Here is a 71,317-nt window from a genome sequence, read left to right as displayed (position 1 = left end):
GTCACTGTTGCTTTAGGGTGTCCCTGGTTTCACTCTTTGTAAAGCCACGTGTGTGAATTAAAGTGCCGTTGCATGTTCGCAGTCCAACCACATTCACAGCGTGGATTGGAGCCATTTTTTTTTTTTTCGATTTGTGGACAGGCAGCCTAAGATTGGAGGTTGGGGGCTTTTGTATGGCGTGGTAAGCCGCTGAGAGTCGCATTAGGAAGAACGTTGAGAGCGCGTCGTTGGGTACAATTCAACGTGTAAGATTGGGCTCCATATGTAAGAAAACCGACTGCGACGGCGCGGGTAAATGTCTGCACTGCTTTTTGCATTGCCCCTCCGTGACTATTAGATAGTCTTTGAATGACATGTTGAGTCGAGCTCCACTTCTGTTTTAGTTGCTTCAGCCATACAGTCAGGCTACTTTTGAAGACGACGGGGATGCCTATAGCAGGCGAATGTCGTCGAGTTTGGCGGTCATCGGTGTGGTGCCAACCATGATGCAAGTGGGATTAAAATCAGAAGCTGGATTGCGGCCGAAAACTGCCAGAAACTCTGTCTAATAACCATAGCCGCTTGTGGACGACATTTTTCGACATCGCCCTCTTGAAACGTCGCATTTTATCAATAAGATTGCGAACTTGAACGTAAGATTCGAAAAGTCAGGGCATATTGTGGACGTTACTAATTCCTATTTATTTGTCGCTCCTCGCTCAGTAAAAAAAAAAAAAAAAGCGGGAGGGGGGCGGTCGGTGACGGTGATGTAAGAAAAAACTGTCAGATGCGATTCTCGGAATGGCGCAGCGTTGCCGCTTTTCTGTCTATAGGCCATCTCCCGTCATTCCCTTCACACGCTTTGGACTGGTTACTGCTGCTCGAGTTGAGGTGAAGAATTTCACGGCTTGTCGGGACGCATCAGCCGATACCCTCCGTCTACGGAATCATCCAACCAAGGAGACCGACCTTGGATCCGACGGTGGCTGTCGTGCCCCCCGCTGCGTGCCGATGCGCCCCAGCTCCACCACAGCAATTCGACGCAGCGCAACCAAGGCTGCACCCACTTCAGGCCGCACTGATGAAAAGACCGAACGGGTTCGGAAGTCGCTTTACGAGGCTGCTGTGAACGACGTCCTCCAATCTTCAGACGCCTGACCTTTTCACCCACCCGAGAAACAGATGCTCGAATTCAAACGGTTGGCGGGAAAGGTTACTGTTTCAAGGCTGTCGGAATAGAAGGCTCAATTATCAAGAAGTCTTTCGCTGTGAGGCTGGTGGCCTCCGCAGTGCTGCACGCATGTAAGGGCACCGTTGCACCCCGTGGCGCGGGTGCTCTGGCATTTCCCTTTTAAACGCCGAGGGCCCCCGAATCGCTCGGCGCGCTCTGCTTGACAGGAGAACGCCTTCTTCAAACACGCTTGATTCGCCGCCAAAACAAGCCGACGAGAAAGAATAGGGACGAGCCTTCTTGCTCCCCGTGCAACAAAAGAACCTTCTTTTGTGCATCCCGGTTTGCCTGCCTATCGGCCCGTCCGTGCGCGACCACTCGATGCAGCGGTGTGAGCAACCGTGACGTCGTAACAATGGCGAGACTGACAGCTTTCTGCTAAGCGCGCTCCCTTTCGGCGGATCTGCGGAATGCAGTGATCATTTTTAGAAGAACGTTTGGTGTTCCCTCGTTCATCTTCGCCCTCTATCGCCAGCTGCAGCCATGCTTACGTCACTAGCTCTTACCTCGCAGGTTTTAAATGCATAGAAGCATTTGCCATGTTGCCGTATGATATCTACGAGACAAAATACTCGGCTAGTTTTTTTAAACTTCCCCATGCAAGCATATATATCACTTAGGTATAGGGCAATGAAAAAGACACAACATGTTAGGACAAGACGTGCGCGCACGTGCTGATCAGCGCACGTCCCAAAAAGTGCCCAAACCGCGCCGCGAAACGTAGTAGTAGTAATAACTTTATTATGCAAGCACTTCTGATTTTGCACGACGGCTGCATGCGACGTGAGCGTGGCGGACACAGGAAAAAGCGATATAAAACTGCATTTGGCAATGACCAAGCACCGCGCTGCAGACAATGACCAAGCGCGGTGCTTGGCAATGACCAAGCACCACGCTGCCGCGCTGGGCAATGTTTTTGTCAACAGCATTGAAGGTGCGTGCCAAGATCCTCTTCACCAGACTCCAGTCTGGGAGGACGTGCTATGAGCGACGATACTCTGACAAGTTTTTGAAGGAAGCAAATTTCGCCACAGTGGAGTCGCTGCTAAACCATCAACCATCAGTAGGTGATCTACCGGGGCAGTTGGCACTGTACCGTAGCTGCTCCTCCCAAGAGTAATTAAATGTCATTTTGAATTTCTTTGTTTGTAGCACCATTATTACCTTGAAATCAAGGCTGCTCTAGTAGGGTTGAAGACCATGCACGTATGCTCCCCCCCCAAAAAATTATAATAAACTGTCCCCCCCCCCCCCCCCCCACGCGGCTATTAACCCGAGTTTTGAGGTCCCCAGGTTGGCAGATAACCGCCTGTGTAATTTTTATCTTTAACTAAAAAAACAAAGCGATATAACCAAAAATAACCTATCGGTGCGTCCCGCAGTCGAGAACTACCATTCGCATTCACCTTAGCGAAATGACCTGCAATTTTTCTTTATTCCTGCAAACGAGAAAATGCAGTCATCCGGAAGTGTCCACGCGGTGAAAGACTGGGCGGGTCGTGGCTGGGCGTGCGTAGTTCGTGCTCGGCATAAGCCTTCACAAGTAAAGACAAATCCTGTCCTGTTCCTTACCACCAAGCCGCCTTCGAGCATTTGAATGTTTCTGGCGATATTGAGAGCTGATATAAACACTTGCAAACGGGGCGAGTGATTGGAAGGGAGGAGGACGGCTGTAAATCTGGATGCTTTCATGACGCTAGATCACAAATACCACCTTCGAAGTGATAACTTACGGGAACGCTAGCAGCGTGGCGAGAATACATTCATGGAGAAAGAAAACTACCAGAATACAGTTGGAATAAAGTCATCAAAGCATATATTATAATATTCCGGTGGCGTGTAGATAAGCCCCTAATCCGCATAGGCTATAAAGAAGAAAATGTTAAATCCGCTTATGTATTAGGCAGCGAGCCTGCCTGCCCGTAGGAGCCTTGTCCAAACAAGCTATGCGGCGTATGCACCACTCATAGGCTGGCCACCACGCCCACTGGATATGGAGTACCGGACGAACAGGAAACCTTCACGCGAGTTTATCTCATCCAGGAGGGAAAAAAAGACGTGTCCGCAGCCGCTGTCGCCAGGACGTGTCTCACCTCGTGAAGATAAGCACGGCTTCCATACCGACGCGCATATGCTGTTGTCTTCCATATACCGGCTAGCTGACCTTTCGGGGCACGGGGAGGGTCGACCGCCGTGTTGTTTTGCGCTTACAGAAGAAAGCTAACGATAAGGCCATTTTAAGGCGGTAAATCATCTTCGTGGTTTCGGGGTGGTGTCTGCGACGAAGTATGGAATCCATAAGACGACTGCCTCTCCCCGCCGCCTCTTGTGTATACTGCAGGCGCAGGTTTGCGTAAGTCTTCGAGTGCGTATGGGGTCGATACGGGAGCTGTCGAAGGCGCACCGGCCCCGTTGTCATAATAGGGCGCTCGCAGCACTCAGAGTGGAAGCAGCAAGACGTATGGCGACAGAGTAGCCACGCTTCGCCGTATATCTGCGCCCTACTAAAGCGGTGCCATTTGCATCGGCATTTGTACTCCCGTGCCAACCCGCAGGAGCGGCCCAGCCGGAACCTGTCCGTGCTCTGGCTGGGATAAAAGCGTTGCGTTGAGCAGAGCCGCGATAACTGAAGGTGCGTGTTCCTATGGAAAGGCGATTTGCAATGTATTTTCCCTGCAGGGCGCTCTGAGTGTAGCCAAATATGTATTCAATGGTATCTTTCGGCCCGAACCTTTTCACTCTCATGTTGGGCCGTCTTCCTGAAAGTAGCGTTCTTCGTGCTATCCGGTCGTCTCTTCCTCCCTCTCTCCCTTTCTCAAAGGCAGAGTGAGAAACGAGCTTCCGCTGCGGGAGCATACGTCCAACGAAAGTGCAGTAAGTGAAGGGATGCGCTACCGGATGAATGAAGGAGACTCTTTGTCATGAACTGGTGGCGAGAAATTTTTCCATCTGAGGCGTTGTACTGCTGAGCACGAGGACGCGGGTTCGATTCCTGGCCGCGGCGCGGCCGCTTTTCTGACGGAGGGGAAAAGCAAAAACGCCCGTGTGTACGAGATTTCGGCGCACGGTATAGATCCCCAGGTGGTCAAAATTAATCCGGAGCTTTCCACTACGGCGCGCCTCACCGCCTGCGTTGCGTCGGCGCGTTAAACCCTACAATCAATCAATCAATCAATCAATCAATCAATCAATCAATCAATCAATCAATCAATCAATCAATCAATCAATCAATCAATCAATCAATCAATCAATCAATCAATCAATCAATCAATAAATAAATAAATAAATAAATAAATAAATAAATAAACCAACATTTTCTATGGGCCCTTCAGTGCAACCGTATACAGGCCGCGGCTTTTGCGTCAAGGATCGTGAGGATTGGCTGTGCTTCGTCACTGGAATGGATGCTCTTGTCCCGATAATTTCGGTAGGTACGGGGCCGTTTCTCAAGAAAGCGAAAACACGCAGCCCTTTCGCCCTCTCAAGCCCGCTACTCTTACTTCATACATGGACATCCTCGCCCATTAAAACGACGACGGTTCCCGCCGCCACATCCCCATTTACCCAGAGCCGAGGCGACTGCCTTTCGCCGACTTCAAATTCCTATCCTCACGCCACTCTTCTTCACGCCATGTACCCCACCCTCTACTACACTACCTGTATTTTATGTTCCAAACATGGCACCCTGTACCACATGGTATGGGAGTGTCAGAAAAACCCCATCCCTTACCCCAAATCCTCACCCAACGTACGAGCAGTGGGCGGGTCAGCTGGCCAGCTCCGACCTCTCGGTCCAGCGTAGCCTGGTGGAGAGGGCCAGGGCAGCCAGCGCGGACCAGGGCTTCCCGGACTAGAAAAGCCCCCTCCTGGACTGGATCAGGCCACGTGGTCGGCACAAAGACACGTTGGCCGCGTTGTGGCACTTCGTGTGCGAGGAAGGCCTGTCATTACTAACCCACTCCGGTCACCCTGCGCCCTGGAGCCTTAAATGTCTGTCTGTCTGTCTGTCTGTCTGTCTGTCTGTCTGTCTGTCTGTCTGTCTGTCTGTCTGTCTGTCTGTCTGTCTGTCTGTCTGTCTGTCTGTCTGTCTGTCTGTCTGCCTGTCTGTCTGTCTGTCTGTCTGTCTGTCTGTCTGTCTGTCTATTTTTCCTCCACTCTGGAACATTGACACTGAGATTGGTACTTGGACCATAGCCCTCTCCTTCCGCTTAGCGCAAAGCCCTGACCGCGCTATTAGAATTTCTCCAGGACACTGGTGTGTCAACGAAATCGTAGCCGTCCCTTCATTTAAAAAACATATTTAACTCCATGCCCTGAAGAAGAACCAATTTTATTCTTTTTTCTCTACTGCTTTTATTACCTACACCTACTACCTTTCCCCCTCTCTTCCTGTCGGCGAACTGATGAAGGCAAACCTCTCTGCGTTTTCCTCTTTAATAAAGAGTTTCTCTCTCCGTTTACATTACGGAAGCACATCTGTCGAAGAGAAGAGGTTTAGGTGACGTTGAGTTTGCAGAGGCCACCTGAATGCATTTCCTTCGAGCAGCAGTTAGGTGGGCCGAGCTTCTAACGATTACAACTTCCGTGGCCACGTTTGGTGCCAGAATCACATATGCGTCCTTGGGCCACGCGGTGGGAACAAAAAGGGCCGCAGTTGGGGGGCGTGTGCTGCAGAGAACAAGCGAAACAGGCGTGCTTTTATAGCTGCTGAGTTATTTTCTCGTTCGCCTTGGTCGGCCGCGGTGTTCGAACGACGATGACGCGGGCGTTTCGGTCGGCCTTGTAGGCGCTAAGCCCCGACAGTAGTATTTGTATCCGCGCTGGACGCCAGAGGGCCGCGCGGCAGGGTTGCGGTTCGATCCCTGCGGGCCTCGATGGCCACGAGGCACGCCAGCCGCGGGGAAGAAAACCAATCCTCTTATTTATGGAAGAAGGCGGATTTTCCGCAGCCACAACACGGCAGCGCGCGCGGCTTCGGTTTATTGTCGTTGACTATCGCGGCTGTGGCCGGTGCCAGAGGTGGTTAACCGCGAGGCCTTTGGCCGTCCTTTGTGTGGCTTTTCTCTTTCCTTTTTATACCGGAACCGACAATAGCACAAGAAATGCGCTTGTATCCCCAACACTGAGCCAGCGCGTAATTCACGCTTGTCATGCATCACTGATGTAAAGCTTTCTTTTCAGCCACGGCTCCTTCAGAAATAGAAAGAACAAGAACTAAAAAAGAACAAGAGGAAAAGCGCAGATGAGGACCTCCTCCGAGAGTCACATGGGGTCTGCAGGAAACCGCCGTCAACCTAGGTTGCGCCACTGCGTCGTTTCCCATTGTTGACGGCACGCTTCTGACTAATTAAAAATGTGTTGTACCCGATGCCACTTCCGTGCAGGACGACTCGCAGGATCTGTGTGAGGAACGTAAGAAAACAGCCTGCTAATGAGCACAAACCAGACGCCAGCACTCATTTGATCAGAGAAAGTGAGTGAGTGAGTGAGTGAGTGAGTGAGTGAGTGAGTGAGTGAGTGAGTGAGTGAGTGAGTGAGTGAGTGAGTGAGTGAGTGAGTGAGTGAGTGAGTGAGTGAGTGAGTGAGTGAGTGAGTGAGTGAGTGAATGAATGAATAGGTGAGTGAGTGAGTGAGTGAGTGAGTGAGTGAGTGAGTGAGTGAGTGAGTGAGTGAGTGAGTGAGGGAGGGAGGGAGGGAGTGAGTGAGTGAGTGAGTGAGTGAGTGAGTGAGTGAGTGAGGGAGGGAGGGAGGGAGCGAGCGAGCTGAGCTGAGCTGAGCTGAGCTGAGCTTCACGCAGCAGATTCCCCACAGTCAGAGCTCTTCTCCGAGTGCGCCCGTTCTACGCACGTGCCGCCGCGAGCCCCTGTCACGGCCCAGGTATCAGGCCTGTTCTTGCTCCATTCTGGCGTAGTGCCGGGTTAGCTCTCCGGTTAGAGCACTTGGCTGCCGCTTTGGCGACCCGGGCTTAAATCCGACACAAACCCAAATTATTCTCTCATTACAGCGGCGGTCACTCTGGTACCATTCTTGTTGTCGCTGACTACGGTCATTTTTCGGGTTTGGCAAGGCTTTCGCCTTAAAAATAAGGAGACATTTTACTCCGAAGGGGGGTGACCAGAGAAGCTTTACGAAAAATACATCTCGCGCATGGCAGAGAATGTACATGCGCCCATTTTTCTCATCATTCGGCATTGGTAGAGACTATGGCTTTGTGATTGCTTACTGAAAATTGGAAGGAATAGAGTTTTATTCCAACAGACAAACGGGGGGGGGGGGGGGGGCGTTTTCTCAGAAACGCTTACGACTTCGCCGTGAACTAACTAATCACGACAGGTGTATGAACCTCGAAGCGATGATAGAAGCTTCTTAACTGCCAATTTTCGTGTAATTGTTTTTGGGACAGCTTTGGAAAAATCCGCCACTTTCTGTTAAGCATTGGCTATAGAGCTGGCTTTGCAGCAACGTGCTCTTATCGTCCCAGATTTGTTGACGGACAGACGCAACTTTAGCAGTCAACATCTCCTCTGTAAAACATACACGGATTGAGTTGAAACACGGTACTCATATATGTGCAGCTTTCCCGCTCATGGCTGTCCTTTCAACAGTTATTACTCTGTAGTTATTTAGCCAAACGTAATATATTTTCGCGCAACTAATATTGAGGGTGAATACTTGCTTGGTGCACAGTTTCAAGTCTTGCACGTCGCGCGACTAAGTTCCAGAGCCATGGAAATTATCCCGTACAAATGCACAAAGAGTACGATTTCGCAGCGAATTGCACAAAAAATATTCAGTAACCTCAATAGTTATTCTAGAGTTTGGTCTCCACATTTACTTCTTGCTTTATGCCAAATACCACTTTCCTGAAGTGGTTTTGCTAGGTTCCTCAGAGGACGGAATTTTGAGCGTGAAAACTGGGTATGATACCGTGCCAGAGCCAGAGGAATTAGGTTAAAATCCGCTCACTGCTATAGCACCCAATGAAATTCAAATTTCCCGCCTTCGCAGTGCTCGCCCGCCCCTTGCCTGAAACTGCGCCCGCGGGAGTTCTGTTCTTTTCAATGCGAATGCATTTCTTAGTCGGGGGTTGTCGTGCGTTGGCCGGCGTGCGCCTAGCAACAGCTGTGGCGCGCCTAGCAACCGGAGCATGTGGTAGCTCGGGCGGGAGTAGCGGAGGGCAAGGGGAGAGGAGGAGCGCGCTCGGCGTGTGAGGGCGCTCGCATCGCGGAGCTCGGGCGGAGTAGCGGAGAGTGAGTGGAGAGGAGGAGCGCGCTCGGGCGTGTGAGGGCGCTCGCATCGCGGAGCTCGGCGGAGAGAGCTCGCGCGCGGGGCGGGCGTGTTGCGCGGGTCCCTCTCTCCTCTCCGCGTACCCTCTCTCCGCTCGCTGCGCTCGGAAATATATATATATAAATGCAGTGGAGCGCGCGCCTCTCTCCGTGACTGCTTGCCGCAGCGCACTCATCGGTGCACCCAATGCATTCGCATTTCCGCACGATCCCCTTCGGGGAGGTGGGGGGAGTTTTTTTGTGCTTGCTTTTCCTCCCGCACGTGCCAGCGTTGCACTGCCACTTTTTTTTTTGCTTACTATCGTAAAAAAACAACCCACCGACCGTTCCTAACTAAATGAATGCGGGCGCTGCCGGTTAATTACGTATATTTCGCCTCAAATGTACCTACGGTTTCCTTCGCGCTAAACAACGGGGAGATGTATGACAAGCGCCAGCGGTTCACGAGTTTCGAACGCTTATGACTATATAAACCACTTGGCTTTCGAAGCCTCTGGGGTACACCGGCGACGACAGCCGCTACGACGGAACGCCGGCTCTACTTGTGTCCAGCGAGCGAGCTACGACGACAAGGCGCGGCCCTAAAGTGCTCTGTACTAAAAACTGCACAACTAACCGGGCCCTGCGTGCGACCTGAAAACTTTGCGCTCTTCGCAGGCTCAGATAAGAGATGTAATCGTGCTCTGCGTCGGCCTGTATTGATGACGACGGCATAGAGAAGCTGACTTGCGCAAGTGGGGAAGAGAGCATAATTGGTGAAGACAGGGGCCATTTTACGCAGGTAAGGGTCATGCTGCGGATGAATTACCCTGTCAGCGGGGAGCTTATCCTGAAGGACGTAAACTCGTTTTTCGCGCGAGCGCGTGCTTCCGTCGCTCAGCGTATCGCCGGATCAGATCCATGATCTGCGAGTGAAATAAATGTGGGGCGAAAGAAAAAAACGCTTTATATGGCCAAAGAGCGTTGGGGATAACAGGAATCGTCTATGATGCCGATGCAGATATGGCTGGGTGGCAAAGGTTCTCGATGCCAGCGGTCACGCCATGCCTGGAGCAAGTTCAGTAGCGTGGTTTGCACAAATAAATCGGGAAACGTTTCGCTGGAGGCACACGCAAAACACAAACATGCGCGTCTGCGGCAGAAGCTCTTCTCTTGGTACGCTCTCCGGCAGGCTGTGAACCCGTGGGGCGAGCTACAGAGCAGTCCGAGACCCCGCCGATGACCGTGCCCTGAGGCCTCAATATGTCGCCCTAATGAGGCTGCAAAACCAGATCCGCTCCTGACAGCAATAATGACACCGCTAATGGTGAGACGCGAGGAAACTCCAAAATGCAGCCATGGTATACGTCCCACATGCTCGGATCGTATACCTGTGGGTCCCAAGCTCTCAAGAAATGAAGGGTGCAGGCCGAAGATGACCTCGATGATAAGCGATCATCTGTCAACCGTTTCTGCTGGTGGGTAAAAGTTATGACTCCTGTAATCAAGACAAGCGCGGGATTCTACTCCCCTCTACCTTTAGCGACAAGTTCAGGCCATTAAACGAGAAAGGTGCGCGAGTGTATACGCTGCGGTCACTAAGTGTTGCACGCCACCTCTAGTGTTACGCATCACCTTAGTGGTTTATTTGTCAAAAACAATTATTCTTTGATGTTTGACGGCAGGCTAGGAAAACTTGCTTCAGAACGTGTTTCGACTGTGCATATAGGTTAGGAGAACTGCAATAAATACAAGACATCAGAACAAATAATGTTCTTTTTTACATAGAACAAAGCCTCTCTCGCACCATCCAATAGCGATAGCGAAATTTTCAGGGGGGAGCATTTTTTTCTCATTTTGTTGGCACTTAATATTTTATTCATTGTGTACCATATCGACCAGACAGGCTACCCCCAAAACACGGGAGTCGGAAATCTTGTGTATCCGTCAGTATAAAAATGCACGTCTGCCTACCGCTATCAATTGCCAACTTTATACACAAAGAATGGAAGGTGACCAAAAAAATTTGTCAGCTACTTTTCTGCGAATTTGAAAGTAGAAAGCGAAATGAGGTACAGGTTGAATTGCGGTGATAACTTCGTCAAAAGGACACCTTTGTTTAGCAAGTAGCGAATATTGCTACAAAAGATAAAACACTGACCTCCCCCTGTGCTCTTCGCGCACATATTTCTATAGCCAGCATTCGTTGAGCTAATTCCCTATTGTAATCACTGTTTAAACCAATGCATCGTCAATATGCAGCATCCTGAAATTATTCGTAATCGTTGTATAGCGGTATTCGCAGGTTCCCTTGAACAAGTCCAAGTCCAAGTCGTAGACAGCGACGCAACGACGAGCTTTCGTGGTCGACGTTGTACTTGCTTGCCTGGCTATCTCGGTCGCACTTTCGTAGGCAAACTGCCGATCGATGGTGGTTCCAATCGGTATTGTCTGCGATCGGGTGGAGATCTCTTCAGTGGTGACGTTCACCTTGGGCAGTCTGTACAGAACGCAACCCGGAAGGCTGGAGCTGTCCGGCGTCACGGCGCTGATGGCCAGAGCCCGGCACATGTCGTAGGCTGCGGCCATTCCGAAACGCTGGCTGCTTTTGTAGTACAAGTGCACAGGGTCGGGGATCGGCACGCTTTTTCCCGCCAAATCGTACACCAGAGTCGACCGGATTCCCGCGCTGAGGGAAACGCACTGCACGGGCAGCTGCGCGGGGCGGGTCGAAGCGGCCGCGGTCTTCATGTCGTCCATGAACGACTTGACCATGTCCGAAGCACTGGTGCAGCTTTGGAATACGTCGTAGCCGGCCATTTCGTGCGTCTCGTAGACAATCAGGGAAGCGGCGGTAGCGATCTCCCTGGTCGCCTCCATGGCAGTCTCTTTCACAGCTGGCAGAATGGCGCCACCCACAAACGTGTACGCGTTGATGCTGAAGAGTCGACTCAACAGTTCCAGCAGCTTCCTCATGGTGCGAGCGTCTTCGTGGGAACCACAGCTGCCACCGATGCCCTTCCAGTGGACCAGCACGCCGTTGAATCCGTGCTTGACAACAAACTTTGCGACGCTGCCGGCGAAACGCGACATGAGCGCCCGGTTGTGTCCGAGTCTTGAGAAATGCGCGCTGTCTTCGTGGTAGCCGCCCAGGGCAACCAGGAGTCCAGAGACGCCATCACCTGGAGTGAGCGATGATTTAAAACTCTTCAGTTTCCATACGCCGAAATTGACGTCGAACTCGGGAACACGGCTTCGCACCGTACCTCCGCTCACATCCACCGACCAGTAGAGCAGCGCCTGGCAGAAGCCGAGTTGCATGTGCGCGGGCAAGTAGTCCAGCCGCTGCAACTTGCGGAACCGCGTGTTGTTGTACAAGCAGATGACGTCCGCCACGTGCCGTGCGGGCCGGGGCATCGGCGCTGCACCGTGCGTGTCCAGGTCCTTGATGACGTCAGTGAGGCGCACCTCCCGGAGGCACTCGCGCGGCACGTCTTTCCACGGGTCAGGCGTGAAAACTTGCTGGACGGTCTCCGGCTGGCCGGCGTCCAGCTTGAGGCCTATGAGTGGCGCAATGATTATACCGGCGGGAACGGCGACCGCGGCCAGCGTGAGCACGCAGATGAACCACAGCTGCGAGAGGCTATCGCGGATGCGCTGCAACTTGCGGCGCTTGGGACGGCGTGCTCTGACCGCTGGGGTAGGTGGAATGGCACCTAGAAATCGCCTGGGATCGTCGGTGGGAGCGTTCTGGATCGGATAGTCCTCTGGGTGGATGGCCGGCGGCACTGATTGGTCGGCGAGTTGAGCTGGACTAGGCTGCACGGGAGCGTTGTCGCTGGAAGTCGGTGGTGTTGGTTTGGGCTTCGCGGGGAAGTTGCATTTGACAGTCAGTGGAGTCGGTTTAGAGGGTCTGCTGGCGGTTTTCGAGCTGTCGATGCTAATGTCGTTTTTGGTAGAGCTGTTCGTATCCGGCAGCTCCATTCCTCCGGCAAGTAAACGGGTTTTTTGAGAGCCCCTCATTCGTTCAGACCCCTACAGCTTTTTACTGGAGCAAAGAGGAGTAACAGTACGAAATATTTGCGTAAAATTAACCACCTCAACCACAGAAGCACAAATGAGTATGGTGTATTGACCGTTTTGTGCACCGCCTCCCTCTTGTTCTCCTTCTCCTTCTTGTTCTTCTTCTTCTTTTTCTTCTTCTTCTTCTTCTTCTTCTTCTTCTTCTTCATAATCTTTGTCATCACCTTTATATTATTTAGCTATAACATTTTGTACGCACGAATGTGGTTCGTTTTACTTTTGATAATTTCAACAGCTCTACTGATTTAATTTTATCCGCCGTACACACTCGAAGCTTTTACATTATTCGCGATTTGTTTCGCGATTAGTTCCTCCGTTTTATGTTATTTTTCCAGTTTTTTTCTACATGCTTCTTTTCCCACATGTGCCGCTGATTCTGTGATTGCCCTTGTTAGGTCGTCATTAAGCCTGTCTACACTATCCTGATTCTCCTTATTTAGAAGAGCAAATTTGTTTCGAAAGGTTATTTCGAATGACTGCGCCCTGACTTTGACTGACTCGATCTATAGGTTTCTTACTACTCCCGAGTTTCCTTCTTTCTCTCTTGAGATTCAGCCTTACCTTGCATCTAACCATCCTATTATTGCTGCTCTGAATCTTGCCTAGCACCTCCACGTCCGACACCATACCTGGGTTGTCACTTAAAATGAACTAAATTTCATTTTTTTTACGTGGTTGGGACTTCTTCGTGTCCATTTCCTATTCTTTCGTTGGCAGAAAAATGTGTTCATTGCCCTCAGGTTATTTCTCTTTGCAAATCGAACCAGTGTATCTCCTCGACTGTTACGACGGCATATTCCAAAGTTTCCCACTGACTTTTCTCCAATTTGCTTCTCATCTACTTTTGCGTTAAAATCTCCCATCACAATCGTGAACTGAGTTGTTGATTTCGACGTCCTTGGAGAAGCTGTCCATGGCTTCATCATCGTAGCTAGCTGTTGACGCATAGGCTTGTACTATATTTTACCTGTAAACAGGTAAATGCCGAAGAAATGCTGAGGAATTTCTTTAATGCTGAAGAATTCCTCCACGTTCCCTGCCATTTCTCTGTAGATTAAAAATCCCACCCCGTGTTCTTTCTTTTCGGGAGATCCTCAATAGCACAGAATATGCCCGCTAGTGAGCTCCATGAAGCCTTCTCCTGTGCTAACGTCGCTTAACCCTGTAATATCCCACTTAATTTCCGAGAGCATCTCTAATAGTAGAGCTAAGCTTTCCTTTCAAGATATGGTTCGCGCGTTGAACGTTGTCAGGTGATCACCGCCATGGTTTATACAGCTGCTAGGGAACGGAGGGCAGAGAGTTGATTTGGTCAGTCAACATCTGGCATATAACGGAGCGGGGATTGACGACAAACAGTTGAAAGATCAGAGCGCAGGAGCATATATGACGCGGTTAGGAACATGCCGATTTCACATCACAGGCAAGCTGCTGGTTTCAATTTTATCTCTGAATGACTGCATTGGCATATCACCATTAGCAATAAAAAAAGCACCCAAACGCACGTTACAATGCCTACTATATTCTTAACGGTCGTAAGCATTTGCGTGAAACTTTACTGGTGCTTTTCGTACTATTTTTCACGACGAATGCGCTTGAAAACATGTTATTTCCGTGCAGCGCGAACGTCAGGTGCAGACAGCAGGTCGTGTCGTCTGGGAGGGACGGTCTGTGATTTATTCCCATTTTTTTTCTCACCCGAGGTGCACCAATACGGTTCTTCAATTTCCGCATTAAGGTCGATGCCCCTCGGGAGTTTTGACGTAATTATACGTCCGCAATTATACGTCCGATGTACCGAGAAGCTGGCGTTGAGAAGCGTTCGGCGGGCGCGGAAATTGAAAAGCTCCGAGCCAGGTGTGGCCGCAGCGACAGGAAAGGCTGTCGACCCGCCATTGTCATTGTTTTGGCGCCGGGCAGGCCACTTTGATCTCTACCGCGCGTCCTTTGAACGCAGCCGGCGGAGTCTCATACGAGACGCTGACGCGAACTCCGGCGTGGCCTGTGGTATTATACTTCGAATGCACACGTTGCGTCATCCGGAGGCCACCAAATTAATCTTGTCGCGACCCTGATGAAGAGGCGGCGTCCGCGAGGAATGCACGCGACACGCCTCGACCTTAGCGCTGTTGTGCAAGATGGGAAACCTAATCAGGAACTTCAGTACCGTGGAAAATGAAGTATCTATTCTTGGAAGTACACCCCCTCAGGACACCTGCCGTGATTGCTAGAGGTATGACAAGAAGAATACGTCTCTTTATATATGCACATTGCCTGTGTGTGTGGAAACTGGAAACTAATTTGGGGTTTGTCTATATTCGAAAGGCAAGATGTGCGGAGTTCAGCGGAAGTCACCAAGACGCGGTATTCACCCTCATTATGGGATGCTGGGAAGCGTGCTGTGCTGAGCTGTACGATGTCGCCAACTTTGCCGTTGAAAGTGCGCCTGGCTCGCCAACATCGTGACGCATCGGCCCCTAAACATATAGAATGCTCCCAAAGGAAGCGATTGAGGGTTACAGGAAAGCCCGTCGAAAGAAAAGTTACGCCATTGCTTCGGTTCTTAGCACTCCGGCTCAGCACGACTCTCCAATGTGGCGCTTAGAGAGAGGAGGAAAGCTGCTTGCGTGTACACGTCCACCGAAGAAAAGGCGTCTTCCGTGGGTTTCTTAATCTTCGCGGCGACGCTCCTTTGGTACCGCTTGCACGCGATCGCATTGGGGGAACAAAACACGAAATCCGAGACGCCACGCTGACCCGAGGTATATCCCGGTAAGTAGCTGTAAATACGCGAATTAGCCCCGTGGGGAGGCGGAGGTCGACTTCTAAGCCAGTGTCCCCTTGAGCGCAGGCCCCCTAAGCCCTGGAGTATGCGGTCGGGCTGTGTATACTTCATGCTGGGATTAGAGAGAATATATCGATAGGAGATGGCGTTTCTCACAGATGCCGAGTTAATGACCTCATAAGAGAAGGCTTTTCTTACCTCCTCGAACTCTCTTTAGGCCCCCTCCTCTCTTTACGGGGTCCACCCCCTTCCACCAGACTGTGGCCAGGTCCTCCCCGGGAAACTTCGGCGGCAGTTGCGGGCTATAATGATGATGATGTGGGAGGGATTCTGCTTTGAGACGGGGTGGTGGCAATTGCCATCTAGCTTGCGCACACCAGATCCTGTTATTTATCCTTTTAAATTAACAATTATATTTTTCTTCTGGTTCTGCATTCAAATTGACTATCGTCGATACGTGCCAGTTGCCGTGTTTTCCCTGATTTTGTTTTTTCCCGCCAAGATTTTAGCCACTTCCTACTAATCGCCACTGAATTTACGTTAACGCGTCCATCAACGGCAAAACTCAGTGCTTCAGGAAGGTTAACATTTCCTGCATTTTGGGGTGGATAGATGCTTTAGCACTCCGTTACAGTGTGCTCCATTTTCTCAGAACATTTGCCACAGCATACACAAGTCCGTGCTGTCGCTAGTATTTGCTCGTGTAAATCCTCTTTCTATGAAGACAGCTCGGAAGTCAAAAAGCAATGCATCGCTATTTTAGTTGCCGCAAAAATTTGAACTTTTCGTTCACATTCTTACTCCCCATCGAATCGGCTCTCCCTTTTTCACTTTTCTTTCGATGAACACGAATAGACCATTTTCGTCGGTGGTATTGTACCTCGTTGCTCGCTTTCCTTTCCTCTTTCGCACTTGGGTATCCACGCTTTTAAGGTCACGGTGCCTGTCTACTCTGCCTGCTCATTTCCTGTCACTCAAATTTCTCCGCCTCTCCCCAAAACATTTTTTCTCTGCGCTTCCTTGACATTAAACGACGTCCATTCCACATAACCCTGCGCCACCTCTTTCCTGGCGGCTGTATGTCTTGTGGTTAACTTGCAGGCCCGATAGTCTTTTCTTTTTAACTATCAGCTAAAAGTTTGCAACTGTTTTTTTTTTAGCGTTCGTTTTCGGCTATCCTAGCCAACAGCTCTCTTTCCAATAGCGTCGTCTTATAGGTGTACGTTCACGGAACACCTCCAATGTAACTAAATGATAGCATTGCGTACCAACGCGACTGACTGAGAACAAGGAAATAAGTAACACCGAATCGGCGTTGCCGCCAAGGGAACCATTACACATCTCCACCGATTGCACCCCTTTCGAACTCCCCTCTTCGGGGGAAATAAGTTAATTGGTAGGAGTCGATGCAGTGACGTTTACTGCTCGTGTCATCGGTTAGTCCGAAGCGACATCCAATCGCCATTCGCCGGCTCGCAAGAAAGGGTGCCGCGATATGCCCGCCGGCGGCTGTTCGTTACTTCGTACCTCAAGACTTGGCTTGCCCCCAAGCCGGTTCTATTGGCTTCCTTTTTAAATCGTGCCATCTTGAAATCGGACTGGACTGAGACACCACAAGAAGCCAATCGAAACGTGGAATGAGAGTCTGCCGATGCCCCTGAGCGGCGGACGCCCAGCTTGTTTTTCATGCCTCTCGTTGGAGGCAGCCGATGATATAGTGCATGACTTGTCGCCCATTCCTGTCCTTTCGTGGTCTTCCATGCTACTGCAGCTGCTCTATGCTCTCGTCGGTGGCGGGACATCGCGGGCTAAAGTAATCCCCTGCCCCCCCCCCCCCCCCCTCTCCGCCCAGAAGCAGGCTGGGGCTGTTCGGTGCCGGTGCCGTGAGCGCATTAGGCACTCGGACCATTAGGCCGGATAATCCATCACAAGCCTTATGACAGCGCAGCCGAGCAGCGCGAAATTGACTTGTTGTCTTTTCTCCCTCGCCCATTTTTCACCTCTCACCCCGCCTCGTCCTCGGTCTTGTACACACCTAATGTTTGCTCTTGACGAAACTCCGCTTCGCTTTTCCCGTCGTTCGGTACATAGTGCTCGCAACGGGCAGACGATGGTGCGGGCGAAGGCAACGAGCTCGCGCCGTGCGCTCCGCCACGCACCGCGACGCTGACCAGGGTCACGGACCTACTCGCTTGGCTGCTTCTGTTTGAGTTTGGAGATGCTTGGGTTTTCGAGTAATGCGTGCGAAGACTTTTATAGCGATACCGAGAAATGTTCTAAGCATTTTACAGCGACAGAACGTTCAGTAGTTTATTACCGGGGACACTTTTACAGGCGACACTTTTTTCTTGGTGCCTGCAGTGTACCGCCGTGTGAGCATTTTATGATGGTTGAAGTCTAGAGCGAGTATACTTCTACGCTGATGCCATCAGGTGTCGTATCCCAGCTACTCAATCATGAACCCGCGTGTCCACTTTTCCTTTCTCTCAAACCACAAACAACAACACAAGGACAGTGGAGTGTCAGGAGAACGTACAAATGGAAGACAGCTGTAAATAGTAACACCCATACGTAACGCTTTCTCTCTCTCTCTCTCTCTCTCTCTCTCTCTCTCTCTCTCTCTCTCTCTCTCTCTCTCTCTCTCTCTCTCTCTCTCTCTCTCTCTCTCTCTCTCTCTCTCTCTCCACACGCTGTTCTAGTGCAAGTGGGCGGTTTCGTTTGTCGCCTTTACGGGCGGGGGTAACCACTTCGGAAGAATCTAACCCACGAAAAAACGTTCATGAACGGGGTTTCGTTATTAAACCATTGCAACAGATTGTCGTTCGTCTTTCACATGAGCATGCAAAACAGCGGTCTTGACAGCAAACGCTTCTGATCATCCGTGGAGAAGTTGCGCTGACTCAAAACAGCTTACAGATTTTGTGTCCGCATTTTTGCTGAAAGACAATTTTTTGCGCGACTTCTGCAACTGCAAGTGGACATCGCCTCCTGGCCGTCTCTTCCCTTCTCTCTCCTCCCAACTCCGGCCCCCGGGCACCCTTGTGTCAATAAAATAAGTTCACTCACTCACTTTTACAAATCTAGTGTTTTTGTTTGAAATGCTGACATCCGCGCAGCCTGTATTGGCACTTCGCCGAGAGGAACGTCGCGGCATGCTGCACACGTCACTTGCGCTTTGTTGCGCGTGGTCGTTTCGCATCAACGCCTTCCCAAAACGCGCTGTCTGCCAAACCAGCGACCAGGTCTGCGCCCACGCGCGTTATCCACGGCTGCGACTCGAGATAGCCCAGCGACTGCCTTCCGGTGGCGTCAGCGCGCATTAAAGTGCACTCGTAGAGCGCGAAGTGATCTTATCGAATTCGCGTCCGGGAGGAGGTGCAGAACGTGCCACGGTCGCCTTCTTTCGGCTTGTCCTTCTCTTCTTGCTGAAGTTCCTGCGTGGATGGTTCGGGCCGCTTTGGGTGGCAATGGCTTGCCCCTTTCCCCATCCTCTTCGGCTGAACGGTCGAAGCTGCCCGTGGGCTGAGACGAAAGCTTAGGAAGGAGCAGGGAGGGAGATTTGAGATTTGGGTGTCCGCGCTCTGCAGTGACTGTCGTGCCCCGAAACGGGTGCCCGCTACAGACGCACTCTCGTTATTTCGTCGACGGGCTTTTCTTCTTTTCGGTGCTGCGTATCGTCAGTTACACAATCTCCGCTGTAATTCACCCACTCGAGGACGGAAGCGGAGAAGAGGTTCGGGTTTTATGCGCGAAAAGAAGCCGGTAGAAAAAGTCAGAGTAGCCTGCGAGAAACTGCGCTTTTCCGTGTTCCTTTACTTGTGCCGAAACTAGCAGGAAACGAGCTAGTGTTTTACGTTTCAACTTTCAACTCGCATAGCGAGAAATCGGAGCGAGCTTGGGTGAAATTCGCTAGAAAGAAAAAATGAAACTGTGCTCGAGAGTGAAAATGCAGGAATGATTGAAAAACGTTGTAGTTTATGGCATTGAAATTAATATGAAAAAATAGCTAGTTTTTTTTTTTTTGCATGCTGAAGTAGTTCTAAACACGACAGAATTAAGGGGTGGCGCAGTGTCTACTAAGAAAGGTGTATAGCTATGAAAGTGTATAAAATGTTGGGAGCGGGATTCGGTGTATCCAGCCCCTCATAATGGCACAAACGCACCAACCAGTCTATGAGCAATAATTGGATCACCAAGAAATGCAACTATTATTATTATTATTATTATTATTATTATTATTATTATTATTATTATTATTATTATTATTTGCTTTCAATTTGTAGCCCCACAATTCATGCCTTAGTATATTTCTTCACATCGCATAATATTTTAATGATGTTTACTCTATAGTCCTACGCTCTTTTTTAAAGGTTATTCGTGCGTTTGTTCCCGTGCTTGTCAGGCGGGAAACCTAGCGTTTGTGTCACCCTAAGCTGCCTCGGAAAGTACGGCAGTGCCATGGCCGCTGGTTGTTCTTCGGCAATCTCGTATATTATTGATCGAGGGATCGATTGATTGATCTTTGTTTACAATAGAGAAGTGCGCGGCTGCTTGGGCGGGAAGCAGTAGAATACGGGTAAACAGAAAACAAAACAAACGAGAAAGGTTTGTATTTGTGCAATGTGAAATTACTCCAAAACGGAAAATAATGTCAATTTACTCCTGAAGGGAAAACGCCGTACCACCTCTGAAGACGAGGAAGCAGGCTCGTATTTTCACCTATCATGGTTCGTCTCGCTTGTCCCGCCGATAAAGTAAGTCCATCTAGCAAAGTGAACGTGTATACAAACGCAACAATATCCGGAACTTTCGCTCCTACGCGACGTCCACGCATCGACTACGCGAAAACCCAAAAACGGGCAGGGCTCTTTTCTTCAATCTCCTCAGTGTAGGTCGTCGTAGAATGTCCGCGCAGGTACACACCAAGCACGAGATCCAGCGCACCGCCAGCCGCGTTCGTATACGTGCTACGCCCTCCCTTGGCTGCTCTTATCGCCTGCTTACTCGCGGTGCGCACAACGCGGCGGAAAATCGTAGTTTATTGGTCCCCCTCCCCCACGCTCGGAGTGCACCGAAGGGCACGCCTCGGCAGAAGGTCCACTTTATAGTGCCCCTCGTCTCGCTTAACATGCCGTTCGCGAGCGGTTCTCACGCGAGCACGTATTTATGGGGCGCCTTTAATATGGGCAGCGTTTCCTCCTCTTTCCTGGAGACTCTCGCCTTGCCCGTCCTTCACGTGTCGTCTCACGTACGGTCAGTTTACTTTATGATCAATGCGTATCCCTGTCCTTTCTTTCTTGCTCTTTATCATCTCTCTCTCTCTCTCTCTCTCTCTCTCTCTCTCTCTCTCTCTCTTCTCTCTCTCTCTCTCTCTCTCTCTCTCTCTCTCTCTCTCTCTCTCTCTCTCTCTCTCTCTCTCTCTCTCGAGTGCGAAATTTCATGTGGCGGGGCAACAGTGGGCAGCGGTAAAGCGGCGGGTACAAAATGCGTGGGCAGACGTCAGCGGTTTCCAATATCACGAATGCGCGAAAAAGCTGGATAAACTCGGCACTGGGATCCGGTGGACGCGTCGAAACGAACGCGGGGATAGCGTAGGCGTTTATTTACAACGTCAGGATAAGTATGTAAACTGGGAGTATGTTTTCGGGTTTAACTCTACATCGTTGTCTTTCGAACAGAGCCACGAAGACGATGTACGGGCAATTTGTTTTCTAGCGTCGCCGCAGGCACGTTGTTGCAATCTGCGAAATAGCAAGGACGTGTGTGTCAATATAACAACGAAACAGCGTATCTAATGCATGCGGTTCTAAACAGGTGTATGAAGGTGAAGAACTGTTGCAAAAGTCAGTAAGGTATTGAGAATGTGTATATGCATATACGGATGTAACGCAGTTTTCACTTGTATCTCTAGAATATAGCTTAACTTCCCTTAATGCAATTCGGTTAACTGAACCGCATAATTTTGACAAGAAAATCAGATATTACGCCCACTTAAGGATATGGCGCAGGCAAACTTTATAACTCTGAGACAGTTTTTACTGTGGTTTTGTGTAGTTAATTTGCGTGGTCTGTGTCCAGCGTTCCAGAAAACTCACTCAGCTTCCAAATTTATCCTCTGCCGTATATGGCAGCGTTTATACGTCTTCTGGCCGGAAGTTTCCATTTGTTTGTTTACAGCGTGTACTAAAGGATGGTATTTCACGCCACGTATCACTGAGCGGGGTTGACAGAATGTCGAATAGGGGAATGGTCTTGTGATTTTCGGAGAGAAAGCGGACGGGAGTTGCACAACGTGAACCAGCAGGTGAGTGCACGGCAAAAGATAATCATGCGTGAGAGTAAACGCAACTGAACGCAGTAAACTTCCGTTTGCGCAACGCCGTCCCTCATGTTCCACACTCTTTATCGCGGCCAAATTATGTGTTAGCCGACCGTGAATGCCGCGCTCGTTACGTTTAGATCCTCTATTTTTCTGTTGTCATTTGCTTTCAAACGAACTCAGTGCGACTAGGAGCACGCACGCGCAATGTTTCGGTTTCAAGTGGATCGTCACGCACGCACGCAGCGCTAATCACCTCAGCCATTTACGATGCCAGTATAAACCGAAGTCGAGCCGGCGAGAAGGGTAACAACAACGACAGCAGAAAGAAATCGCCCACTGACGAGGGATTTCGACCGAGAATAGGCGGACAATACACATTATGCCAGTGTCGTCACAATGTGCTTGTTTGATTGCTGGCTGTGCGATTACTGCTTTCTCGATAGTCGAAGAAAAGACACAAAACCTGTCTCGCAACGAATCGGCCGTACGTCGCTATCCAACCAGACAACAGAACAAGGCGAGCGTATACCCTGTATTCTTATTTAGACGTCAAACACATCGCGACCATTTCGTGAGTTCGTGAACAATGGCAGCGCGTTGCGAGTGCGTCGGCCCGTGGATATAGGCTATGCACACACGAGAAACGTGCGAGCAGACATAATACACGGCGGGGGGTGCAGGGCGCGTGTTCAATGCGGTGCGCGTGGTGTGTTATTACGCCGCCACGAACCGAGCTACAGCGCGGCGTGATCGGAGTTGCCGCAGCTGTCCGTTCTTCAGGTGCAGCAGCAGCTCAAGTTGGTCGGTCACGCTGGCGAGGACGCTCGTCAAGGAGCAAGCAAACATGTACGAAGCTATAGTTTATGGCGTGAACGGTAATTTGACCGTCTTTGCTGGATCGCTAATCATATTCCGAAATCGTGCGAGGGCAGTTCACAGTTGCTGGCTATAGTTTTTCTGTTCGCTCAAAAGAATACATCGGGAAGGGCACTGGATGCAAGCGGGAATTGCGCAGCCGTTCGGGCCTAGACGTAACCAGTGGGTAGCGAATTCGAGAACTTGAGTGACCCACGCCATTGTTCGTCCGCCATGAAGCTGCCTTGTCGACACAGGAAAAGGCTTGATAGGAAAAAAAAAGAGGGGGGGGGGGGTGTAGCTTCGCTTTATCTACCCGAAATTCATGGCACGTATGCAATAGATGTTCAATTGATCTTTAAAGATTATATTTGGAATCAAATTGCCTAATACAGCGCCTATACGTTCAGTTTATATCAAATCTTATTGTCAAGTAGTGGTTTACTGCGTCATTAAATGACATATATTTGACTACACCAGACACTCTATCTAGCAAGCCGTGATTGGCCAACATATCCGGTTCGCCTCCCACCGTAGAAAACCTTGCGGGGAAAAGCATGGGGAAAATTGAGAATAAAATGTCGCCAAGCTTTATTTACTAAAGCAACGCCCAACCTATTTAAGGGCGCTCCTGGTCTTTCTGTCGTGGTAGAGATTGAGACGGACTGAATTCTCCCCGTTAGAACAAGGAGGGATGACTTAAAGCTAATTGGTCAATTTAAGTACGTAATTTGATTATGGTGTGTAAACTGCGTAGTTCGCGCTAACTGCAGTGCCTCTTTTCAGAAATTATCCACGGGATTTAAGAAACAGTTGCCTACGCTTACGTTGAAGGCCCATCAGTTGAGAAAAGTTTTGGTAGTAGGGGAGTTCATTTTGTCCACTTATATGGTCTGTTTTACTTGCCTGTGCAGAGCAGTTCCCAGGCAGTTCTTGGGCAGGCCGAAACTGCTGCCGCAATAGACACTCAATGGACAAATAAAATACGGAGTTGCTCTGGAGCACTTATGACCAGTCCAAAATGACAAGCGAAATAGGCCTTTAGTGCAAGTTGCTTGACTCCCTTTTTCGTCATCCTTCATCTCTAACGATGGCGGAAGAATACGGACCCTTTGATACTGGATGAATTAGGCTTTTACCGAAGCCCTTATAAGCGGTGGCCTAGTTGTCACCGAGCAGGACTTTCAGGACCTCCCCGTGGACTTCCACGCAATTTTAACAGACGTCGTCGGTGCACGTTCTGTAACCCTGCAGATGCCCCAAAATACAAAGAAATCTGCGGCGAGGAATGAATATGAGTGTCACACTAAGCACAAAGAACGTAATTCGATGTAACCTCACGAGATCTTTCTCCTGCACTGTTTAGGAAATGCCTGATGATGGGTAAATTACGACACAAATCAAGAATAGCGCAATACTGTGACTTTCATCGCATATTTATCAGCTGTGTATCGTAACACGATATTTTTGTATTCAAGTACTTCAAAAAATCGATTTAGTTCCAGCAACATAAAATTTGATCTCATTTCATGAGAACAGTGGTTGAACTCTCTGACTAGCTTTAAGTAAGCGAAAATAAACAGAAATCGACTTCACAGAATGCCGTTTTATCTTTATGCGTATCATGCTTCCTTTATCTGCAACCGACCAACACAGGCCGGGGCGTATTGATACCACGATAGGCATGAAAGCACTAAGACGGACGGAACTGGACGTGGAGTGCGCTAAACTTAGCAATCAAGCCGTGCGATCACCGGGGCCGTTTCGGAGACTATACGGCACTCCGCCCCACCGTGCAGCGCGCGTCGCCCACAACCCTTTCTTCCCCTTTGTCTTGACATCGAGGGGAGACCTGGCGTCAGGCATCATTTGCAACGACGCCTCAGTGCAAAGCTCATGGTGTTATCTCTCTAGTGCTTGCGCCTGCATATCTCTCGCGCGCACGGCGGTGTCTTGTTCCCTCTTGGCACGAAGAGTAGTCGTTTATTATGGGGACAGGCTCCTAGCCTTTGTGTGCGGCCATTGGTAGGAATTGGTCCACACATCCCGTATCTGTCTTCCACATCTCACCGAGGACGAGTGCAGAGTGAGAAGGGAAAAAAGAAAAGGAAAGAGAACTGGAGATGTCTTGCTGTGGTGCCACCTTTGTTAGGATAACAGTTGAAGGCAAAAGAAGTTTTTAACATCGTTTGGCGCTGGCGCATTAACTCAATTTTTTTTGGCTAACCGATAAGTGAACCGCAGTACCATGACAGCACATTACGTGGTAGACAAGGTTACTGTCACCATTAACAGGTTTAAGTCCCCTCCGTCGACCGACGACGATGGTTGAAACCCGAAGGTCTCTTGCGTGCGAAAATCAAATGGTGAAAGGCTGAAGTCTAAACCGCTGCAATCAAAGCGAAAATCTCAACGATCGAAGTACAAATGGCCTGAGAGTCAAAGTCCACACATAGACAGCAGCAAATTAATAACTCACAAGAAAGCTGACCCCTCCTCCTCCCCCCCCCCCCCCCTCATCGTCGTCATTAAGCCATCGTCATGCACAACCCATTGTCCGCTTTACAGATCAGGTTGACTTTTGTTTTGTTTTCCCACTCCCCTTTCTTTTTTATCTTGAACATACTGACTGAATCATTTCTTCTGCTCCCCTGTTTGGCCTTACCTTTTCCACAAACAAAATGAACTCTCCTTGACCAGTCCCCTCAGTGGGTATGCGCCATTTTTATGGGTCACTACCACCACCAACATTGTCCACTTCAACTCAGCCGAATTCCAAAGCTAAATCCAGCGCAACGAACCCAAATGAAATGCTGAGCGACCCGGACGCGGTGATGGCGCATGCGGATAGACGTCGGCTTCATAGCGCGAGGAATCCGGGAACCCGGAAGCGCTTTTTTCCTTGTTTCATTGTCATCATCGCGATCATGTGCACTCCCATTGCGTGAAGTTGTCTTTTCTGCAGCGTGTTTTGGATACGACACCGCCATGAGTGAGACAAATGAAACAGAAAAAAAACAAGCTTCGTTTTAGTAAGTTGTATTCCAATTGTGTATGCTGGCAACTAGCAGTACAAACGTTGATTGCTATTCTTCCTTTTTACGAATTTGTTATTACAGTTGAACTGAACCTCGTTATAACGAACACTCCTAGAGCGAATTATCGGCAACAGCAAACTAAATACGAACCTTGGTTGGTGGCGCTTCATTTCAATGACACCTATTCTTTTATAACGAAACTGGAACCGCCGCCCGCAATATCGGATATAACGAAGGAATATTTGTCCAGTAGGCTGAGAAGCTACTTGTAAAAACCCCCGGCGTCCGAAACTGCAGAAGTAGAAAAGGCCCTTTTGTTCGTGGACACTGCGGAGAACTTCATCCTGCTCAGTGCTGTGAATAGCGACCAGACAAAGATCACATCCCTCCTCAAAAAAGAAAAAAAGGGAACGCAGGCCTGTTTTGTCGAATGAACTTTGTTCTGTTGTAATTTCCCGTTTCATGTACTGGTTCATTCAACTTGAAATAATGGTTAGCGTGTTTATAGAGGGTTCGAAGCTTAAAATATTTCGTATTTGTATCAACCATTTTTGTGGGAGCCAGATTGCCGGTTGGTTTAAGCCTTTTTTTAACTATACTGTTACAACGAATATCGGATATAACGAACTAAATTAGTGTCCCGATACTATTTCGTTATACTAACGAGGTTCGGCTGTATTCAAAATATGCACAGTCGGCGGCTTTCCCATGGACTACAGTCTATCTATGGATGTATATTGTGACTATATGATTCATGTATGTATGACTCTACAGACCGCTGGCCCTCATGGGAGGGACAAATATATACACATGAGGGTGTTACGCGCACTATACTCAACAATCGTAGAAGCATGAGGGGATTGGGGCAAGTGCTCTTTTAAGTGCGAATGCACTTCTTAAGCGAGCCTGAAGCGTCCGCCGCCGTCCGCATAGCAACAGCTGCGGGTGCGCGCGCTCCTCGTCTTCCTTGGCAACGGGGGGAGATGGGCGCGCGCTGCCTGGCCGCTGACATGGCACATACCCACGTGGGGATTGGCCAGGAATCGGGCGTGAGAAGGGCTAATGCACCGCTTAAGGGAGTACTGACACGAAATTTCAAAGCTGAGATCCGCTCTAGCAATCAAGTACAACGACAACACAAATAGGTGTCTGTGAATAAATGCATCTTTCTTTCTTTGTAGTTGTGTGTGTGTGCGTGATCTCTCTTTCGCGAACATTACCGTACCGCGCAAATTCAACTCGTGCATTCGCACTTTCACATTCTTCCCCTCGGGAAATGCGGGGAATTTTTTTTTTAATTTAGGGTCTACAGGAGCCCTCTACCTCTACCAAACTACCCCCTCTTTTTTTTAGGCCACTGAACCACCCCTTTGCCCAATAAAATTTATAAACATGCATACATGTCACGGGGCGTGGCGGACAATCCCCAAGGCGCCATTACTTGCCAACAATGATGATGGCGAAGATGTTTGCGGAACGCAGCAAACGCAGGCTACGTTATGGCCGCTTGTGAATTGATCGTCTCATTTTGTACTTACATCGCTTCATCATCAACCATGGCTCGTGTCGTCCGGTCTGCCGCCACGTCACAATATTAATAAAATGGCTTGTTTTTATGACAGGAAAAGAGACGTTTCCTGATAGGCATTGGTGCAGGTTGTTGTTGTTGTAGTCCTTTGTTAAGCGAAGGAAGGCCATGCGGCCAAAATAGGGTAGGGGAAGGAGGGGAAGGGAAGAGTAGCCCAGTTAAAAAGATGATACGTTCATGAAGACCTCACAGGGGTTCCCTTCAGACCGCGGAGGCCAGGCTAAGGTGAAAGTCTACCATTAGGGGATTTTCACGACCGGAGTAGGCCCCAGTCTACACTAATCTTGACAGACCACTCTCTACGCCGAACAGCCCAAGGGCTCTGATAAAATTTGGATCTTCAAATGCCATGACGGGGACTCCTAAGAGCGCAGCCAGCATGCTCACACATTTCCTTCACCAATGATAAAATTTGGACCTCAATTTGAATATCCAAATTTTATCATTGGGGAAGGAAATGTGTGAGCACGCTGGCTGCGCTTTTAGGAGTCCCCGTCATGGCATCCTCTTGCTGAAGGAGACGTTTTCGTGCTACCGAACGCGAAGGCCCAGCGTGCACTACAACATGATTACGAGCTGCGATTATGGCGCGTGCAGTTCCTGCGATAATTTTAATATCTATAGCAAGCTAAACTACGGAGGAATATAATATAGTTCCAATCCAGTCACTGCTAACATATTTTCGTTCATTTTCATTCACAAAGTAAATTGCAGTGGTTCGTATTTTGCTCGAAGCGTGGAAATTTACGCTTATTTGTGTTACAAGCATTGTCATTTGAAGCTCCGGAATGCACTGTGTGGGAGAGTAGAAATTGCTCTCATTGCTTACCAGGAATTTTGTTAATATTAACAGCATTGGTGTAGTAGGTGCCTTTCCTCAATGTACTTGTCCTTTATTACGTACTCCTACCCTACACATTCAAAGAGACACGGGTCGCAGTATTACTTACCCTTCTCTGATGTTTTCTCTAGTATTTTTTTTTTGTTTTTACGTCTTTTAATTTTTTAGAGTTTCAACACATACGTTTAGTTGTGGCCCATTGGGTCTCTTCACCATATTTTCCTCCCTGCGCTGTTTTTAAGTCCTGCACCCCCCATAAGTCTTTCAACACCCCTTTTATTCTCTTTATTAATGTGGAAAGGGCGTTCTATTTAACGAACGGATGTATTCCACTTTGACATAGCGTACCACTCCCGACAGCCGAAAGAAAATCGCGGCACATTCTTTTTCCGGTAAATTTTTAGTCAATTAAAAAAATACACTAGGAAACCCTTACTATTTCGACCTAACTGTCCATTGAAAACGCGCGAGTTTTCCTGTAATACGATGATGGCTTATCAATAAATGTTTTCGTCAAGCTGAAAAAAAAAGGGAAACAAATGGGTTAAACTCCAAATGACGCATGACAAAGGATTTGAAGCGTATGGAAGCCTCAATTGAGCTGAGTTTAAACGCACGTCCAAGCTGTATCTTTAAAGGCAAGAAAACGCACCTCGTTTTCTTCTGGAAACTCCGAGCAGAAAGAAGAAGCGCTAAATGGAAACCTGGGCGGGGTTCCCGGCAATATTTGTGTTTTGTCTCTATTAAGCAGAACGTGTAGATAGAACACAACTACCTACTTAGCAAGCAAGATACGAATTGTCAGTAATGTTTTACTGTTACTTAGCCAGCGTGTCGGTTTTATTGTTATTTAACCCGAGTTTCACAGAAAGAGGGCTTTTTTTTTTTTTTTTTAGCGCGGGAATAAATCTTGTTCGGCGCACGTGTTCTCGCTTCTCGCTCCGATTCCGGCCCGTGTCAGTGCCAGCCCGTTGTGTATACACCTGCTAAGTGGCGTGGAGGCGTCGGGGGCCGCGGTTGACCAAAGACGAAGGACACGCTGGGAGAAGGACAATCCGCAGCTGCCGGACACGTGCGCACGAGACTCCGGCCGCAGCCGCGCTCACACTGGGTGGCAACCTGCGGCCTGAATAGCGCCGAACCAGCGGGGAGAGATGGGCGTTGCTTCGGAGCCGCCACGTGCTGCTGCTGTTCCTTTCATCTCCCTTCACCCCCTCCCCCGTCGTCGCTGAAAAGGAGCCGTCGTCATCGCTGGGCTGGGCTGACTTCGGCACAATGTTGTGTTTTGTGCTCGAGTCAGCCAGCTTAGAAAAGTGGCCCTTCTTTCGTTTCTCCCTTCTCTCTCTCCTTTATTCGTCCAGGAAAGTATTCGGTTACCCGCAACACGTTCTCCGCACATAACGAGACCGGACAGCAGTAGAACCGCTGCGCATTCCCCCCTCCCCCCTCCCCCCTCCCAGGTGTTTAAAGTTGGCGCGAAATTTGTCCGGCAGTCAGACTGGCAGCGCACATCTCCAAGCTCGCGTTTGAGTTGCAATGCGTACCGTTTTATACTTCGCGTGAATTTGGGCTTTTAATACGAAACATCCTGCGACAAGAAGCCTTATGATTGGCGACAACCGGCCAAATGCGGTAACCAGCTGCGCTATTTGCACGCTGGGGTGAGATGGACACTCAATCCTGGCAAGCAAAGTTTGCTGTGAATGGATGTGCCTTACTTTTTTTTACAACTGCATTGTAGGAGTGCAGCAATTAGCGCACTCATTTCAAGATAATTGGATCGCATGTCGGCGCGCTGAATGATAAAGCATTGCCGTAGATCCAGAAAGCTATGTCGAATGCCTGAACGCACTGGAAGCCATGCAGGGATGGTCGTAATGATGGGCCTATGAAGGCCGGCGTTTAAAAATAAATTTTAATACGTGAGCATCACTAACGAGTTACTTGGCTCGATTGGCGAAAACCGTGGCGTCCACGATTGGAGTAAGTTTGCTTATAAGCAAACAGCGCGTACGGAAGCTCTGTAAATAGTATGGCCGGAATAAGTCAGAAAAATTCTGGCTAAGCTTAAAAACGTCCATGGAACTTCATGTTTTATTACAACTGCTGCTGATGATGAATGATCATTGCTAGTGGTATCCCCTTTGTAGCGGGGTAATTACGAGTCATCTCACCACAAAAAACTAATATATCTATGTTTTGCACGCTTCGTTAAATACTAGCGCTGCTCTTAGGGCAGGCACAAAATACTTATTTTTCTGTTACAAGTGGTAGCTGTCCTAGGCAATATTCCCCTCTCTGCTTTACGTCCACCAGCATTCTAATCTTGTTCTCGTCGCCTCGACAGCTTTGAAGTTAACTCCCCTTGTGCTACTCTTAAATCGTAAGGCTTCTGGAAGCCGAATATTTCCCTCATGTAGCTTTGGAGGGATACACTCGCTGCCCCTCCTCCCCCACTCAAAAAAAGTCAACTTAACAATGCGTATGTGGAATAAGCCGATTTTAAAACACTTCATTGTAAAGCTGGCTTTCTACGTTGTTAACTGCAGTGAAGTCTACCCATAAATAAAGATTGATTTCTCACGTGTTTCGCGACATTATACGCTAAGCAGTGCTAAAAGAAAAATTACACCATCTCCCCTAGGGGAACCCTGAGGTGATGCGAAGCATCGCAGAGTTCCAATTCAATCCAATCCAGTCCAAGCCAAGCCAATCCAATCGAATCCAATCCAATGCCCCTCGCGAGAGAGAATGGGGGAGGGGTAGACGCCGACAACGCCGGCAACAACGCCGGATGGATGCAGGGACAAGGCGAGTGAATGAGATGCGTCGCATCTAAAAGTTGTTATAACACGCCCGTACTCCACGTTGCCCTCTTAACTGAGTTCCGTGTGTGCCACGTATTCAACTAGCGGCAAGCATTTAACTAAACCACGTCCCTTTCTTCTAGCGCCACTTATCTTTGCCATGCGGCGACAGCGTCGATGTTGTCCTAGAAAAGTCCGCAATAAAGCTAGAGGCTGTTGACTAAGTAGCTACATAGTTCACAGGTGAAAAAAAACATCGTCTTGTAGTTCACTGAGGCATTGCAGCGAGTTTGAAAGCACAACGCACACCTTGAAGAAAAGCTTTTCGCAATTTCTGTAACGATTAAACTTGTGCAGAACGACGACATTTTTATTACACATTTACACGCACATAAGGCAACAGCATGCATGCATCTTGCCGGGTACAAAGTACAACATTGACTGGGCACTTTCGGTGTATACGTATACAGCTTTCTGAGGAGAAAGAAATACAAAGGAACACGCGTGTTTGTGCTGGTCCCGCGCAAATATCTCTACTGACATTCAGAATACGGAGTCATTGTTCAGCCGTTGTAAAAGGTTGTAACAACCATAGAGCTCAGTTATAACCGCACGTGGTCAGCGTGTTTCGTAAGGGCCGATGGCCCCAATACGAAATGTGGCCCGTGTTAGACAAGTGTTCTCCGCTCGTTGCATACCCCTGTAATTTCATTCGTCGCTACACGCGTTGTAGCGACACCATAGAAGCAAGAAAGCTTGATTCGAAGCTTTTATTACTTAAACGTGAACACCTGCAAAGGCACTGGAACACCAAAGGGATTGAATGTTGTCACTCACGTCGTTCGGCATGGTTAAGGCACGCGTTGAAATCATAACATGTTTGGTAATGGAGCAGATAAACCCTGCAGACGATACCACGTGGGTTTTTTTTCAAGAGCAGTACACTTTTAAAAGGTGCATAAATGGCAACAAACACACAATCACCTTCAACGGCCATGTGTGATAGCATGCTCTAACAATGCAGTATAGAGTGAAGTAATGGAACGCAGAGGCACATGGAGCACGCGACAAGTGCATGAAAATGACAACTGCAGATGTTTGAACAAAATCTTGCACAGTCAAAACCAACATCTCAATGCGCGTATATCTTCATGCGCTGCCTTCAACAAGAAATAACTTTTATAACACGGACTTGCGAGAGTAAACGAACTTCTGACTTATTTTACAAATAATATCTGAATTAGGGAGCAGCGTCTTAAACAAAGGCCCTTGTAGACCCATAACACATCTCCAATAGAAATGATAGGCGGGGAGTTTTCACTTTACTACACAACGGGATACGCGCTTAGTCAGAGTTCATGAGGCGCCCAGTATACTACGCAAGGCAACTACGTCTGTATTCGCGCCGGCTAACGCGATTCCTGTTCTGCGGAATGAATGCAGTGATACCCCCTCACTTTCCCCACGTTTCCAACCTCCGCCGTGCACTGTCACCATGGCCTCCAGACTTCTTCTTGCGTTTCTGCGATCACAGCAGAAGGGGACGGCGAAGAAGAGGAGGCAATGACAGGGAGAGCAGCCGGTTCTGGGGCCACCAAAGACGGAGACGTGGACGATACCACCACGTCTGGTGACGTCGACGCGGCGGGAGCCTCGACGCTCGACGCAGGCGGTGCCAGCTGCGGATGGGGCACTGCCGTCTTCGCGACGCTGTCAGGGGAAACGAAGTGTGTCGTCGCAGCAAACCTGGCACTAGCGACCAAGTCCCGCGGTAGAACGAGCACCAAGTCTCCATTCCGCAGCCTCTTTGGTCGCACACGCACGTCTGTTGGGGACACCAGGACTTCCGAAGGAGAGGGAGACCGTGAGGACGCGTCTGAGGCCAGGTCGTCGCTGGAGGCCACCGCGTCGTATGAGCTGTGGCTGGACTCTGCGCGCGTGTAGAAAGACAAGATAAGATAATCTTTATTTTCTCCAGAAGAAACTGGAAGATCGTCCGGGTTAAAAGCTGCTGAAGACAGCATGACAGTGGCCCGGAAACTCTTACTTGGCAGAGATCAAGAAAAAAAAAAATCACTCATAACGAAAGCAAATGAAACAGTACATCCTTGGTACGTAGTTATGCAACACAATAAGCTGAATTCGAAAAATTATACAAAAATTAGTTTCAAAATACGGTTTCAAAGCGCGCGGGTCAGTGAGAGCTCGACGATAGTGATACTAGAATTCACACTCAAACACGTGCGGGAAGCAGTCGGACGTGTTTGTTTCCTAAAAGCAGTCGCTTTGTACTGTAGTGGTGTTCGCTTCAAAATGCATAAGCATATATGGCTTTCAAGCTCATGATTTCAAAGTTTCTGGACATGTTATCACTACCCGCTGCTGCCGTTTCTGCTCAGTTATAGTATAACTATACATCTGCGCGAATTCGTCTGGTTAGACCAATGTGATCATATTCTTGAGTTCATGAAGGGGAATTATAACATTAAAGGTTGGACATCATTATAGATAAAACTGATATAGCGAATCATCGGCTATAGCGAACTAAATACAAACTTTGTTTGGTCACGCTTCATTTCAATGACACTAATTCTTTTATAACGAAAGGGAAATTGTGGGATCCGCGCGCACTATCGGATATAACGAAGAAATATTTGACCAGTAGGCTGAGAAGCTACTTGGAAAAAACCCCCGGCGTCCGAAGCTGCAGAAGTAGAAAAGACCCCTTTGTTCATGGACACTTTCGAAAATTTCATCCTGCTCAGTGCTGTGGATAGCCACCGGACAAAGATCACTCCCTTCCTCGAAAAAATAGGAACGCAGGCCTGTTTTGTAAAATGAACTTTGTTCCGTTGTAATTTCCCGTTTCATGTTCTGGTTCATTGAGCTTGAAATGCCACAAGGAGAAAGGTAAGCGTTACCTTGTGTATAGTTGGTTTGAAGGTTAAAATATTGCGTTTTTGAATCAAGGATTTTCGCTGGAGCCAGATTACCGATTGGTTTGAACCAATTTGTAGCTCTACTGTTACAACGAATATCGGATATAACGAACTAATTTACTGTCCCGATACCATTTCTTTATAACGAGGTTCGACTGTACTTTAAACAATAGAGCGTGTGCTCAAGTATTTCCTGTACAAGGCCATTTGCGTGAAAGGACGATCAGATCTTTCGGCTCGTGCGTGCGTACCGGGCGTCGCAGCTTCGGCTGGTGGCCTCGATGTGCGGTTCGGGGCGTCAGTGCCCGCAGCGTCGGGAGCGGCGACGGCGGAGGTGCACTGGAGCAGGGCGCCGTCCGGGTCCTGAATCTCCCTGGCCCGGCGTTGCAGGTGGCCGAGGATGCGCTCTCGCGCCGCCACGGGGTCGCAGCAGCCGCCGCTGGGCGCCTGCTGCTGCTCGGCCAGCGAGCACAGGAAGCGGCGGATCTCCAGGATGCACTCCTCGAAGCCAGCGCGGAACTTGTGCCGCAGCTCGGGGTCGTCCACCAGGCGCGCTGCAGCATAAGGAAAATTGTTGGTTTACGGGTTTTAAATATATATTTTTTTCAAAATGAGGGGGATAAAAATCCGGTGGTATATTTCGAACTGATATTCGGGGGAAAATCGGGTGTTTTTGTGAAACCATTCAGAAATTCTGTTTTTTTTTTCGGGTAAATCAGTAGATGTACTAAGTTTATTTTAGTACACTCAGTTTAGTTTAGAAGGTATCATGAACTTTTTAATTCTAACGTGTTAAAATTGGTGTTTACTTCACGCTGGTAATCGGGGGGAGTTCAGGGTTCTCTTGAAAATGGTCTCCGAAATTTGACATTTGTTTGGAAATGACTAAATAATCACAGTAAATAGCATTGATAACTCCTAACAAATGAAACATTTTATTCACGAAAAGCTGGTCATCGATTGTTCCCTCGTCCTTGTTTACTTGCATTATTGTGATCTGGTTGCGCGACTTGTCGGCCTCCATTTTGAGGCCTGTCTGATCGCTGTACGAACCTTAACTGGGAGGAGGTTCTCTCAACAACACAGCATCCATTAGCTGGACACAACAATGTCATGGTAGCCCCTATACTCAATGAGTTCGGAAGGTGTGTTTGTAGGGCTTGCTTCCAGGAAGTACTGGTTGAAAACGGCGGAACGTCCGACCACAATTGTGCAGATCACTCCTTTGAAAAGGTCAATTCGAGGAAAAACCTGGGTTTAACCCGAATTTCCTGAAACATGTTCGAGGTGTAAGAATCGGGTAAAATCGGGTTTTGCCGGAAAACGAACTACCATAAGTATAAGAGGGAAAAATTTGGTACACATGACCTTGAAGAGGTTCAAGGGGTTTTTTGGCGTCGATATTTAAAGGGAAGCTGTCAGCCTCTCACTGATGTCGTCGGTGGTCCACCCAAGAGCACTGCAGGAAAGCCAACTTTCATTGACAATGATGATGATCGCGGGTAAAGTGAAGAAAAATTAGAACGCTTCCCGTGGTGGGAATCGAACCCGGGTCCATCGCGTTATGGAGCCGACGTCTATATGACTCCACCATTCCGGCACGGCCGGCGCAGTTTGGATTTGGAGAGGAGTGCGTGTACGGGCAAAATTAGACAGACCGTCTAACGACGATGATAGTTGAACGCTATGGGAAAGGCACGGAATCCCGTACACCTTCCCGATAAGAAGCAGGTGTTCGCATAAAGAGCGCGCAGTCTTACTTCATGCTTTACACAACCCACAAGAAACATTACAAAAATATACAACTCGCTTCTCGGTTGGTTCGTTTGGTATTTTGGAAAGCTTCGCGTTCCCCAATCGTTGTCATTTCGACAGAGGGGTAGTTGATTTTTTTTTTATATTCGCTTTTTAGAAGCCGTTTTCAACTCTCAGGGGATAGTATGCCCCTGCAACAAGCCTTCCTTCCTTACCATCACCACGAAGTATATATGGGCAAAGCCTTTCCAAAGTGCTAACACTGATGTCTTGGTTGAGACATGTGTTATTTGGTTGTGATCGTGAGTATGCGCCGGCTTGACGTTCCCTTATTAAGCCAGCCTGTGCGAATTATCCGTGCCCTCGCCCAGCGGCGCAACATTAGCCAATCACCAGCGACCCAGGGCGTAACGCGCAGCGCACCACCGCACTTGATGCCGGCCGCACTTCTGCTCCATGGCACCACCGCACTTCTGCTCCATGGCGGCGGCCCCAATGCCGGCACATCCGTTCGGCGCCACGTAATTCACCATTAACCACAGCGATCAAATAGACATCAATGTTTTCGAATTCTCAACTCATAAAAACGTCTACGTGTACTCAATGTTTCTTTATTTTTGTTCGGACGCGTGGATCAACTCAGTAATACCGATCTTTACAAAAACTGAAAGCTTTTTATTTAATTTGCTTTCTTTTTAACAAGTGGCGCTTGGTTCTGTTTTAGCCTATGTGTATGGCACAGCTAATCTCTTCGCTTTGTTCGCCATAAGCGCACGCGTTGCTACCTTCACTGCAACATAACCATTGTGACTGTGTAGCAAGCTTTAAAGGCAGATGTCGTGTTTTTCTGCCGAAAGGGCGTTATGGGCGAGGCCTAACTTTTAAAGACGATAGTCTTTCTTGGGCTACTGAAAAGTGAAAATTGCCTGCCTGTCTCTCTGTCTGTATGTCTGTCTGTCCTTCGATTTAACCACTCAGCCAAAGTTGAGGAAATTCTTCAGCGAGACGTTTTATATAGGCAAAACATTTTCAACCTAATAAATCTAGAAATATGCTCCATATTGGTCAACATTGTTCAGCAAAAAATAATATTCGGCTCACTTGAGGAAGAACGTCAATACACAATTGGTATTGAAGTCTTGTCTTACTTTAATTAAAAGTAGATGTGCGCTCAATTCTTGCGAGAGCAAGATAAAAAACGCATGTTGAACCACAGCGCAAGCAAGAGGACACACGAAGTGCTGACTTACAACTGGATTGTATTTTCTACGGAAACGCCAAACGTATACGCGAAACTAAAGAAAACAAAACATAAAAATAACGCTGAACAGATGCGCGGTCATTTTCTTTATTACCTATAAGTGTACCTCAGTGTACCTCAGTATTACCGCAGTTTAGTATAGCGTTCTTGGGAAGGTGTGCTCGGGCCAACTTCCGTAAATGCTCTAGGAGTTGACGTACGCCACTAAGCATAGAGTTGTCTTGCACTCCTTCAACCCGCATTAGAACTGCTCCCATTGGGCCGTCTCCGACGATCCTTGGGGATGCACGGTGTTTAACGACGCCTGGCCTCATCAGCCTGAATAGAGTGTTACGCTACGTAATGCGATTAAGACAGTACGAACGGTGTTCAACGTTGGAGTGTTTTGTCGCCTAGTTGTGCCTACAGAAGTCGCAAGCGTCCATTTTGTTCGTCTTTATTACGTTGCATCACCCTCCCTCTTACCCTCCTGAAACGTTCCCTATATAAGGAATTATGGGAAAACAAAATTTCTGGCTTTGCTGACAAACCGGCAGGATAAAAATATGCGTATGCAACACATAATTACAGGGTACGGTATAAATTTAAAAATTTTTGACCCTGGTTTCATCTCTCTACGTCCGCCAGAAACGCCCATTCATTGTCCGTATGAATTCCGTATATACGGAGTATAAGGAGAACGCACGGTGCCGTATTTCGCTCTTTAATTGTGACAGAAACACGCAAACTGTGTCAAACGTTTCTATTCTGACAAATCAATTGGTTTTGTTTTTGTTTTTGTTTTTTGAAATATTATCTGCATTAGGTACGCGTGTGTGTAATTCTCTGTATGAATTCCGTATATACGGAACGTTTCGCTCGGTTTCTTATCTAATTTTTTTTATTTTTATTTCGTTCTGGCTTTTATTTTTAACCTCAAAATTTTATTCCTGTGGCATGCAAGTGCCTGTAATAGAGGTTTGCTGCCTCGGCCACATTTTGTTAATATTTTGAGAAGTACGCAAATTGCTGGGCAGAGAGTACTGTATACCCTTTTTGGCGAAAAGCCGGTTCTCACCCAACTAGCTATTCGTTGCTATTTATTGGAATGAATAGTTTATTAGAATAGCGTGAAAAACACAACGTTGCTTCGGGTGCATAAAGCGAAAGCGAATGAATTAATTAATTATATGCCTTGTTAGAAATAACTGCATATAGTGTCACTAAATAAGATACAGAGTACCGTCACTCAGGCACGCAAGTGAGCAATGGCGGCCATTTTGGTGTTCATCAGTGTTGAGCGCCAGATTGACGCTTCTGCGGCCTCACCGTTAACTTTGACAAGATCATTTGTAAACAACACTGCCGAAGACGCAGAAACACGCCATCTTCGGACACACTTCTCTAGCTAAAATGCTGCGAAGCGCGTTATTTTTTATACGCGTTCGGAACGACGCCAGTCGCGCGCAGAGCAGGGAGGGCAAGCTGAGACTACCACAGTTCACCAACAGAAAACACATGAACAACAAAATGGCGGTGCCCATGAACCGTCGCGCTGTAAACAAAAGTCACGTGATGCGAACTGACCAATGATCACGGCGGCGGCATGGAACAATAGAAGAAAAGAGTGCCGATACTCTGTAACCTTATCTAGTGACATTAGCTGCATATAACGTCACACTAGCTGCATATATTCAGGCATAAAGGGCAATTTTACGAGCAGTACTCCCTCACTTGTAAAGCAGTGGAATAGATTGTTCGCGGTACATAAGAATAAAGCAGGTTTACTCAACGCCGGTAAGTAATAACATGTAATTATCTAGAAGCGGCAAACTTCATGTGCAATTAACTGCTCTTACAGGCCGGGGCTCGGTTTTAATGCGTAGCATTCTTTGCCGAGTGCCCCCTTCCACCCCCCACGCCCCCCCCCCCCCACCCCCCCCCCCAGCCAGGATCATGTAACGCCCTGCATTCCCACAATAACGCAGATTTGGCGGAAGTAACACCTGTAATCGTTATAATAGCGTAAATGAAGATAATTGGTCGGGAAGAATAAAAAAAAAACATTTGGCTGCAAAGAACTCACACTCTATACAGCGGCATAAGAATTCTACGTAGTAGACAATTCCCGGAGTTTCTGCAGATTTTTTAACAGATGGCGAACAGGTGCGTACATGCTAATAGAAATGCCTAATTGCAGTTCTGGTACGCCCTACCGACTTACCGGTTCTTCGCTGTCGATGCAGGGCTTGCAGATGGCAGACGGTCATCTCCAGGATATCCGCCTTCTCCAACTTGGACTGGCGCGGACTCTGGTGTATACGCACAAGGGCGGAAATAACGGCAATTCTTCCGTGAAAAGAAGGAACTCACTAAACGCCTCCTATGCATAATAAGGAATGCATTTGTTGCAATCGTTGACTAAGGAGAGGACGAGGTTATTATTTGCAATACTTTGAGTCCTTCCGGGCTGTTACAGGGTGGGAATACAGCACAAAGCTCGTGCGAAGAACCCTTTCAAATTTTTCTCAACAGAATGAACGCCGATGTTGCTGCTTGGAAATATGCTAGGTTAAAGTTATTACATCGACAACTGTTTTGAGAGTGAATAAGTGCTTTAAGGCATCAACTGTATAACCACATAGGACATTCCAGCATAAGAGTGATTAGTGCGCGCTACAGAAGAATGAAGCAACACTTTCAAAACTGCTCAGCACACGCAAATTCTCAGCAGGTCACAAATGTGCACTGCACGTGGCGTAATTACGCCTTGGTCACGTGACCAATATTATATGGCACGCGATCAACAGCGATCCCCAGAAATTCAAACCCTTGCCATAAAATGCTCCATGCATGCGTGTATGCAAAAAGCTCGGGTGAACTACTCGGTACAGAGGGTTTCTAACTGCCCCGCAGAAAGCTCTAGTGCTCCAGAACCAAACCTGGAAAACGGCTTGATCTGTTTGTTCCAAGAGAGAAGGGCGCGTGGAATCAGAAAATGATGCAAGGAGGCGTAATTGCCTCCCATGCAGTTCACTGCGCGTTCAGGCCTGCTGCGGCGACTGCGCCGAGCAACGTCTGCATTTTGTATTGCGTTGCAACTGCATGCTCGTGTCCGTTCACTGCGCACTCGTTTGGCGCGAAAACCGAGCTTTCGCTCGATAAACTTGGTTTGACCACACTCAACCACACCAAATTTTCGGGAGGCGCAGCCCTTTGGCGGCCGTCTCTGGGCTGAGCAGCGTCGCCGTCGTCGTGACCGAGCGAACGATGGCAAGAACGAGTGAAAGAAAAAGCGAACGATGAAATAAAGCAAAGGAGGAGACTGTCGCAAAATTGGGAGGGGAGGGCGGTTCACCGGGTCGGCGCGAGCCAGCGCTCTCCCAAAGTGTGCGGTGGGGTAGGGGAGGGGGCAGTATGCTGTGCCCGCACGAGGCGCTCGACGGCGCGGCACTTGGCGAAAACGTGAGGGAGGCGTGTGCGTGACTGTGATGTGCGTTCGCTTAAGACGCAGTCCACGGTTTCTTCCTGAGACGCACTTCGCCGCCGACGCAGAGGCTCATCATCGCTGCCGTCGAGAGAGTTAACCCACGAGTGTGTGTGACCCATGTGTGTGTGACCAAAGCATGGTAATTGATATGTATTCACCGCTACCATGCGATACATGTAACTTTCCCTTCTGCCCTCCTGCTTGGTCCTTAGAGGACTGCGGTATGTACTAAATAAAAATAAAATAAAATAAAACGAGTGAGTGCTGTCTCAGCGCACTGCTGCTGCGCCCAAATATCGCATTAGGGAGTATCGTATACTCGCCAGCCGATTTTTTCAAGTGGCGGGACACTCACCTCTGGTTTTGAAGGGTCCACGATGAAAGCTTTGAGTTGGTTGAGGCATCGGTTAATGCGTGCTCGACGGCGTTTCTCCATCAATGGTTTAGAGACCTGCGCCATAGATAACGTACAGCGCGTCTCAGATCAAGCGCCTGCTTTGAGACAGGGTTACTAAACATAATATCCGCAGCCCTTTTCGTGCTTCCTTATCAAAAGCACGGAAGTGAAAATAGTCGGCGTAGATTTGTTAGACATTCCTTGTTAATGTCACGGCGTTCCAAAATGACTAGATGTCAGATGCATTTGGGGTGCTGGTCCCAAGTAATTAATACATCGCATTACGGTCAGGGCACAGGACTTACTGGTTACGTTCAGGAAATTTAACTCGTTTTATAACTAGGACAATACAATACGTAAGACGGGCCAAGTGCCGCTATACCTTACACGTATGTATACGGGCTATATTATCCGAAATGTGCACGTGGTGTTGCTGGCACTCGTATGTAAGTACAGTTGTCAGCAGATTGATATCAATTGTCAGCACATGGGCAGCATATTTGTTGGCGGTCATGATGCGCGCTTTTATTGCACTTCCGGTTCTTGCGAATAAAATAAGCATAGGGATTTCTTTTTTATTTTCGATGCAATTAAGTGCGCCTTCATTCGACCTCGTCTTTAAGCACCCCAAAGAGCCCTTGACATCGCCAATATAGGAGCTAAAGAAATGCGGCTTTCATGAAAGTGAGTGCTATAGATCTCTCAGCAGTGCCGTAGTCAGAGGGACGTTTAAAATTCCAAACCACGAGTGCCACTATTTTCTGGACAGAACAATAACTGTTTCTGGTCCGAACTGTTGAATGGATGATACGCTGCGCGAGGGTTAGCTTGAGCTATATAGATGTACAAGTGGCCCGTTAACTCACGTTTTATAGAAGGACACTGAAGGAGGGAGCAAGAGCATACAACGTGTGACCAAGGCTTGTGCGATCCAACACGCAATTTGAAAGGACGAGTGTGTTGATGGCGCAGACACTCACACTAGACAATGCTGTGCCCAGTACCAGCCATCCAAAGATTGCTATAAACTAAATGCGTTTTTAAGAGAGACCAAAGAACAAACATTGACCCATCTTCATAAAAAAATTTTAGAATTCATGGTAGAAAACACGCGGGGCATGAGCGAATAATATGAAATCCTAGATTAAACTTCGGCGTATACTGAATCAAGAAGAAAAAAAAGCAGAGACAGGGACGTTAGGTAGACATTCAGAATAAAAAGTCCCCCGCATTTCCCCGAGGGGGAGAATGTGAAAGTGCGAATGCACGGTTGTCGGCCCGCTTGCGGCGCTTGCGCTCGGCCCCCGCAGCCCACCGCCTCGCCGCCTTCTCTTCCATCTCTTCCATCGGGTTTGTAGTATCACGTGTACACCACGCAGTTATCAAGCCGCTATAACGCCGCTGAGTCGCCAACGCAACGCCGCTGACGACGTAGTTTGAATGCGTTAAAGATATAAGGAGCATTCCTAACTCTGAAATCAGCGTGGCTTCCGTGGCTTAGTCGGTAGAGCGTCGCGCTGCGGCCGCGACGTCCTCGGATCGAAACCGGGCGTCGGATGCTGTTATTTTTATATATAGTGTAGTGGCCTGGCTGGCGCGCCGAGAGAGGGTGTTGCGAGCTGGAGAGTAGGCGAGGGGGGAGAGGAGGCGCTACGCGAGCGCCCTCACGCGTCGGAAATCCTGCGCCGTTGCTAGGCACGCTAGCTAGCTCCGTTGCTAGGCTGCGGACGGACGGACGGACGGCGGTGGACGCGTGATTCAGGGTCGCTTAAGAAGTGCATTCGCACTTAAAACGCGCTAGATATCACAGAGCCTGGAAGCAACATATTTAATGGGAATGTTGTATGACAGATGTCAATATATAAAGCAGTGTTTTGCCTGTTACGGCATGGACGAGCTGTTGAAACTGTGTACAGCATTCATACGAATAAAAGCGCTCAGTAGGACGTAGTTCGCGTACACATGCTGCGGAATGGAACCGTAATCAACGGAACATATATTGCAGTGGATCGTTAAAGTATCTCGATACTGCAGTGCTCAATGGGATCGTCGACGTTATTGGTGATTTAAAAATTTTACAGAGATCTTCACAAGAAAAATTAAGGAACGAAAGTTAAAACATTGGTTGGAAAAAAGAAGGCTGGCAAGAAAAAAATAAGGCGGGAAATATCAGACAGAAGGTGAGGACAGAAACATATGATCAAATCAAAGCTTTGCATTTCGGCGCGAAACGGCTGCGCTGTTGTACCTTTGAGGACTTCCTTTAAAGCCGCAGAACATTCTCTCGCAAAAAGAAACAAGAATCAAAGCTTATCAAGCTTCAAAATACAACGAAGCTTAGAGCTAGTGTATACGCTATCTTTAGCTCACTATAACAAGGATGGGTGGTTTGGAACAAACATCAACACTACGGAAATGGAAGGCAGCTCTAGAGTATTACTGCAACATAGAGTATTACTGCAACTATTTTTCTTCTTCAACCTATGCACACGTGAAAACCCTTCATGCTTCTCGAGCGGCGACAGGAGGAATGTTATTCATATTATTGTTCATCACTCTGACAAATAGCAGCAGGTCGGCTTCACAGCAAAGCACCAAAACTATTTTTGAATAAAAAATGGGCTCTGCGCAGGGACGACCGTGGAAGGCGTGTATCTGCGCTGTTGTCCTTGCGCAGTCTATTTTTTACTCCAATCGCATATTCGGCGTCATCATTCACGACGTTCGCAGTTTTAGTCACGCTGACTTGTAGTTCTCCACCGTGGCAGTCAAGCCGACCTGCTGTAATTTCTTAGAGTTATGAAGTTGCTCATTGCCTATATTGCACGAAGACTGGAATACTTTTTTGCAATCTCACGGGCGGGAAGCTTCAGCAGTAAACACGCGATACGTTTCACTTACATTGCCAGATGTTAGGCCCTGCCTTTTAGTACCACTTTCTTATAGAGTGACTGCATGACCCAATCGGCAGCCCTAGCTATCCCTCATAAAAATCTTTACCGAGATGTAACAAACTTGTTATAGATATTGCTCAAAAGAATCCTATAAACATTTTGTCGACATTCTATAGAATATTTCTATAGAGTTTCCATTACAAATTGGCCACCGCGTTTCAATTAAAAGTCTATAGAGCCAAGTCAGTAGGCCTTATCGATTCTGAATGTAGTTTCTTATGAGTTTCTTATGGGGTTTTCATAAAATATATTCAACAAGTTTTCTATGCAATTCTTACTGAGTACAGTCGCAACAGCCTGTTGCGTGGAAATCACGTTTGAATACAGTTTCTGACGGATTTTTATTAAATTTATGGCAATTAATTTTTTTATAAAATTTCTATTGAGTATTGTCGTAACATCGTGTTGCGTGTAAAGAAAGTTTGAATAGAATGTTTGATGAGTTTTTATTAAATTTGCCTGGATTAGCTTTCTTAAAATTATTATTGACTATGGTCGTATCAACCTGTTGCGTTTGAGTCAGCTTTGAATACAGTTTCTGACGGGTTTCTATTAAATTTATCTCAGTTAGATTTCTACAAAATTCCTTTTGTACACAGTCATCACAACCTGTTGCATATGAGCTAGGTCTGAACAGAATGTCTGATGAGTTTTTATTAAATTTATCTCTATTGCTTTTCTATAATATTCTTATTGAGTATAGTCGTAATATCCTGTTTCCTGTGAGTCAGGTTTTCTGGCAAGTTTTAACAGAGGAGCTTTGCAGGGGCTCGAATTCTCTGGCGGTGATGTCCGCCATCCCAGGCGCCACCACTCCCAAGTGCTCCCAAGACGAAGTGATGGGACGTCCATCCCGCGATCTCGGTTGATGAGGCGGGGCAGGCGGCGCTATAGCACCCCACATATATGCACCGATAAGCTACCAGACCTCCGTGGGTGGGCTATAGAAACGCAATACAGAGTCTATTGAAACTCAACATAATGAAGGTAATAAGATTCTTGTTGCGTGTTCGTTATAAAAAGTTTATTGCCTGTCTAATGACCACAGTCCACACATTCGGAGTTCAAACGACTTTATAGAAAGGTAATACAAACTTTGTTAAAACTCAATATAGTGAAAGCAATAAAATTCCTGTAGCATTTTTGCAATAAAAAGTTCATTGATTTTATATTGGCCGCAGTTTTTAAGATGGGAGATTTGGTTCACTCTATAGAAACGCAATATGAAGTGTATTAAAACTCAATGTCTTGATGGCAATAAAATATTGGTTGACGTTTTGCAATACAAAGTTTGTCGACTTTTTAACGAGCACAGTCTATAAACGATGAGTTTTAATTGACTTTTTATTGACTCTATAGAAACACAATAGGGGGTTTATTAAAACTCAACGACCATTTTCATGAGGGATCACCCCCCCCCCTCCTCACACACACACACACACACACACACACACACACACACACACACACACACACACACACACACACACACACACACACACACACACACACACACACGCGCGCGCGCGCGCGCGCGCGCACGCACGCACGCACGCACGCACGCACGCACGCACAATATATCTATTCATTCATAATTGTCACAAATTGTTTCAAATGCACTTTCAAAACAAATGGAAGTTAGGAACGCAGAGAGCGCAAGAATAGTGCGCTGAATGTACACGTACCCAGTTTATAATTGCTTTCCCAATTCTGCAGACTTGCATACAAACAAGCATTTGCGAAAAAAAGAAACAAAGATGCTTAAACCTTATGACATAGACCCCATACTCGTTTTAAGCATGCTCTACGTCTATGTGACATGCGTTAGGCAATCTTGTCCTCAGGAGTGCTGAACATGCAGAGGGCGGTGATATCCTTGCTCAAGACGAAGAATGTGTTCCTAAACTCAATATTGTTTACGCGTTCGTGTCTAAACTTTTGGCTTCTCGTGGTACATATTGTCAGCGCTCGGTTCACGTATAATTACATGACGAGAACCTGCACCCCCATTAGTTCCTACTCCGAGAAACTCCTCTTGAAGGCAGTGGCGGTCCCAGGGGGGGAAGGGGGGGGGGGGGGGGGGCAAGAGGGCGATCGCCCCTCCCCCCCCCCCCAAAAAAAAAGGTACTCAGCTTTTTACTTTTATGTTTTTTTCTTAAGCATCCCACTTGTGCGAGGTCGCACACGTATTGCCACCGTCAGAAATGCGGGCTCGAGCCAGCCGTTGTACCGCCTAAGGGGGGCCAAAAAGCACTGTGCCGCTAAATGATTGTGCGCAAGCGGGTTACTCCGCATACGCGCGCATACCGACATGGTTATCACCTCATCCGCAGAGCTGGTGCAAGGAAAGGAGCGGTTCTTTATTCGCCCCCCCCCCCCCCCCCAAAAAAAAAAAAAAAAATTCGCCCCCTCCAAAACCAATCTCTGGGACCGCTACTGCTTCAAAGGACAGTTGTTCCCCGGCTGTTAACTAGCCATATATAGTATAACTGTACCTTTGCCTGATCCGTGAATTTTGAAGCCTTGTATCGTCTATATTATTGCGTCCCTCCTGGGCCTCTTTGCGGAATGAGGGGCATTTCCCGGGCCATATGCACTGCGCCCGGCAGCATCGCCGCTACAAAAGCACGTATCCTTCCCTCAAAATACGCTGTAAACTTTGAGGGCAGTGTAGCGAAGAGGTCCAGCGTCTGGCTTCCGATGTGGTGATGGAGTCGACTAGCGAGGCAGTGAGCGCCCTGATCCTCCTCTTCCTCCTCCCTTACTGTCGCCCCCTGCCTGCACTTCTTTATTTCTCAACACACTCCCGCCGCCGCCAAGTTGGTTGGGAGCTAGCTGGCAGCAGCACGGGAAGTGGAGAAGTCCGGTCCTCGCTAGGACCAGTTCGACTTCCGGCGGCACATAATTCCACAGTAACAATGCTTGTAGGCTGGCTGGGGGATTCAGTGGAGCATTTGGCAGGGTGTCTCGATGCCGTCGATCTCGGTACATGTCTATAGCCAGCGTCACGGGCAACGAGCGCTTGCTGGGTTTCTGGATCAAAGTGACTTAAGGTCTAAAAGTGAATATCGCGAATGTTCCTATGGTCACCTGGGAAGAGAAACCATGCTCCAGGTTTTCGACCAGAAGGCAGCCGCCGGGATCGAATGGGAACAGCTGATGCGGACGGTCAAATTTGCGGATAGTGTCAGGAGAGCGGTATGGCATTGCCGTAATGTCCACGTCTGATACTTCTTCCATGAAGAAATATGTGTGTTCCATCGGCGTGTCAGTTTTCTTTGCGAACCATAGGATTTCGCTCTCGCTGAACTCAACACGGTACAAAGGCTCGTACACAATCGAGTTGTGCTTGCTGAAGAAGGGGTCGTCACCATACAAGCATTTGTTCCGCTTCGCCACGAGGATGCCTCCCCACCGCTAGCTGGCACGAGTGCGGCCGAAGCTTGCTTCCGGCGTCGAAGCTCGCTAACGGAGCGTCGGAGGAGCATGCGCTTCGTTATCCCCTGAAGCGAGTCCATCTTCTGCACGAATCGCGTTTTTGTTGCTGGACCCAATAAAAATATATTTGGCTCGAAACCGGGTTGCTGAATTTCTTGCGAAACGAGAGATGTGTCGCCGATGTAAGGGTCGCAACAGGGAAGCTCGGAGGACTCCAAAACAAGAGTCGCATCGTCGACGCTGGGGCCGTGGCAGAACGGGTCCGACGTCTCCAGAGCGGTAGTCAAGTAGTCAATCCGAGGGTCGCCACAGTGTCGCATGGACGACTCCAAAACGGTGGTTGCATCGACGACGCCAAGGTCGCTGCAGGGCCGGTCGGTTGTCTCCAAAGCAGTAGTCAAATTAGCGATGCTATGATTCCGGAAGGGGCGTGGTGACGTCTCTGAAGTGAGAGCCCTGTCGGCGACGCCAGCGCTGCAGCAAGGCCGGTCAGACGTATCGGAAACGATAGTCTCGTAAGCGACGGCGAGGTCCTGGCAAGGTCCCTGAGATTTCTCCATAACGGCGATCACGGAAATACCAGGGTAGGGCGGTCGCAGGAGCCGCTCTCGCGGGCTGAGCCCCTCAGGGTCTTCTTTAGCATCGCTGTAACGCGCAGCGCCCTCTTTGTCGTCGTGTTTCTCTACCCGTGCAACAGTCATTGCCCGAGCAGGCGGCATGTCACCCGTGACCTTTGTGGACACCGTCGGCCGCGCCTCCTCGGGAGGCGAGCAGAGGATCGAAGTTGCGATGCAGGTAGAAAACAGGGCTGCCCTAGGTTGCGGGACGGGACTTGCGGACAAGCCTTGGCTCGCGGAAAAGCGTACGCGCGTTCGCAGGGCGCAGATCCGTTCATCGTAGTCGATCGCGTTCAAAATTTCCGCTTCGAATTCGTCATCCGTCAGGTTCGCTTGAATTTCGGCGTCGAGCTGGTGAAGGCTCACCTGGTCATGCAAGATGAGGTCGAGGACATTTTGTCTATCAAGGGCCGTTGCTGCCTGGCTCCGCAGCAAGGCGTCGAGGACTGTCATGGTCCCGGAGACGGCCGCTCGCAGGACATCTCGGCGAATGCGAAGAGCGTCCATGGCACCAGTCGATGAAGCAAGACGCTGGCGTTGCGAATACCAAGAGGACAAGGACGGGCTTAGGCACGAGCCGAAAGGGGCGGCGGCCGAGGGCAAGGCTTCCAGGATAAAGCAGTACGAAGGTATCCGAGCCTCGCGTGCCTCGGAGCCGCTGCGCCGTCAAACGTAGATTCCCTCGTGCGCCGGTTCCCGGGTTTTCGGCACCAGAAAATGTGTAGCGAAGAGGACCAGCGTGAGGCAGTGAGCGCCCTGATCCTCCTCTTCCCCCTCCCCTACTGTCGCCCCCTGCCTGCGCTTCTTTATTTCTCAACAGGCAAATCGTAGAAGACGTGGCATTTGTTTTCTTGTGTATACGTGAAGTGTGCTGTGTATGGGGCGGCTCCAAGTTGGCTTTAATAAAACAGCGTGCACAGAAGAAACAATATAGGAATACGGAGGAGACATAAATGACGTCATGTTTATAGGGGTCATGCAGACAAAATACAAGTTTGTTTTAGTCGGAAGATTTCGTGTTTTATAGTGCCCCAACGCTTGTCCGGCAGCAAACGACACCGTATTCACTGAGAAATTAATCAATTTACGTTAAAATATTTATTCTCCCGCCAAATCGTGTGTTTTCGCGACGTCTGCAATGAAGTCGCAAAGGCAGGTATTCAAACGAACTTACAGTGCGCCATTAGGCTCTGCAGCTTTGCTTACCGCAGCCCTCCCAGATGGCGCTGCCATACTAAGCCAACCGTTGTCCGCCGTTGCTTTGTTTTTGAGCGCATTTGCACCTAGCTTGTTTTTGTTACGGAAGAAAGCAATCGTTTCGGGAAACATGGGGTATGTTCATCAAACAGGATCATGCAAGACAAGGTATAATACAACTTCAAAGCGCCGGACTGCTGTGCAGCTAAAACAGGCATAGTGCGCCAAGTACCAACAACAGTGCGCATTGGTACTTCTATGGTTACGTGTATTTTCGTAACTTTTATTCTTTATTCCACCATTCTTACTGCTGTAAAATGGTTATGTATTGCATTTAATCCCAAATAGCTCGCTCGGCAAGCTTATAAGCCCTGCGTTTGCTTTTGTCAGCCTCAGTCACTCGCACAGCTGGACATATGTGACATCATAGGTTCTGTTGCGGGAATTGAGCAAGTGGGTCGCATGGCAATTCCCTTTTTTCCTAATATGTACCTTATTTGAGCGAAGTGCGCGTTTAAAGTGGTGTCAGTATGATTCTAACGAGGCAATCTTTCGAATGAACCAAACTTGCGTTTTGTCTGCATGGCCACTTTATGGGACTCCGAACGTGATATTTCTTTTCCTCTTGAAAATGCTTTCTCGCAACTGGACCACATATCGATCCCTGTGCTCTTAGAAAAATAAATCTGACGGACGACCACACAGCGGTGTTGCAAATTTTGGCATTATTTTAGTGTGTTATTTTTTTTAATGCGATAGATTGTCCTACGGCATAACAGGAAGGTTTATAGGTACAACATTGCACCAGTTGCACGCAGAAAAAAAATCAATTGATTTCTTTACTTACTGTTGGATCGATTAAATAATTTATTGAGTGCTCGATTGCAAACGTTATGTAACATAATTGATTAAAATTGTCTGACCTCCTTGTCAGGAATAAACTCGCTTGTTAATAAATTATCTGTTGCATCCGGCAGTGCCCACTCACCTTCTATGCATGGGTATGTGCTCTTCTATGTAACATCCACGTGTACCCTGGAGCACGTTGGACATACGTCAGCTTGATGCACGCACATGCCTAATATCTCAAACCGAAGAACCTTGCAACGGCCATAAAAAATGTTATTATCTGTTACAATTTGCTTTGATGAGGTGGCGCAACTTTAGTATAAGCAATAATGACTCCATGGCACGACCAGCGCAGCTTTCTGTAGATGCACTGAGAACTCCCAAAAAGCCGCCGATGAAGAATCCATTACTCTGCAATGCCATAAGAAAGGCATCCCTCACCGATTCGTTATGGCCCACTCCTTCGACGTTCTCTCGATGAGCAGATATTTGCAAGCTCCGGATTCAGCCCTCACCTCGTCTTTGGGCGCACCCGATAAAAGAATTCGCGCCCAATAAAAAAAATTATTGGGCGCGAACATAGAACTGTGTTACGTAAATACCTTACCATCATGGAGCTAAAATGGCTTTTAGTGGCGAAACCTTTTAGGAGCCGGGGCTGTCGGCTTCTCATGTCGTCGCCGTAACCGTCGTCTCATGTAGTCACGGTACTAAAACACCGGGACATTTGCTTACGCCTCGCGCTAGAGCGTATACGCGTACTAAAAAAAACAAAAAAAAAAACACTGGGACACCCCCGCTTACTCCTCACGCTGGAACGCTTCTTGCTACAAAGACTCGAGACTTTTACAGCAAAGCTGTGTACCTCTACCCTCCAACGGTTTCCTCTCCGTTGGCAGAAACTCCAAGGCGCCAATAATACACTTATACACTGCATACTTCGCCCCTCCCCGAGTTTCATATTAGTGGAGATGGCCCGGGATTTTTTTTTATTTGACGTTAGACACGCTTATGTATGTATTATTGTTTCAAACGTGTATTTTCATTCATATCCCCTTTTCATTTCGCGGCCACCACACACACACACACACACACACACACACACGCACATACACACACATACATGCACGCACACGCACACACACACACACACACACACACACACACACACACACACATGTGTGCGGCCCATGATCACTATCATTACGGGCAGCCGAGTATCCTACAGGGGCGTGTTTCGATTTGTGCGTGTACAATATGGGAAGTTATTACGAGCACTATATTAAAGGCAAGGAAAATCACTTAATTTTGTTAATTAATGGGGCACAACAGTCAACATTTTAACATTCCGATTGTGACTGACATCAACTTTTGCACTCTGAGGAGCATTTTCTCCTGAAATACACTGCCAAGCCCTTCTGCTCCATGCGGATTTCTTGCTCTTCAATTCCACGCGTAAGCAAGAGGCCTGTGTGCGTGCATGCCTGTGTGTGTTCTCTGTCTTGATGGAAAGACGAAACAGTGCCTCTTGGAACTCCATCTTTAGTTCAAGTGTCTCTATGCTTACCTTGTTCTCTTATAGTTTTTTATTAGGTTGGGATGAGCGCATAAGGGCTAGCATATAGGTTTTGAAGAAGTACAACGCATATTTTTGTCAAAACATTCTGGAAATACTCGCTTCAACTACGTGCTTTAAGCTTGCATGTTCTCACTATTTCTTTACTTTGCGGCACTCACCAATACGTTCGCAGATATTTTGAACGTCAGCTTTGTTGGATTAGGATATACAGAATGGATGTGGCTGACACCAAATATATTCCCCAAATATTCGACTTTCGCTGTGCCGCTACAGGCCTGAATAAGGTATCAAAAGCATTTCAGATTCGTTTCTTTGCGTGAGACACTTCAGCCGCCTGTTTTCCCATCTTGCGGGTAGCATGTTCGCAAGCTTCAGATCATTCAGTTCAGTGTGAAGGGCTTTTGCTCCGTGGCGGCCTTTCATTTATAGAACTGTACTTCAAATGCGTGGGATTTCGAAACTCTCTCGAGCCAGAATTCTTGAGTTTTGTTCCTTACAAAAATTACGTTTCTGTGTGAAATGGTTATGTTTCTGCCACACGCCCTTCATTATTAAAGTAATTTAGCTGCAATAGCGGGCTCTCAGCGACTAAACCTTTGCATTGCTATTCTTTACGTTCAATTAACAACAACAAAAACACTGAATATCGATGTGAACAAACTTTTCGGCCAGTTAAAGTCGGCCAGGCATGTATAAAGGCATTTAGTTACGGAAGTATCAGGTCGCTTTATTGCAAGGTACACATAGGTGCACACAAGAAGCGAGTTCATAAATTTTAGCGAAATCTCTATATAAGTAGCGCGGATTTTGCATGATCTGTGTCTAAGAAAGCTAAGCTATAAAAACATGTGTTTGTTCGGTGTTTGCTATTAAATGTTTTCCACGGGAAAGAAGGCGACATCGTTTTTTTCGGCGTGTGACAGTAGCGGTCCCAGAGATTGGTTTTGGGGGGGCGATTTTTTTTTTTTTTTTTGGGGGGGGGGGGGGGCGAGGCGAATAAAGAATCGCTCCTCTCCTTGCGCCAATTCTGCGGAGGTGGTGATAACCATGGAGGCGTGTGCGCGTATGCAGTGCAACCCGCTGGGATTTAATTTCGCGCAAGTGTAATGCTTAAAAAAAACTAAAAATAAGAAACTGAGGACCTCTTTGGGGGGGGCGACCGCCCCCTTCGCCCCCCCCCCCTTGGGACCGCCACTGGCGTGTGATGTTATAGAAGTATGAAATTCTCATTCAACAGAAACAATGACGTAATTCACTTCTTAAGAGTCTAATTTAAATGGAAAGGAAATAAAATTCCCTGGAAATGGACTGTTACAATACGGGTATGGGTAATTAGGCATGAATTGTTAATTCCGCACTGTGCGCAAATGTTATTGTAAATAATCTCTGCTAAAAGCGCCGTAATGCCGCACAACAGCAAGCGTTGTATGCGACAAGGCATTTAAATTTGAAAAAAAGACACATGGTTTATTCAGTAGGCATAGCACGATAAAAAACAGCCATTTCAACAAGGGCCCATATTGTAATGTCTATAAGCATTCCTATTACAGCTTTAGGCTGTACATTCAACGCTGAAAGATTTAGGAAGTAAACTCATTGGCGTACGTGACTCCTGCGTGCTCCATGCACATGCTGCTGGCACCAAACCACAGAAAATGTGTTGAACCGTCTGCGCTGACGAAAACTCGAAGACTGGCTTGCCTTGAAGACAATATTCGAGCTTTGAGCGGGATCAGAAAGAAATTAACTGCCTTGCTAGATTTGCTTTCGGTGGTGCGCCTATATGACGGCCCTTTGAGAGGGAACGGTTGAACTTTGACCGTCATGGTTTCCGTATTATAGCGGCTTATGTGAACGGTGAGACTTTACGTGATCTTTATTTTTTGTCGTTTTTTAATGAGATGCCTTTTGCCGTACCATTGCGCGATTTATTGGGCCGGTTGGTCGTTAGTCTCATGGTACGCGTGGAGGGGAGATCATGCCGGACCATAGATTGGCCGTGAATTAAACTCTCCGACACTAGCATTGTAGTGAGCGGTTTAGATGCGTTATCTGAAATCGGAGCAGGAGGCTTACCCTTCGCCCGCCGGTCTTGGGTTCGCCGCCGCTTGCCGTAGGCGACGGCGGGTCGGCAGAGGCGACAGGCATGTTTTCCAACTCGTCGTCCTCCAGCACTGCACTCACTGAGGCGACCGCCTCCGTCGACGGACCTGGAGGCGGCGACGGGGAACTTCCACACGCCACAACAATGCCGGCAGACACCGTGCACCGCCTTTCGACAACAGTGCACTGCGGGGAAGAGTCTGCACACCTTCTTTCGCTGGAAGCCCGACGAGAAGGCTGGTCGTAGCAGAAAGCAGCTCCGCAATCCAAAGCCTTCAGAGGAGGGTACAAAAGCCCTTCGACAGCCGAGGAACAAAATCTCTCGGGAGACAGCAACACCGGGACCCGAAACAGCGAACGTCTCCCTTGCTCTTACCGCTCTGGGGAGCAAAACGAAACTGGTCGCGTGTTCGCCGGAGAAACTTTTGGACGGGCGCGAACGAGGGGATACGGTGGCGCACCACAAACACTCCACGGTGGGCGCTTCGAGGCGCGCGTCTCCGCCGTGGAAGGGGGAGGAAGGCGTCCCGCTGGCGCGGGGCCGCCCGATTGGCTGCTCGGCGACGCCCAATCGGCGTTGGCGTGCTTACGGCACGTGCGCTGAGGCCTGGCCACTTTTCTTTGGTCTTTTTGCCAGTTCCGCCTTCAGTTGCTTTTCTCTTTGTCGGCCATTTATTTTTCCTTTTGCTCTCACATGCCGCCCCCCTCGCTTGCCGCTTTAATCGAACACCTGCTCGGCTTTCTCGCACCGTCGCGCTCCGTCGAATATCTTATTTCCTCCGCCGTGACTGCCCGCCGGTGATGCGGAATGTCCAGCACGGACTGAGACAACTGGAAGGGAAAACGCTTGGAGGGAATATACCGAAGAGGCAAATGCGCATGGCGTTTTTAACAGCAGATGTACAAGCCGTAAGTTCACCGTTGCAGGAAAAAATAACAAGAAAATACCGAGCGCTCTAGAGCGCGTGTCCAACGGGGACAGCCCGGCGTCCCCGGCACGCACAGTGGCTTTGGCAAAAAAAAAAAAAAAAAAAGCTGGCAAAATTTTCTGAGGAGCGAGAAAATGCCCAGCGCTCGTGAGCGCGTGCCTCGCGGCGACCGCCGAGTTCCCGGCTCACGCAGTGACTTTACAAAAAATAATAATAATAAAAACAAAAATATCCCAGTGCTGTTGTTGAGCTCTAGCGCGCGTGTAAAAAAACTCCAACGATAATGCTTAAACTAAAAAGACACCATGCTTGGGAGAGGTCCCCGCGGCCGCCGCATTCTCTAGGAACCATTATGGATAATCGTAGACATGGCTACGAGTGTGCCACTCCTTCGCGAGCCGACTTGCAGATCCCGCCACCACTGCCTCGAGTCGATGACGAAGAGCTGGTGGATGTCCACAATGCTGAGGATGACTTTGCAGCCACCAATCACTTCAAAAGAGATTACGGCATCTTCGATGCATATGACGACGATAGCACCGTAACTATGCGAATAAACAATACTGAAACTTAACTATGTGTCCAGCAATGCTCACCTACAACAGTTTCGCCTAAAACAGCTTCACCTACAACACCTTCGCGCGTAAGTGCAAGCTTCGCTGAGTTTTTTTTTTTTTTTTACTAATAATGTTGCTTATTTCGAGTCCACCGTCAAGCTTTCAATAAATGTGCTAAGATTGGTCAAAATCATGCATTTTACGTAATAGATCCGAATGAACCGTCTTTCGTTTTACAAATGCAATGACTCGGTGAGTAATTCGTTGAGAAAAACCAATCATAAGCTATTTCGCAATATCGTTGAAGAAAAACAAAAAGGAACAAAACAATTGGAAGGTCGGCCGTAAGTACTCCAACTTCATCTCGATTTGTTTTATTTTTGCTTTTATCTACTCTATCTTTAGACTTTTTGTTATTCCTGTTTCTTTTTATTTATTTATGCCAGCTGTCAGCTTCCTTGCCAATTTTTGTGCCAATTCAGCTTCTTTTTACGCCAGCTGTCGGCATGCTATGGAAAAATTTATTTCTGCCTCCGTGTTTCGGCTTCCGTGCATTGGCCGGCGTCGCAGCGTGGCCCACGTAACTTGGCCCTCGCTGGTTATACGGGGCTTCACTGCATTCACTCGGCCATTCTTCGTTGTGAGCGCTCGTTCGCAATGCACACGCGCTTTGCAGTCAAGGGCAATAGTGGCCAACTCACAAACGTGTTACAGTTAAGCGTGTCACATAAATGTTTTACACAAACGTGACATAGTGGCGTCTGTTTTTCTTTATCAACCCCTTTAATCCAGTCGTGTAATTGTGAGACAATATTCCAGGAGAAGGGCCATGATATGGATTCGTATAGGATAACATTAGGCTGGACATAATGTAGGCTGAGTGTGATTAAAATAAACGGACTGCAGGTAGTTGAACCTCGTTATAACGAACACTGATACAGCGAATTATTGGCTATAGCGAACTAAATACGAACTTTGGTTGGTCAGGCTTCATCTCAATGACACTTATTGTTTTATAACGAAAGTGAAACTGTGGGAGCCGCGCTATCTGTCCAGTAGTCTGAGAAGCTACTTCCCAAAACTCCCGCTGTCCGAAACTGCAGAAGTGGAAAAGGCCCCTTTGTTCGTGGGCACTGTGGAAAACTTCACCCTGCTCAGTGCTGTGAATAGCCACCGGGCAAAGATCACACCCTTCCTCGAAAAAATAGAAACTCAGGCCTGTTTTGTAAAATGAAATTTATTCCGTGGTAATTTCCCGTTTCGTGTTAGAGGAGGAGGAGGAGGAGGAGGAGGAGGAAAACTTTATTTGACAGTGAAGTCAAGCAGGTTAGTGGGCGGTATCCTTAGTCTCCGTTGCTGCGGCCCGCCGTCTTCGCCTTTTCAGCGGGCCAAAGCTGCTTGCTCAGGTCCGAGCTGGCAGGTTCACTACCGCACTGCTCGTGTGTTGGATTAGGGATTGGATCAAAGTCGGGCATAACTGGCATGCTCAGGCCATATATGGTATAGAGTCTATCTCTGCTGCCGCAGTGCTTGCATAGGGGGTGCGGTGGATGGCGTGTAACCATGTGGGGTGTGGAAATAGCCTCCTCATTCAATAAATACCATCAGCCAATCACGCACCGGGGATCTTTGTTTGTGAGGAGTGAAACTCGACGAAGAATCCTTGAATTTGGAGGAGAAGGAAGATTCGTTCTAAAAAAGGCACGCAACGTGTTTATCTACCTAGTAAAGCAAGAAGCCAAAGTATTGTTTACTGAATGATTCGTTTGTGTATACCGCAGGCCGATGGGGCTATGCCTGGGGTTGACATGTATGCAAGGGGAAAGAAAACGAGAAGAAGAGCAATTACGCGCATATAAAGTGTCGTAGAAACGTCTAGAAAATATGTGTACAACGAAATACAAAGGAAGAACCGTGAAAGTCGCGAACGGGTCCCAGCACTGTGAAGTAACATAACGGGACCTTCCCTCGTGTCATCGCGTATTTCGGTATAAACTAAACTTGAATATGTGACTCCTGTGCTGTAATGCTACACGATTTATTTATTTTTATTTTATTTTATTTTATTTTATTTACAAAATACTGCAGACATGAAGCCCAGGCAGGAGTGGTAAAGGCAATAATGAACAAAAAGGGCACATATCAGACTTAACGTCGACAAAAAAGTTACAACTGGTAAAACGGGAGTAGGGGGGGGGGGGGGGGAGGAGAATAACATACCAGAAAATCCAGAAAAAGAAAAAGAGGGGGGAGGAACATAAAACTGAAAGAAAACAATGCAACCAGACAAAGAACAGCCAAGCGGATAACTGCAAATCATTATTACGTCACTAAATAAGCATGCGCGTCAATTGAATCTGTCGACAGATGGGCGACAAATGGTAAATTGTCCTACTGGGAAATCGTGCGCGGAAAAAACGAAAATTTTAAAATAGGCGAAACATGGAGTTAACGCAAGGGAATGTGAATGACTACTGTGGCGCGTTGGCAGCGGACTAATGTGGGGGCTGGAATCTAGTAAGAGTTTCCTTTTCACTAATTGATAAATAAATTTCAGGTGGAACGATTTACGCCTGGATTCTAATGCTGGAATACCATTTCTTTCAATCAAGGCGATACGGAGTCTGTTCGCCCCTGTATACCATAAAAAAACGCGGACGCCCCTTCTTTGAATTCTATCAAGAAGATCGATATATTCATTTTTGTGTGGTGATCACAAATAATGCAAGCGTATTCCAGGGGGGTTGTGCCGCAATAAGCATAGCGAGCATAGTTTATGGAAGGCGGCAGCGCATATGTTGTTATTATGAGAGAGAGAGAGAGAGAGAACAACATCTTTATTGGCCGGCTAAATTAGTCGCAGATACCAGCCTCCTGTAGGGGAGGCAGCATCTATGACTGCTGGCGTTGAAGGGCCTCCATCGCGAACTGGACGGCTCCCCGTTGAGAGTCTAAGTGAGTTCCAACTTGAGGTACTGGTTAACATTACACCGAGACATCTGTGTTCATTTACTTGATTTATTGGTTGTTCACAAGTGTAATAAAATTCAAGGTTCTGTTTTGTCGTGTTTGAGTTGCATGCCAGACGTTTCTCTGCAAGGAACAACGGCTTTTAAACGCAAGTTGATCCTTAATGCCATTATTTCGTCGTCTGCAAAAAGGCTTATTTTAATTGAGCTGTTTGTAACAATAGCAATGTCATTGCAAAAAGTCAGAAAAATAAAAAAAACCTTGCACACTCTCTTCTGGTACTCCAGATGTGACAGTGAGAGCATCAGAAGTACTTCCATTAGTGTCGACATCCTGCCTGCTGTTTTTTAAATATGTTGTAAGGCATGATGGCTTTTAGTTGATGTTAGGGATAGTTAAGGTGATTACTGAGCGCGGAAAACCATGGGTAGTTTAGGTATGCAATGACTTTGGGCCCTCCGAGTTACTTTGCGTTTCGATGGACTTAAAATCACTTCTATGTTTATATAAAATATTTTCTGCTGCGTATCCACTGCAGAAATTACGAATGCATTGCTTGAAAGAAGAATGTAGTTAACATAGCACTTACTGTTTAATTAATTTAACCCAAACCGAAAAACCGAAACTGGGAATATTCGCAGGTTTTAGTGATGACCAGGGCGTAATTTGAGTGCGTCCGCTAAAAGGCCACCGGTTTGAAGCGTTTGCAACTAGAAACTACTGCTGTGCACGGCGTAAAACAGACCCTGCGTGTAGTAGAGTCCCGGTTCAGTACCCAGCACCTGCTTTGGAATTCGTCAAAACGGACATTTTTAAAGGAACAAAAGCTGAATGACTGAAAATTACAGAGCCACTTGTTGAGTTATTCTAGCTGAGTTAAAAAAGTGGCAGGGTGTCGGTTTACCCAACGTTGGCTTACCGCTTGGGGTAGCCAACCACCCAGTCGATGGGCACCTACATTTATTCCTGCTGATCTCGACTATAGCGTCACTGAATAACTTCTATATAGCATCCCTAGGCTCCGCGGTATTCGATGCGCTCGCATACACAAACGTGCGAAGCAGTGTCTTTTGCCGTTCGTGATTGCTGCTTAGTTACTTTTAAAGAATAATAATGTTCGATATATTCTTGAAATAACCGCAGGTTTTGTCTAGGCGATGAAGAACTCAGCAACTTGCCGAGAGTACGGTTCAGGCGTTCTTTTTTTCGGGAGTCCAGTAGAAGCATTTTATAAAGGCTGGATTGTCACTACAGCAAGACTTTACCGTAGAAGCCAACTGGCGAGATACTTGTTTTGTTGGGAGCCGTCAGAAGTTGTCCGACTTCCACCAGGAACAACATTTTTAGCTGTACAGCCCAATTTTCCAGAAGGCCAGAAATATTGAGTGTAATACGCTTTGAAAATAATGTTTAGGCTCGAAATGATGAGCACCAGCAATTCGCAACGACGAGGATTATTCAGGGTGCAAATACCCGGTTCGAATTACGCGCTTTCACGTATACAACAGCCAAAATTGTTAGGTGGCGCCATCTTGCGCCTTTTATAAGAATCATAGTAAAACAAAGCCCCAGACAAATAGACTCTCAAGAAGCATTGTTTAATACCATCTGACAAGATAATGCAACATAAAATAGGTTTTTTATGGGCTGCTTGTGCTGCTGAATTAGCTTTTACTAGCTTTTCTGCAAGATATTTTTTGCAATACTAGCGGCCACATCAGCATCTGCATCAAGAGAAATGGCGGCGGACAAGGTGGCGAAGAATCCGCACATGGATATCAAAAACAATTTATTACTAATGAATCCAACCATAATTTATGTTATAGTCGCGTTAGTTGTAGTACTCATCACAACATGTAAGTAACATGCTGAGTTTACCATAGATATACGCTTTCTGAGACGTGTAACCGATTCCATATGCGCACTGTCAACATCACAGGGTTGGGATGTGGTTTCATTTTTTTGTGTGCGAATCCATTTTCAACAGACCAGTTCCTTTCAGAAGCTTCCTACGTGGGGTTGTGTGCGTATTTTAATTGAACAATTTTTGCGATTGTTTCAGTGATATTTTTCCGAAGGAGGAAAAACCTCCGGCGAGCGGTGTTGATTGTTGGGCTGTCGGATGCCGGCAAGACACTCCTGTTTTCTCAAGTGAGTGACCGATTTCGAGCTTCCACAAAACTCGTCTTTAAGGGTCGTGCTTAGGGCTTGCACGTCTTGGGCGTTTGCGTCGTGAGCTTGAGGTTTATATGAATCTTCTTCCGTCTACTCTACCAATTATTTTCATTTTTAATGCTCACTGCTAGTTTGTTGGTTTATGTTGGCTGCAAGCACTGGCATTCTCTTATTCAAATCGCCGTTTCAAATTACAGCTCGCAGCTCGCAAGAAAGTGAGCACATACACGTCCATCAAGGAGAACACAGCATCCTACGATGTTCCAAAGAAGGTAAATCTTACGCTACCAGTGCCTTATCTTATGCGCGTTCATTTTCGAGTGTTGAATGCTTTGTTCTTGTGTCCCCGGCGGGAAGGCTTCAGACGCATTTATGGTTTTCCAGGGCTCCCTTAACCTGATCGACCTACCTGGCAATGATAGGATGAGGTCGAGATTTATTGACCAGTTCAAAGGACTGGCAAGGTGAGTGTGTGTTATCACTAGGCCTGCGTCAGCTCTTGCAACTAATGCCGTTATTGGCAGGTGAAATTAATACATGTACCACACATACCAAGGTTTTATAATTATTGTCTAAGGTTATTATGCCCCAGCAGGCCTCGTTACTCTTAAAGGAGTACTGACACCAAATTTTTACGTCATGTTTTTATTGCTTGGATCTATGCCTACGGGGCTAACTATCATGAAACAGTAGTTCAAATACATCAGCGGAGGATAAATGAGAAACTATAACGCAGCTAAAACCGCCGTCAACGGCTGCCGTTTCATAAAGCTCGGAGTTCGCGGGCGGCCAAAAGTACGCTAAGACGTCATGGTTTCCGCTGAACAGGACCGCCGCTATCACGTGGGTCTGCGAAAACCTGTGACGCTCCATCCATGCACCAGACGGTTGCGCCTTCCCATTAGCCGGGTGCCGGGTGGATGTCACGGAGTAGGGAAGCACGCGTCTGTCTCCTCGTTTGCTCTACCACACCCTGATGTCACACGATGTCGATTTCGGTGGAAGCCTCCAGCACAGCAGTCTTGCCGGCGCTACATTTGCAATCAATTTAAGATATATTCCACGCAACGCATGCTGTTCATACTTTACGCAGGGTATTCTGGTGGGTAAAGGAAACAAACTGTACAATAATATCAGCCCCGAAAATTGGTGTCAGTACCCCTTTAACTTGGGGTAGGTGATTGATCGATTAACCTTCCAATTAATCGATTAATGCTATAGTCATGATTAATTTTTTTAACTGCTTAATTGGTTAAAGTCACATGAGCGAAATGAAACAAGGGTGGCATGGTTAAATTATGCGCAAGCATGTTGCGGATAATATTCGTGTTCGAATAACTTGCCCTACTTCACAACAAAAAACGCCGCAAGTGTGCTCAGAGGTGTTACTGATTAAAACCGCAAGCTGATATCCAAGACAGATGGGAAAATGGCTACTCTAAATACAAATATACATGGTACAGAAAATGGGGAGCTGGCACTCCCACCGTTTTACCATTATATAAACCAACTGTGTTGAAGTAAACCACAATTAGTCAGTGTCCCCTGCAATAATGGCCCGTGCAAATGTTCCCGACTCCAGAAATAGTTTGGCTGATGACCGCGGTGATATGCGTCTCACCCCACCCGCATCAGCGCCATGATGTGGACCTGCTCAGCTCATCTAGGATATCTGTGATGTGCTAGCCGTATTTTTAGTCTTCTCTCTTTCAGCCCTATCATTTCACTTTCCCTCTATTTCCCTTCCCGCGCACTGGGTTGTATGCATGCAGGTGAGCTCGCTGCCGAGCTCAATATCCCCAGTGCACTTCCTTTCCTTTTCTCTTCCCTCAAACCGCTACAAATAGCTGTGAACAGGCCGAGAAGCTTAATGCTACTATTTATATTTAAAAATATAACTATTATAAAATTTTATTGTGTAATTTTTATTCTTAAGCTAATGCAACTGAATAATCGATCGATTAAAGCCTGCCGATTAATCAAATTAAAATTTTTAACCGAAGCTCAGCCCTGCTCTTTCGTTACCACGCCTATTCAAATCGATCACCGGTGATCGATGATTTATAATGCCTATTTCAACATGTTGTAGTCGTTTCTCTTGTATCTAATGCGGCCAGTGGTTAGTCTAGGCACTGCACTTATAGAATCAGTTTAAATTTTCCCGCTCCTGGTGACATTGAGATTTTTGACGGCGTTTTTCGCGAGCTAAGATGCGTGTGTTTTTAAGGAAGAGGGCTTGGCTGCTGCACTTGACGAAAAAGCATGCCACTCGTGGTTGGGCTGCATTACCATTTTTTTTTTATCAAAGGGCTCCTGGAAAGTCAAGTACCAAATAACGTTGTCAGCTGTGTAGTCAAACAGTTGTGAGGTGATAATTAATTGAAAATGACACCAGCTGTTCACTAGCGATCTTTGGTTCAGAGAAAAGGAAGCTTTATTCTGCCAAAGCTTATTTGTGACGGTCCCCCGCATGTCTAGCAAGTGTGCCTGGCATTTTCAGCCAGTTTCCAGCAGTTTCGGTTTCGTTTTTGTGTTGCGAAATTCATATTTGGTGCTACTACGCAGTTACCCAACTACAAGCTGATTTGCCATGGCGCCTCTGTTGCCCACTACTGTTCCTCGAAACAAGCATGCCGCTCGTGCTTCCACTTTACCCACACCTTACTCCTGAGATAACAGCTTCAGTTGAAAGTCGAAAGATAACACCAAGCCATCGGATATCGGTTCAGACGAGGAGAACGCTTCCAATCGGCCTTGAACACCGCCAGCTGTTCAGCGGCCAGTTTTGTTACCATACGAAGGTATTTCCGTAAGTCTAATGTCGCTTCTTAGTAGAACTGTCTATTCTGACGAAGTCTCCAACATGCTTGTAATTGTTTCATTTCGAAATTGTTAGGTGGCGCAGCAATGTTGTAGGCTCGTAGTGCTAACTCACTTCATAGCACGACGGCGGCTTGGCGAAAGCTTGTTGGGCACAGTTCTAGCGCATCGCACCTTATTCCTGCAAGCAGGGCTACCATAGTGAGTCAGGACATGATAATAAAACGCAAATGAAAGTTCTGACTGATAAGTGATGATCAGAACGTCAACAAGCATCCACCACAGAGTTTGGTTTTCAATTCCAAGTGGATTTTTTCGCATCGCTTGCTTGCTTTCAATATTGTGCTGGCCATAATCATTGACAAGGTGTTTTTACATCACGTGGGGACTAATTGGGGCCTTTAACAATGTCAAAACACCAGATTTCTTCCAGAAAACCATCCAAAATAGCGAAATTTGAAATAGAGGTTTGGCTTGCCACAAGGCACGGGCACCACGTGTGCTAACGTTTTCTTTTATGTCTGACAAATTGTACTTCGCAACTGAATTTTTTTTCTAGGACTGGTTTCTGAAATGTTTACCTACAAAATGTATATTTCAGATTTTTTCTGCTACTGGTGGTTTATTATACACAACTTCCTTTCTTATTTTCTTCAAAGCCTGGACAAAAATTTTGAATTTGATCATTTTTTTCGCAATCATTATTTATGAATACACTATTAAAAAATGTCGCTGGAAAGTGCGTGGAATCACCTGCATTTTATGTCACTGCAATCTGTGCCTAACCGACATGTATAGCCCAGAAAAAATGTTTTGTTAGACCCCTCAAAATCAGTCAACTCCCTGCTGTAACAAAAGAGTTAACCATGCTGGCAGCAGGCATTCGCCTCATGTTTTTTTTTTTTTAAGGTTATTGCATATACCAAAATTTTACTTGCGGATCTAAAGCACTGTTAGTCATGATTCAGTCTGGTTTCCCAGCCATTTGTGTCCCACATGAAACTTGTAACCTGCTGTTCGTGGACTCATTTTAAAGCTTCTGCCTGTTCACTGTGTGAAAATCTGCGGCAGTTTGTTATCTTCATGCTGCACTGCGTGGGTGTCTACCTTGTTAGACGTTCTTCCTCTCCAAGCATTTTCAACTTGCCTTTCAGGGCCCTTGTGGTCGTCGTGGATAGCGTGAACTTTCCACGGGAGGTCCGGGATGTTGCCGAGTAAGTGGCCTCACGCGGCCTTGCACCCTTCAGGCTTTAGAAACGTTCGTGTTGTGCATTTTATTCACAGAGGAAAGGTGGCCGCTGCACAGCGATTGGCGCGGTATTTTTTTGTTTTTGTTTTTTGTTTTCAGTCTGCATCTGTTACTTAGGGCACTGGCAAAGAGAATTGTGTAGCTGCTATCTGGCGGGGCATCGTCATATTTGGGAGTTCTCAAAGACATATCTGCCAGGAGAGTGCGGTAGCAGAAGGCATAGATTGTAGCAAAGAATTTGAGATTGTGTGATGTAGTTACAGCTTTTGGTAACTTTTCAGGTTTCTCTACGGCTTGCTGTGTGACCCGGTTATCTCCCAGCACTGTCCACCTATCATGATAGTGTGCAACAAGCAAGGTGGGTGCCTTTTTTAAAATTTATCTCAAAAGACGGTCCCCTGAGTGCCGCTTCTTGCATTTGCAGACCAGACCTTGGCGAAGTCACCTAAAGTGATCCAGTCGCAGCTGGAAAAGGAAATGTGAGTGTGAGAGATAAATTGCCTTGTGTGGACTGAAACTTTACTAGAGCCAGTGATTTTTTTCTTACACAACTATTGGAATTATGTGTAAATATAATTGATGCCAAAATTGAGGTGGTTGGTAAGAGCAACCGCACTCATAAAGTGTTTGTTTGTTGTCAAACTAACTCCTAACCCTGTCAGTCATTGGGACTACAAGGCAACGAAAACGAAGACTGTGTAAAAAGGGAGACCCAGACATGGCGCTAAAATTTAGCTTTTTTTTTTTACATTACCTTTATTTTGTTGCGCCGTAGTCGCCCAGTTGCTCAGTTTTCAACCTCTCAGTCATAGCTCTTGTGCTGCTGCGGCCGTATTCATGGTAAGAGGCAAAAAGCAAAAATGCCTGTGTGTGCAAAATTTTAGCGTTAAATGCCGAGATGGAAAAAAAAAGCTAGGCAAGCTTGCACTCGTGCGCAAGACTTCAATCGCAAAGCTGTTGTGGGTGAGCATTGACAGACACATAGTTAGTTTCAGTAGCATGCCCTGCCTTCCGGTTCGCAACCTCTTCCTCGGCCATGCGAACTATCCGTGGCCGGGCCATGCCGAGAACTGCGAGGACGTTGCGCGCGAGCTCGCTTGTAGGATACTGAGTGCATGCGCACGACGGTGCAAGCTCGCATGCGAAGGGCTCTCCTACGATACTGAGCGCGTGCGCCCGCTCCTCTCGAGTGCTGTGGCAGCTGCTATCACGTCTTTCGGTTGTAGAGCAGGTAATGCGACAGCTGCGCGACACCGACGCAATAACGTTCTTCGCGGGAAGTTTTCCACGTGCACGTACCCCGAACTTACAGCCAGTAACAACAGCTCTGCTGGTAAAAGAACGTTCTAAGACCAGTGAGAACAGAAAGGCCCCTAGGATGTTAGGCATGAACTGCTCAGACTAGTTCTCAGTAATTAGAAGATAACACGTTCAGTGAGTCTTTCTGCAAGCATTTTTTAAACCTACATTAAGGATCACGGAAAAACGTCTATCTTAAAAAAAAAAGAAAAGTCTATGGACTTAACAGCCTGAATTTGCCTTTTGCTAGATATCATAATGTGCTAAAACAGTTTCTTATCAATTATTTATTATTACTATTATTATTAGTATTATTGTTATTTTTATTTTTTCAACTTGGCCCTGACCATAAGAGTAGTATCGTTGTTGGGAAGTTAAGCAATAGTTCGTCATGGTTATCGCCACTAGTTCATCATGAGAACAAAGTTGATTTCTAGCCGTTTTTCTGATAGTCAAAAAGCTGTGTTACTTACTGTGTTACCATTGCTGTGTTACTACATCTGCGCAGATAAAAAATCCTCAGTTGGTCCAAATTCAAAGCTCTTTGCTATGACGTGCCTTAAAACCAGTTTTTTTAATTTTGTTATTCTTTGGTATGAAAGAAAGGCCAGGCAGACCATCTAAACAAGGCTGACTGTGCTTGGTTAGTGGCTTTCTAAATTACATGACGAAAGTTTTAATGGGTGCTTTTATGTCAACATATGCATCTCCAAAGTGTACTGCCTGAACAAATTGTGGTTTTAATTCTCCAGGAACGTCCTCCGGACCACGCAAATCTCTGCCCTGGAGTCTACAGAGGGGCAGGCCAACAACAACACATTCCTTGGAAAGAGAGGGAAGGACTTCCAGTTTTCCGACCTACGCCCCATCTCGGTCGAGTTCATGGAGTTCAGCGCCGAGGCACCAGAGGACGGCCAGCTGTCCAGCTTCCAGAGTTGGCTCGCTAAAGTGGCATAGAGGAACAATGTTTGGCAACTCTTCAAGAAGTTACAGGGCTGTGAGCTACTAATTTTTGAGGATTCATGGGGCTTTAAAGGGGAGTGACTCTATGGGCACATGTGAAACTGTTTCCAAAACCTGCTCCTTCGGCAAAACTGTTAACGTTCCGGAGCGTATTGTGTTCAGTCAGTCCTGGCTGTATGAAATGTGTTCGCAATTCATAGACCTTTGTTCTTTCGTGGTGAAACTTGTGAAAGTGTACGAGACGGATAAAATGCGCGATTTTGGGTCTTGGTTCTGTCATGGTGTGAAACTGGTGAAAGTGTACAAGACTGATAAAATGCTTTATTTCATCAAACCGTGGCTCCGAACTCAGTTCTGCCTCTTCCTTGTGGAAGGCCTTCTCTGGGTGGCAGGTGGTGACTTGAGTCCTGGCATGGAGACATATCACAACGTAGCATGTTCATATTGATCCCATTGACAAAACCTACACTACTGGAAGTTTCATCGTCCTGTTCCACGTAAAAACACGAGTCGCGTTCAGACCCACAAAAAAAGCCGAGACTTGATGCGTGTCCAGGACCATGCGAAGCTTCAGGTTGCAAGCGCTGACCAGCATAGCTTGCTTATCACCAAGGACGATTTTCTAAGCACAGATGCCCACCTGAAATGGAAAGCATTGATAATCTTAGAGGTGTCTTACTGACCACAACTAAAGAGCATTAATTAAGCTGGCCACTGTCTTGCAAAGGAGAAAGCGGAAATGTTGACTGATGTCCATTTGCAATCTTAAAGGGACAGACAACGGATTTTTGTTGCGTATATGTTCTCTAGCTCATATGAAAGCCAGCATTTTATATAGCCCGGTAACCAAAAATTTCTAAACAAATTGGCGGAAATAATTTTAATTTGCCAGCAAACTTCCTGAAATCAGAACGGTGGCAGTTCCTAGTGTCAAAACTTGACCCTACAATATGTGTCCCTGTCATGCGACCTGCAAAGCTAGCAGCTACTGTAACTGCTGAAACGTTTATTTACGTATTGAAAAGCTTTTAACACAAGAATTTGTACAAGGTTAAATTGTATATGTATTTCTAAACATTATTTTGAAAATTTTAAAGACACGCCGCCCGCCGTCGCTGGGTTGCTCTCAGTGTGGCTAACTGAGCCTCCATGCCCGGAATCAACGGCAGCGTTCAGTAAACAGACCCAGTGAAGGAGCTTTGACGATTCTGCCTGAGTCAGGGGTGTTTGTTCTGCCAAAATATTTAATTTCAGTTTCCAAAGACGCCAACGGCAGTTTAAAAAAAAAAGAAACGTCGCACCCGGGGAGAATCAAACTTCCCACCTCGACAACGTGAAGCCAGATTCTACCTATCGTCTATCCCAACAGATGGTGCATTCGTGCACAATAGACCGTTGCATTAAAAAACACATGGAGGAACAGGAAAGCCTGCGATTCAAACTTTTTTAGCTGGGGGACAAGTTTTTAAATATCGTTTTTTATTTTGCATACAGACAAAAGTATGTTGCCGAGCTGTTGCCAGCATTATTTTTGGAGGGACACATACGGCTCGTAGATCCAAAAATTTCGATTTAAAAAGTTCTAGGGCGTTATCAGCAAAACCGTTTCTCGCCAAGGGGCTTTAAGTGATGCTTTCATTTGGGATAGAGAATATATACTCGACAAAAATCAGTTGTCTGTCCCTTTAAAGGCACTTTACAGGCAAACTTAGTTCTTGTGTGAACAACTTTAAACGTCTTGTGGCTTTAATGGCATTTGTTCAGTGAACACACATGCCTTTGTTTAGACAAATACGAATTAAGAAGCTTTCAATCTTGTTTTGTTTTCATTTTTTTCTAAGTCGCAGTAACACATCACAAATAGTGAGAAATGCAGTGCTGCTTCCTAGCTGGATACATTCATTAACTCTTTCGTTACCGCGGGAAATTGACCAATTTTGGAGGGTCTAACAAAACATTTTTTTGTGCTATACATATTGGTTAGGCACACATTGCAGTGACATACAATGCAGATTATTTCACGCGCTTTCCAACGACACCAGTTTTATTAATGTTTTCCTAAATAATGATTCCGAAAAAAATTATCGAATTCGAAATTTTTGTCCGTGCGTCGAAGAAAAAAGAAAAAAGTAAGTTGTGTATAATAAACCACGTGTAGTAAAACAAATTTAGAATATACATTTTGTAGGTAGACATTTCAAAAACCTGTCCTAGAAAAAAAATTGAGTTGCGCAGTACAATTTGTCAGATATAAAAGAAAATGTTAGCCCACGTGGTGCCCATGCCATGTGGTGAAGCCCAACCTCTATTTCAAGTTTTGCTATTTTGGATAGTTCTCTAGAAGAAATCTGGTGGTTTGACATTATTAAAGGCCCAAATTAGCCTCCACGGGATGTAAAAACACCTTGTCAATGATTATGACCGGCACAATATTGAAGGCAAGCAAGCGATGTGAAAAAATCCGCTTGGAGTTGAGAACCAAACTTTTTGGTGGATGCTTGTTGACGTTCTGATGATCGCTCATCAGTCAGAACTTTCATTTGCGTTTTATTATCATGTTCTGACTCACTATGGTAGCCCTGCTTGCAAGAATAAGGTGCGAAGCGCTAGAATCATGCCCAGCAAGCTTTCACCAAGCCGCCGTCGGGCTGTGAAGCGAGTTCAGCACTACGAGCCTACTACATTGCAGCGCCACCTAACAATTTCGAAAAGAAACAAATACAAGGCTGTTGGAGACTTTGTCAGAATAAACAGTACTACTAAGAAGCGACACTACACTTCCGGAAATACCCTCGTATGAAACCGAAACTGGCCGGTGAACAGCTGGCGGTGTTCAAGGCCAATTGGAAGCGTTCTCCTCGTCTGAGCTGATACCCGACGACTTAGTGTTATCGTTTGACTTTCAGCGGAAGCTCTTATCGCAGAAGCAAGGCGTAGATAAAGTGGAAGCGCGAGCGGCATGCTTGTTTTGAGGAGCAGTAGCGGGCAACGGAGGCGCCATGGCAAATGAGCTTGTAGTTGGGTAACTGCGTAGTAGCGCCAAATATGAATTTCGCAATGCGAAAACGAAACCGAAACTGCTGGAAACAGGTTGAAAATGTCAGGCACACTTGCTGGACATGCGGGGGACCATCAGAAATAACCTTTAGGAGAATAAAGCTGCCCTTTGTCCGAACCAAAGATCATTAGTGAATAGCTGGGGCCATTTTCAAGTAATTATCACCTCTCAACGCTGTCGGATTACAAAGCTGACCCCATTATTTGGTATTTGACTTGCCAGGAGCCTTTTGACAAAAAAAAATATTATGGTAATGCAGCCTAACCACGACCTGCATCCTTTTTTCTCAAGTGCAGCAGCCACGCCCCCTTCGTCAAAAACACGCGCACCTCAGCTCGCAAAAAACGCCGCCAAAAATCTCAATGTCGCCGGAGCGGGAAAATTTAAACTGATTCTAAAAGGGCAATGCCTAGACTAATCACTGGCTGCATTAGGTGTACGAGAAATGACTACAACATGTCGAAATAGGCAATATAAATCATCGATCACCGGTGATCGATTTGAATAGGCGTGGTAACGAAAGAGTTAAAGCTAGTGACCAAAAGTTTCCAGACGCAACGTTTGTACACTTGTAAGCACTTAAGCGAGCGTTCTTTATAAACAACTTCCAACAATTGCACTTCGAGAGAAGTGACTCATTGTAGAGAACTAGGTGGTATATGTTGGCAACACAGGTCTTTGTTTTTTTCCATTCTCTGGATTCTGATGTGCTATTGCCACTGAATGCTGTTTCTAATGCCGACGCGCATAAACTCTGTTATTGAAAAGTAACTAGGTTCTTGCGCTTGGTGCTGAATAAGATGTTTCGAGACACATTAAATGTCTTGAAGTATTGAAGCTACTCTCTATGGTGGCATTGTAATATTGCCACCTTAATCAGATTTTTTACATGGTGATGTTCATATCAACCCAATATAGTCTTGGAACCTGTATTACTTTATTGTGGTTGCAGCACGAGGTATGGGCCAGAGTTAAGGCAACCTCAGGTCAAGTGAAAGACAATGTGCCAGCTAGATATTGAAAAAAAGAGAGGTGGGAGTGAACAAGGACTTGCCTTTGTAATGGACCTACTCCCAGGTATGAAAAAATTTTGTGGGTTAATAAAAGTTTTTTCCAAATAAATTTTTTTTTTCAGAATAAAAGTTTTTTCCAAATAAAGGTTTTTTCCGAATAAAAGTTTTTTCCAATCCAAAATGTGGGTGGAAAAAAATTTTATTCGTTACGTAAGAAAATATAAAAGATGAAAAAGGGACATCAATGTTGCCTTGGATCATTATGGCGACAGGTGTCATTACAGGGAGATGTTGCTGGCATGCATGTACAGGGAGTTACGACAATAATCGGAACACTTAAAAATTTTTCCTGCACTGCTGGGTTTGCGCTCAAACTTCACACGAAGGTCACATTTTTGTAGTCCATTTTGTTTGGCACCAGGAACAGCGACGGTACTTGCCTTTTTTTTTTCTGAATAAAAACAATTATCACCTAAGGGAAAATGGCGGATGATTTGGACGTGCAAGGCAGTGCAAGCTGATCTTGGAATGACAGCACCATCTGGGGTATGCAGAGCGATACGGACAATGGGGTAGCAGACGATCAAAAAATGTGAAAGCAGGTCTTCTGATTGTCTGCTACCTCATTTGCTTCCTTCCACGCAGAAAGAAGCCAAATGAGGTAGCAGACGATCAGAAAATGTGAAAGCAGGTATTCTGATTGTGTGCCACCTCATTTGCTTCCTTCCACGCAGAAAGAAGCCAAATGAGGTAGCAGACGATCAGAAAATTTGAAAGCGGGTAAGGAAACAAATACAACGTTTACTGGCAATGATGAACCGTGGGAATATTTTATTATGATTGGTATCATCTTTATGCAATTATTTATGCAACCCCAGGTGGTGCCGTCATTCCAAGATCAGCTGGCACTGCCGTGTACGTCCAAATCTGCC

At 47.2% G+C, this 71,317-nt stretch overlaps 3 protein-coding genes across 6 annotated transcripts in view; 1 reads left to right on the top strand and 2 right to left on the bottom strand.

The window, feature by feature from the left end:
- Positions 1-32,284: 32,284 nt before the first annotated feature.
- LOC144147218 (uncharacterized) lies at positions 32,285-53,476 on the bottom strand. The gene is made up of 5 exons (XM_077679300.1): positions 53,326-53,476; positions 40,574-40,669; positions 38,953-39,040; positions 33,985-34,287; positions 32,285-32,724 (listed from the first exon to the last, which is right to left on the bottom strand). The coding sequence occupies exons 1-5, from the start codon at positions 53,395-53,397 to the stop codon at positions 32,285-32,287; spliced, it is 999 nt and encodes a 332-aa protein (XP_077535426.1). The 5' UTR covers positions 53,398-53,476.
- A 6,029-nt stretch (positions 53,477-59,505) lies between these two features.
- Positions 59,506-66,648, top strand: Srprbeta (signal recognition particle receptor beta). Its single transcript, XM_077676194.1, has 8 exons — positions 59,506-59,664; positions 59,871-59,959; positions 60,181-60,255; positions 60,368-60,447; positions 63,958-64,017; positions 64,334-64,410; positions 64,477-64,531; positions 66,104-66,648. The coding sequence occupies exons 1-8, from the start codon at positions 59,547-59,549 to the stop codon at positions 66,306-66,308; spliced, it is 759 nt and encodes a 252-aa protein (XP_077532320.1). The 5' UTR covers positions 59,506-59,546; the 3' UTR covers positions 66,309-66,648.
- The window catches only part of LOC144144663 (uncharacterized), a 185,304-nt gene continuing 180,602 nt past the window's right edge, over positions 66,616-71,317 (bottom strand). For all 4 annotated transcript variants that reach the window (XM_077676192.1, XM_077676189.1, XM_077676190.1 and 1 more), the window contains one exon: positions 66,616-66,954. The gene's annotated coding sequence lies outside the window, so the exon portion shown is untranslated. The remainder of the gene's footprint in view (positions 66,955-71,317) is intronic.

This window comes from Haemaphysalis longicornis, unplaced genomic scaffold, assembly GCF_048455015.1.
Source record: "Haemaphysalis longicornis isolate Haplotype H1 unplaced genomic scaffold, Haemaphysalis longicornis Haplotype H1 scaffold_7, whole genome shotgun sequence".
In the NCBI taxonomy this organism is placed as follows: Eukaryota; Metazoa; Arthropoda; class Arachnida; order Ixodida; family Ixodidae; genus Haemaphysalis; species Haemaphysalis longicornis.
This window is presented reverse-complemented; position numbering and strand designations above follow the sequence as displayed.

What these genes read in the sequence shown, in the direction of transcription:
- Srprbeta (XM_077676194.1), top strand. Translation starts at nt 59,547, where the DNA reads ATGGCGGCGGACAAGGTGGCGAAGAATCCGCACATGGATATCAAAAAC. An exon ending in GATAGTGTGCAACAAGCAAG is followed by an intron (nt 64,411 to 64,476) that starts GTGGGTGCCTTT and finishes TTGCATTTGCAG; the next exon opens with ACCAGACCTTGGCGAAGTCA. An exon ending in TCGCAGCTGGAAAAGGAAAT is followed by an intron (nt 64,532 to 66,103) that starts GTGAGTGTGAGA and finishes TTAATTCTCCAG; the next exon opens with GAACGTCCTCCGGACCACGC.
- LOC144147218 (XM_077679300.1), bottom strand. Translation starts at nt 53,397, where the DNA reads ATGCCTGTCGCCTCTGCCGACCCGCCGTCGCCTACGGCAAGCGGCGGC. An exon ending in GCATCGACAGCGAAGAACCG is followed by an intron (nt 34,288 to 38,952) that starts GTAAGTCGGTAG and finishes CTTATGCTGCAG; the next exon opens with CGCGCCTGGTGGACGACCCC. An exon ending in AGCCGAAGCTGCGACGCCCG is followed by an intron (nt 32,725 to 33,984) that starts GTACGCACGCAC and finishes ACACGCGCGCAG; the next exon opens with AGTCCAGCCACAGCTCATAC.